The 72,089-nt window shown below is 42.3% G+C and overlaps 1 protein-coding gene across 1 annotated transcript; it reads left to right on the top strand.

Moving 5' to 3' along the window:
- Positions 1 to 25,226: 25,226 nt before the first annotated feature.
- On the top strand, positions 25,227 to 57,785 carry cysltr1 (cysteinyl leukotriene receptor 1). Its single transcript, XM_081381953.1, has 2 exons — positions 25,227 to 25,385; positions 54,936 to 57,785. Exon 2 carries the CDS (start codon positions 54,950 to 54,952, stop codon positions 56,003 to 56,005), a length of 1,056 nt encoding a protein of 351 aa, XP_081238079.1. The 5' UTR covers positions 25,227 to 25,385; positions 54,936 to 54,949; the 3' UTR covers positions 56,006 to 57,785.
- Positions 57,786 to 72,089: the final 14,304 nt, after the last annotated feature.

The following is a 72,089-nucleotide window of genomic DNA, read 5'->3' as shown; positions in this document are numbered from 1 at the left end:
AGATTAAAACCATGTTTGTGCTTATAAACTTACTTTATAAAGCAAATCGAGTATTTTAAATAATTTTCTGTGATCTAATTTGGCTTCAGATAAAAAAATCAGACAGAAAATATACTATTGTATACTGTTCTGCACAATGATAGTCTATATAGATTAGCATTACATTATAAATATAATCTATTATTATGGAAATACCTGGCATGGATTGAAAAACACAGGTAACTCAAATATCATAGCAAACATGTGTATTGTCTTCAAAACGACTGTATCTCCATGTTACAGCCATAGTTACAGCGCGATCTGTTGTTAGCTGTGTGTGTGTGTTCGAGGCTTCCTGGATTGTCACATGATTATGGCACTTCTTCATGTTCTAATACTGTGCACAGGGCGGCGAGGGCGCCCTCATGCTATTGGTATGAATTGAAAACGCATTAACAGAGTATACAAACGCTCATAATGATTACATCGACGCATTTGGGTATAAATTCAATAAATATTATTCCTGTCTATAGAAATCTGATGTAAACCTATGAGAATATATCAATATTTCTCCAAATCTGCACATTTTTTAGCTAAAAGCCCGGAAGGACGTTGTTTTGTGTATCGCTGTCATGACGACGGCACGGGAGTTTTTTTATGAATGAAAGCGGCTGACGCGCATAATTCATATCAAAGGTATCGACTCATTTTTTCATTTCATAACTCCTGACACAAATTAAGAAATAGATGTCGCTATAAGTTTCTCAGAATACAATAGTGGTCAAATTCTGAAACTTGAGTCTTATATCTTTGTAATGATGTATAGTTTGTCAAGGTATAACATTAAATCTGATAGTAACTTTGAACTATTTATAAAAAAAACCGCTTCAGTGCGCCCGCGCTCTGGCAACGGTTAACAGGTTAAGCCTATCAGTGAGTGCTCTGAACGCGGCAACCAATGAGGGCGCTTTGCGCCCTCCACACCCTTCTAACCGTCAGAATGGGTGTGGCCAGCATGTATATATTCAGCGCTCACAGGCTAAAATTCTGGTTTTCGCAGTCTGAAGCGCAAAAGCTCGTGGCGCGACACGGCAGGTTACGCAATACTCGTTCCCTCTTCTAGAGAGAACCGAGGTTACATTAGTAACCGAGTACGTTCTCTTACGAGAGGTTCTCTCGTATTGCGTAAGTTGCTTACGCATCGGGAACCCCTTGTCAACGCCGTGTGCGCCGAGCATCCAGCCCATGAATCCCAGGGGAACCGGGGAAAACACTCTGCTGGGAAATGTGGCCGGTCGGAGAGACGGGCCAGCACAGTACAAGCACTTCATGATGTAAATGAAATAGAGCGGCGCGGCCGGTCTATAAGCATATAACAGTACAAACAGTAGGGCCGGCAGAGCGAGCCCATACAGTACATAAGCACTCATAAGGGTAGGAGAAGAACGACGTAGTCGGTCTCACATGAAGAGAAAAAACCCCGCGCCACAGAGAATAATACGGGCGGCCAGCAGCACGGGCCAGCACCGATAACAGCGCGTAACGGGAAATAGGAAACAGAGCGGAGCAGCCGGTCTGAGTCAAACACTTCACCCTGAGTATAGTACCAGAATAGCGCCAGCATATGAACGTAGTCTGCACACAAGAGCTGGGCAGAGCATACACGTCACTTATACTGACAATATTTTTGCCTGTAGGGCAGGAACTTCCAGGTTATAAAACCTCACGAATGTTGACGGGGAGGCTCAGCCCGCCGCCATACAAATATCGTGGATAGAAATTCCGCTGGACCAAGCCCACGACGAGGCCATGCCTCTAGTGGAGTGGGCTCTGATGCCCAGAGGGCACTGCAGGTGTTTTGGAGGCATAAGCTGCTGCGATCGCGTCCACTATCCACCTGGACAAGCTCTGCTTCGAGGCGGCGAGACCCTTGGTGCGTCCGCCGAAGGAAACAAAGAGCTGCTCTGAATGCCTGAAAGTGGCGGAGCGCGTGATGTAAACTCTCAGCGCCCGGACAGGGCATAGGAGGTTATCACTGTCCCCATCATCGGATGCTGGCAGAGCCGAAAGGGAAATAACTTGTGCCCTAAACGGGGTTCCAATCGCTTTGGGGATGTAACCGTGTCTCGGTCTGAGAATGACTTGAGTCATTCGGCCCGAACTCAAGACATGCAGGGCTAACAGATAGCGCGTGCAAATCACCCACTCGTTTGACTGAAGACAGAGCTATCAGAAAAACAGTTTTAAGCGACAGGTACTTTAGATCCGCGGATTCAAGCGGTTCAAAGGGAAAAGCCTTCAGGGCCGCCAGGACCAAGGACAGATCCCAAGAAGGAACCGAGGGGGGCCGCGGGGGATTCATCCGTCTAGCTCCTCTGAGGAAGCGGATAATGAGCTCATTCCTTTATATTGCCCGGCCGCGCGTCGTCTCAACGAACGCTGCAATAGCGGCCACATATACTTTGAGTGTGGAAGGGGACCTGCCCTTTTCCAACAGCTCTTGTAAGAAGGAGAGCACCCGCGGGACCCCGCATGCGCACGGATCCAAGCTTTTAGTAGCGCACCATTTGGAAAACACCGACCATTTAGACGCGTAGAGCCGTCTCGTGGAGGGGGCTCTAGACTGTGTGATCGTGTTCACGACCCCTTCTGACAGGTCAACGGGTATCCGTTGATCACCCATGCATGCAGCGACCAGCGCTCTGGATGGGGATGCCAGATCGATCCACCGGCTTGGGAGAGGAGATCCTTTCTCACCGGGATCGGCCACGGGGGTGGGTGCGACAGCCTCACCAGCTCTGGGTACCAAGTTTGATTTTCCCATCGCGGGGCTATAAGAAGCACTGAGTGGTGCGTTTCTCTGATCCTCGAAATGACCTGTGGCAACAGGGAGATCGGAGGAAAAGCATACAGCGGGAGGCTGGGCCATGTCTGGGACAGCGCGTCCTCGCTCTTCGAGTAAAACTTCGGGCATTGAGCGTTGTCTTCCGACGCAAAGAGGTCGATTTCCGCTCTGCCGAATAGGCGCCAGAGAAACTGGACTGTCTGGGGGTGCAGAGACCATTCTCCCGGGGGAATGTTGTTCCTGGACAGTCTGTCTGGACCACCATTCAGGTGGCCCGGCACGTGCGCGGCTCTCAGCGAGCGCAGCGAGCGGTAAGCCGACACGAGAAGGCGTTCTGTCAGCTTGCACAGATTCCTGGATCTGACCCCGCCCTGTCGGTTCACATAGGATACCACGGACATGTTGTCCGAGCGGACTAGCACATGGTGATCCTGTATGAATGGGAGGAAGCGCTTGAGCGCGTTCTCGACCGCTATCATCTCCAAACAGTTTATGTGGAGGCATTTTTCCTGGTCTGACCATAGGCCAAAGACCGGTTTGCCCTCGAACAGAGCGCCCCAGCCTGAGGTGGAAGCGTCCGTCGAGATAACTTTGCAGTGTGAGATAGCTCCCATTGTCACTCCCCGCTGGTACCAGTCGCCACTAACCAGGGCTTCAGAGCTGAAACGCAGCTCTGAGTCACTCTGATACGGATACCGCCGGAAGCCCATGCTCTGTGAGGCACTCGGGCATTCAACCAGCGTTGTAGCGGGCGCATTCGTAAAAGGCCCAGCCGAAGCACTGCTGCAGCTGAAGCCATACAACCCAGCAACCTCTGAAATGTTTTGAGAGGTACGGTGCTGCCCGGCCGGAAGGACGCTGCCAGGCGTCCAATGCAGCGCGCGCGCTGTGTCGACAGGCGGGCCGTCATCGCTACAGTGTCCAGATCCAAACCCAGAAAAGAGGTTGATTGACTGGGCACCAGCGAGCTTCTTGGTCCAGTTGACCGTAAGCCCCAGGCTGTCCAAATGGCTTAAAAGCACTGTTCTGTGAGCGATGAGTTCGGCCTCTGACTGTGCAAGGATCAGCCAATCGTCCAAGTAGTTCAGAATTCGCATTCCCCGACCCCTCAGGGGAGCGAGAGCCGTGTCCATGCACTTCGTGAATGTGCGGGGTACCAAAGACAGGCCAAACGGCAGGACGGTGTACTGATATACCTGACTGTCGAAGGCGAATCTCAAGAATGGCCTGTGACAGGGTATTATCTGGATCTGAAAGTACGCGTCTTTTAGATCGAGAGATATAAACCAGTCCCTCGGGCGAATTTGCGCGAGGATTTGTCTGGTTGTGAGCATTTTGAACGGTCTTTTCATAAGAGCCCTGTTCAAACGTCTCAGATCCAGAATTGGTCTGAGAGCTCCGTCCTTCTTGGGAACGAGGAAATAAGGGCTGTAAAAGCCTGACTCGCTCATGGAAGGGGGAACCGGTTCTATGGCCCTTTTGCACAGAAGTGTGGCTATTTCTGCTCGAAGTAGATGTGCTACTTCCCCATTCACTCTGGTCTCGATGCGCGCTTGATAGCGTGGAGGGCGGCGAGCGAACTGCAGAGTATAGCCCTGTTTTACTGTGCTCAGCACCCATTCTGACGCGCCTGGAATAGCAGGGCAGAATGGCCTCCGGACTCTGATCACCGCTGATCGCGGGCTCGAGAGCTCGAAACGGAGGGGCGGGCGGGCGGGCGGGCGCGCTCTTGGTGCTTAGATACGGCGGGTCGCACACAGCGGTAACTGCCCGTTTTACACACAGCTTCCCGGTGGCTTTTGACGGGGAACATACAGTGTGAAGCACGACGCTCGAGAGCGGCGTCAGGGTCAAAGTAAGAGAGAGGATGTGTGAGCGCGTGGAAGCGGGCACAGCATCTGTGTTTATAACTTGACCGGTTGTGAGGGGTTGTGTAACAGACACGGGCAGTGAGTAGGTGTGGGCACAGCGGGGTGGACACGTGACCTACTTTTAGCGCTCGAGCGGCTTGCGCCTGCTTTATGCGAGCGGGCTCTGTGAGAGACACGGAGTATACAGTGCTTGTGTGCAGAGGTGAACACAGATAAGTGGGCAAAATTACTGCATTTGAAACACATACAGCGCGAGCCGCGCGACCAGGCATAATACTCTCTTTGAGATTTCTCTGGGTCGCCGTGAAAACGGCGGTTGTGTGCAGGCGAGAGGGTGAGTTCACCAGCTCGTTGACTGCGAAATGAGTGTCTGCAGTAACCGTGGCAACGGGGGACTGACAGAGCGTGAAGCTTTGACGACGGTCCGGCCGCGGCGGGACCCAATCGTCGCTTTTCTCCTCGGGCTAGGAGGATTTTGCAGGCTCAGGCTTCACCGCGATCCTCTGCCGGGGTCCACGGGGAGGAGGCGGCCTGATGCGGCCGGTCGAGCGAGAGCGAGGAAGGAGGTCGAGCTGGGCGCTGGGCAGAGCTTTGTGCAGGCTGGTCCGGAGGACGGCGTGCAGCAGGCCTGGAGCGTCGAGGCAGAAACAAATTCATTGCCTGTGTGGTCTTCTGAACCTCCGAGAAGCGGTCAACGATCCCGCTAACCGCTGGGCCGAACAGGCCGGTGGGGGAGAGGGGGGCGTTAAGAGACACCACGCGCTCAGACTCCCTCATGTCCGCGAGCGTGAGCCAGAGATGCCTCTCTGTTTATGTATATACCTAAAAAAAGTAGTAGTATGTGCATGTCTGTCTGTGTGTGTGTGTTTGTGCATGTGTGTGTCTGTGTGTGTTTGTCTGTGTGTGTGTCTGTGTGTGTGTACATGTGTGTGCGCGTGTGTCTCCTGCCCTCGGTTGAGTGTGTGGCTACTCAGCCTATGCAGCGAGCTAAACAGTAAGAGAAGGTGGTTCCAGGAATAACAGGACACAGTTTTCTTCTTAGTGTCTTTACTGAAGACCTCTCTTTTGATTGTAAAACTGTGAACATACAAGCAAATTTCAATAAAATACATTATTTAACAAACCAAGACTCATTGCTGTGAATTTAAATACTTGAAGTGATCAGAGTTCAAGATATAAGAATCACAACATTACTGCTCAAGTCCCAAATCGCATACTATCCGTCCTAAATAGTATGCAAAACTAGAATTAGTACGTCCCAAATCGTAGTATGTTGAAATGAGTGTTCCAAAGATACCCGGATGGTCTACTATTTCCAGTTAGAATTCGAAGTGCAGATCAATGCGCAGATCAATATTGCCCACAACCCATTGCGTGCGGGAGGGAGGAGCTTTGTGGTGATGATGGTGATGTAAACCTGGCAGTCGGATGCAGCAACGGAGATGCGCCCTCAGTTTTTAAGTGTAAGAATTCAGTTTAACCCTAATTAAAGTTATATTTTAATGTCTCGTAATATTAATGGGTTTATGTTGTGCCAAAAAAGTACCGTTTATCTTGTAGGGTCCGATGAAGATACTGAGCGCCTCATTGCAGGCTACAAAACAATAAATAAAAAGGCTCTAATACAGTGTCATTCAAGTGTCTTTTTTATGGATTTCTTTTGATGTTTCCGTCTGACTTATTTGTAGTAATACTGTGGCTGTACAAATGTTAACTTTATCAGTCCAACCAAAGAAACATGGTTAATACACTTTTACTATAGTAAAAGCATGGTTCATTTTCATCGGGGTATTTTTAAGTATTATACATAAGTATAAGATTAAGTATAAAATACGTTAAACAGTAGTTACACTTTAAACTTTAAATATTTTAGCTCAGAAAATAAGTAGCTTTCGTTACACAGTACACACATTTGCACATGATCGTCAGAAGAACCAGCCGCCTCACGACCTGCGTCTGGTTGATCTACGACGACGCCCTGCTTCACTCCTCAAATTGTAAATGTATTGTGGAAAAAAAGATGGGAATAGTAAATAAAATGATATTGGACAAGAATGAATGAAATGTAAAATGTTTTGTTAACAGTCGAGGTGTGTGTGCGTAATAAGGCAACCACGTTCAAGTTCACATTGCATGACGTCATCGAAGTATGTCCCAGAACGTGCATACTCTTTTGCTACACACTCAAAAGTATGTACTTTTTCCTCACAAAAAAGGTTCATTCTTTTAGGTCGTAGTATAAGTAGGTGAATTGGGAAGAAGTGGCAGAAGTGAGTCAAATCTGTATCTGTATCGTTCGAGAGAACAACCAGCACTGTATTTCAGTTGTTTTCCTCTGTGAACATGCACTAATGGATGTCTGACAATTTCGTTGCTTTTTGGAGTTTTCAGATTTAAAAACGTCAATAAAGGCTCGTTCGTTCTGCTCTCACGGAACAGATAGATTATAATATGCTATCGTCAGATGAAATCATGCAGGCGTCGGCGCTTTCTCCGTTCATGCAATAAATGCACATCCTTGAATGAGCGCGGATTTTCTAGCGCATTTACTTGAACTTAATAGGCAATACATCTATGGTTTAACCCATTTGAGAGGCGGCCAAAATCAGAATTTAAAATGGACTGAATAAGCTCTCTACGAACTTGACGAGCGATGCCGCGCTGACATGTAACTTATGCACAAATCACCACACACACTCTCTCAGAGTAATATTAAGTTACTGCATAACGTTAGTACATTTTCAACTAGCAGAATAGTACAGAATCACGATACACAGTCTCACTTGTAGCCATGTCTTTATAATATTTCGAAGGGCAAAAATAGGAACTTTTAATTGGCAGTGTTATTTATTGTGTTGACAAAATAGCACTTTGTAATGTTATATCTATGGTTGCACTTTTTTTTCATGAGTACCGGTAAGCACATTTTGTGCTTATGTTTACATTTATTTTATAACTTGAATGTATAGGAAGAAAGAAATATACTTTCTACTACTTGCAGTTACATGCACTTTAGAGGTGTTAATAAAGCACCTGTTTGTTACAGTTGTGTTTTGTATTCAACACATGTACAACATTGTACAGTTTGTTCTGCTAAATAAACCATGACAGGAAACATATTGGGGTCAATTTGTTCTTAAACATTGTTAATGCTGCACACATTATTTAAAAATATACTCAGGTACTTAATTACTTGTGTATTTACTTATTATTGAATCGATATCGAAGCTAATAAATCAATATCGAATCGAATCGAATTGAAGCCTCAAGAATCGAAATCGAATCGAATTGTGAAATTCCTAACAATACCCATCCCTACTCTTTCCTCTTTAGTTAGATTTAGTAGAGCATGAACTCAGCAAGCCTTAAATTAAAGCTCCACAGTAAAACAAAAGCTACTGTTTTACTTTTAACAACCTGTACTATGTACAACCTGACGACCTAAGTTCAGTAAAAGCTGTGTTCACATTGACTTTTGTAAGATATTGTACAACCACATACTAAACAAAAGCTAGCAACATTAGCTTGACTTCGATCACAAACAACCTTTTTGTTTGAGAGAGTTAAAATAACCTATTAAGTACCAGACAAGTATCTAAACATATAGAAATACAAAATTGGCCACTAATAACTTACAGATTATGGCATGTCCAAGCTTCCCAAAGATATAAGGGGACTGAGTGAGGAATGTCAACACCTGACCTCCGGACATTTTCTCACACCGCGTGTAACAAACTTTTTTCCTGCTGCGTCAGCACATCACAACAGAGCGCCGAGAAGAACACGCGTTATAATCCATGAAGAAGAACCCAAAAGAAACACTAAAGGAGATACTGACCCCAAGTGGGAAAATAAAGAAATGCACCAGCGAACTAATACAATACGATAGAACATAGAGGGACAGAATAGTGTGTGTTTGTGTGTGTGTGTCTGTGCATGTGGATTTGTATGTGTGTGTATGGGTGTGTGTCTGTGCGTGTGGATGTCAGTGTGTGTGCATGCTTGCGTTTGTTTGTATTCCTGCATGTGTGTGTGTGACAGTATCATCCTAAACCAGCAACCCTTCGCTCAACAGCACCATCTACAGGCCGATGAGTGTACAGTCACTAAATGTGCACATAAATGAATTTATTTTATACCCCCCCATGGATGAAATTCTACGAAACTTAGCAGAGGATACCCCCAGAGGATGTCAAGTTAATCATACACATGAAATATGGTGCAGTTCTGAACATCTCCACTGAAGATAGGGGCGATTAAAGCAGAATAATATTGCATTTTCATTTTTTATGGGAGGGGCGCAAATCACAAATGAGTGATTATGGGCTAGGTTGAGGTAGTTATGTAGGAAAAACTGCATTTTTTGGGTTTGGGGGGCCCAGTGCGGGGGGGGAGAGGCCCCCGGGGACCAAACGGAATTTTTCCGTAAAAGTCTAGTGGGGCTACATGCCCACCAAATTTCATGTTCCGCACTGCGGAGGCAGGCGAAAGTATAAACAAACCTATCTTAAGGCGGGGCTACAGATTAGGTGTCCCTAAAGAACCCGCGTATCTAACAGTAGTTCCGCATTACATTAATTAATTTGCACGCGAGTTTTATTTATTTTTGTACCGTGTATTCTCCATGTAAATTTATGCACCGAACCGTGATGCTCGTACCAATTCGGTTCAATACGAATACATGTACCGTTCCACCCCTATTCTGTAGAAAAGAAAAATTATAAAAAATTATATATGTACACACATTTTGTTATTATAATTTTTACACACTACCCCCACCATGACTGAGGCTGATAGAATGGTTACATCCTGATTTTAGCATCATATGTTGAGCACTATAGATCCAATCTAATGGGGAAAGCATCACACCAAGCTGGAGCAAGCAAGACACATGGCAACAAGCGTGTTGCTGTATCCAATTTAACAATTGTATGGGATCTATTGGGGGAAGCGTACACCCCTCGTGGCAGCAAAATCTGATACAAGCATGTTGTATAATCGCGGAAATATTGCTAAACTAGTGTAGTTTGGCAGGGGAAGCGTACACCCTACAGCAATAGCTCAGACTGGCGGCAACAAACTAATACAACAAGCATAGTGTGTAAATCACAGAACTATTGGTAAACTAGTGTAGTTTGGCAGGGGAAGCATACACCCTACAGCAATAGCTCTGACTAGTGACAATAAAACTAATACAACAAGTATGTTTGTATAACCATAGGACTAGTAGTAAAACTAGTGTAGTCCGGTCGGAGGAGCACACACCCTCTAGCTCTGAGTCAGATGCAGTGTGCAGCTAAGCAATGACATACAGTGTGCTTCCTCATTAATGAACATGATTACTGCTCCCGTCCTACGGATTCCTTCGGCTGTGGAGGTGAAGATGACGACTTCCATGATTCCACACTCCTTCACAGGACCATCAAGCTACAATGTTGTTAGTGTTGAATACCAGATCTCTGCGGTGAATGTACTGTGTATTTTGCACAAGTATGTTACCGATATCTAGATAGCTTTAGCCACAAACATGTGGCAACTTTAGCACATTATGTTGCAATAATCAGATAGAATAAAGCACAGGCATTTTTCCAATGCAACCAGATAGCATAACAACGCTTTATTACTACAGCATGTTGCTGAGGACAGTATGCACAAGCCGAAGTAACAAACACATATTCGATAACATTGCTCTAGCAACCACCATACAGTACTGATGGCAATGTTGCTGAAATGACAGCATATTACTGATGCCTGACAAATTTTAGCACAGCATGTGACAATGACACCAGGTATAAGCCCAAAACACAGCCATGTTCCAAATAACGACTGGACTAAATAACCTTAAAAATAAAATAACTGTTTCAATAGCAACATCTTTTAAAGCAAGCAGTTTTTAATAGCCACTATATAGCCTTCTGGTGCGTTCACACCGGACGCGAATAGCACGTCAGGCGCGAGTGATTTCAATGTTAAGTCAATGCAAAGACGCGTTACGCGTATAAAAAATTCCTGCTGCGCGAATGAGGCGTTTAGCGCGGCGCGGTACACTCTTAACCCGAATTAGTTGACTTTACTCGCAAATCGCGAGGAAACCCGTTGCCTTATACCACTTTAGTTTTTACACAAGCAGAAACTAAACATGTTGAGTTGTATTTACATATAACCCTAACCTTTTACACAAGCTGAAACTAAACATGTTATGTTGTATTTACATGGTTTAGGATAATAGGTTTACTATTGGGTACCCAGCATGCATTGCAAGTGTCACCATTGTTGAGATTCATATACAATTCCGTTGGATTTTCTGCTGGAAAATAACAGGAAAAGCCAAGTACTACTGACTTCAGTAACTTCTAATATCTATTGATAACAGCATCAATAGGCAGTTATAGTCAATTGATCAGTTTACTCTTGGCTTTTTGCTATAACTATTGTGCCTTTCAAAGTCACAATTAAAGCAGCCAGAGAAAATATAATGTTTAAATGTCAAAGGCAAGAGCCCAACTAAAGCCAACACCTTTCACCATCATGGTGACTACAAGTGAAACAATAAATAATCAACATCTAAACCTTTGTTGATTCTCAAGAAGATCTTTTGTAGACGTCTGACAGAAATAAAGTCAGTCTGTTTAGTAATAAGTTAAGCTGGTAATGTTCGACTCTTCGGTTCAAAATTTAAATGGCGCACTCTGCGCACTGTCACCTGTTTGAATAGGCCACGCCCCTCCCTTACAGAAGCTTAACATAGCGAGTTATCTTAGCTTAACATGATTAGTGCAATGAATCTTTCAGCTAAATAGTACAAACAACTAATGTTGTTTAGTAATGATAGCAGGTTTTTACTAAACATAAAAGAATAAGTAATGATTACTCGTAAGTTTAATTAGAAACAAAATCTGGGTTTACAGTGTAGACGCGGATTCGCCTCATTCGCACGTCAAGTTCGCGCGAATGACGCGAATGGAGCGTCTGGCGCGTTATGCGCGAATGATTTTATTAGTGCTATTTGTGCATTCACGCGTTTGACGCGAATTCGCGTCTGCCGCCCGAGTTGAAAAATCTGAACTTCTGCGTCAATTCGCGCCGCGTTAACCAATCAGGAGCCTGCTTGCTGCTGACACGCGGTGAAGTGACAGTTTATAATGTTATTTTATGTTTGGCCTCAATAAATTATTTTGTAATATGACTAAAATGCACAATAAAGCAAATAAAAACATAAAACTCGATTTCAATATATGAGAGATACTCATTTTGTATTGAATGCTATTTATTCCATATCTATTCTAGATTATATGAAACATTATTAATTTTATGTAAAGACAACAAGTGTATAAAAACAAAACAAAAAAAATCACAGGACAGGTTTCACTTTTGGAGGCTGGCTCCATTTATTATTAAAACAAAAATAAATCACAGATTAGGTGCAGGAGAGGGTGAACCTTGCGCGACCACCACTCGAGGCCGAGGCTTATACGGCCTACGCTGTCCTCGTCAGCGTCCTCCCCGTAAGGTCCACCAAACCTAGCTCCTGGAGCAAATTGTGAAACTCCTGAAACCCTCCGGAGGGTCTGGTGGACCCGAGTACAGCCACGATGTCCCGTACGCTGCTGTTTCTGCTCTCCAGAGCATATACGAGCGGTGACTCTCTCGATTAAAGGGACAGTAAGTGGGATTTTCTCCCATCTAGTGGTGAAATTGTATTTTGCAATCAAATGAATAGTGCTCTATAGCGCCTCGCATTTTCAAATGTGTGTTGCATCTACGGTAGCCATTATGTACCAAAAAGCTATGACAGGAACAGGATGTCCTCTAATAGCACTTCATCGAGTTTTCCTTCGGGTGAACTGGTTTGTTATTTCAAACAAACTACAACTTGACACAACGAACAAACGAATGTTACAGTTTTGAACAAACAAAACTTACAACCTTGTTTATAGGGTCTTCTTTACTCAATAGTAGAGATACTACTTTGATACTATACCTTGAAATGTGCTGGGTTTTTTATTTCATTTTTGATGTGCACAAATAAATGACAGGTACCATAAGATTTTCTTCTTGCTGTTCCTTTTTTTTCTTCATTCATGCATGTTACGAATGCATGAATGAATGAATGAATGAATGAATGAATGAAACATTTATGTATGACTTGAGCAATAAATAAATAAATAAATGTATCAATTTTCAATACCACAGGGAAGAACTTATAGGCCTACTGTCATATAGATATTTTTATCTATTATTATTTTTATTTTTTTGTCCATCCATTTAAAATCTAGGAAATCATTACTTTCTTCTGAAGAGATCACTTTACATAATGACATATTCAATTAAGGCTTTTTATTCATATATAAACATTGCTCAATTACCATTGCAAATCTCACCTAAATGTTTGCTCACTCAGTGTATGGGATAATTATTGGGATAATGTGATAATTATTGGGATAATTTTGTTATAATTGCACAAGATAGCTTGTTTTTACTATATTTTATGTAGCCTAATAATTTCACAGTAAATCTCCAAATTAATGTAGAAACATCATAAAGACAGTATATTTCAAATAATTGTTTAATGGCATATTTTTATGAATGAAGTGTTATTTGATTCTGATGTCACTGCTGCACTGTCACATGTGGATCCCACACGCGTCCCATTTTCTCACAACTCTTAACGTTCATTTAAGACTTTATTTAACTAATTTAAGACTGCTCTCGTGCGGATACTCAAAGCGAAAGCGCGAAAGAGAAGTCGAGTCTGGCGCGCGTCGTGTCAGCATCACAGGACAGCGCATTCTCTTTTGTATTTTCTCGCTTGCATGGTTAGAAGCATTTGCATGAAGAAGAACGTTATTATATAATGTAACGCTAGCCAAAGGATGACAGAAAAAAATGCTGCTTTAATTGCGTTAAATATTTTTAACGTGTTAAACTGAAAAACATTAATCGCACGCGTTGCATTGACAGAAGCACGGACATAACCGATGTGTTTATGTGAATACGCGGCAAGACGGACGTTGTGACAATGTTTTCGTGTGTATTTGACTGTAAGCGCATCAATGAAAAATAGGCAGCTTTATGTGGACGCACTGGGAATAAGGCACGGGAATAAATCACACGCAAACGCAACCTCCGCAATTCAACGCCGAAAACTTATGATTTGCATTTTTATTATAAATTTGTGCGCATTATTTGTTGTTATTAGAGACTTCCGACGATCCGAGATTGATGGTAAAAATTGTTTTTTTACACAGCACCCCTGCTCTCCCAGAAGCAACCCAGGGTGCCGCGTCACCCCGCTGGGAAACGCTGGTCTATATAGGCTAATAAAAAAATAAAAATAAAAAAGCCTGTAATTAGACCTTAACATTGACTTACCTGTCGAGAAGAAAGCAGGAAACTTCAGCGTCTCTTTTGAAAGCTTTCTCCTGCATTAGCTATCCCAACATTAACCCTTGTTTTTGTAATCTCCGATCACGTTTCCTTTTACGGTCTTATTGTGGACTTTTTCGACAAAGAGGACTCGTTATCCTGTGACTTAACCGTGCAGTGCAGCCTTTTAAACTTGCCGGGGCAGTGACAAGCACCTCTCACTGCTCTGCTCCGTTTCTGCTGACTTCAGTCACGTGACGCGGGCTCTGAACGAAAACGCGTTGTGGAAACGCGTTGGCCTAGTACTTTTTGTCCCTCTCTGCTGTTATAGTTTTTCAAGATGGCGGAACTACATGGAAGCCTCCGTGGACCTAACCCGTCCTATGTATATAAAGATAATAAATTCTTCGTTTACGAGGATAAGTCAGATCATTGGCAGAGGTATTTGGACACCATTGAGGACATATTTATGAATAAAAATATTGATTTTAGATAATAAAATACCTAAAAAGTTACTTATTGTCCCTTTAATGCTAATGCTCGATAAACATCTAAAAAAAAAGATGGCCGCCAACGGGTTTCGAAACTTTCGCCTCTGACGCGCGTTAATTTCGCTTCAAACTTTTGATTTTACGCGCGTCGATTTCGCTCTTGACGCGCGAATACACACAAATTGGTCAAGCATATAAATAGACGCAATCTTAATATACCACCATGTTGAATTTCAGCCTATAAAGATGCACGCCCTTAAAAAAAAACAATGCATTAAAATGAAAGCACTGTAAAATGCAATTCACTGTAGCTTTAAGAAGACGTGTTTCCAAGAACTAGATAGACCAAGCGTGTCCGAAGTGACTCAACTGAATTGTGACTGTTTATTGTCTTTTTTAAAGCTGTGCCACAGCAGAATATTTCCGTTTGCACCATGAATTGTTAATTCATATCAAACAGCTGCTTGAATCTGTGCTGCATAGCGCTAAAAGCACAGCTCGTGCAACGCGATCAGTTGCCAATGACAACACATAGTAACGCACATAGCCATATGATCGCATAAGCCTAGCAAGAGCATTTTAATGAAAACAACTAAGTTAGAATAGCCCAAGCCACACGTATAGCATTAGCAACAAGCATGTTGCCAAAACCCTGATAGATTTTAGCAATGAGCATTAAAAAGGAACTTAGCTTAGCTTTGTGATTGTGAAGACTTTCAGAGATGACTGGAGAATGAATCACGTCGAGTCCTGTGTAATGCAGCGATGCGATGCAGATTGAGGTCACTTCCAAATCAGGCACCTATGATCAATGCGGCAAATCTCGTGTTCAAGTTTAAGATGAATCTGAGGTGAAATCCTTGTGGGGAACGAATTCCTCTGGCTAAATTCCCGATTGCACGATTCCTTGTGAGATGATGTTGTTTGCCAGCCGAATTTCGCCATTTAATTCGCTCCTGAGAAACGCGATAGCTGCTGATAATACTGAAGGAGCTTATATATGTAGGCTATACGGTGATAGGCGTCGTATTCCTATAGGTAGATGTGGATCAGCTGATGCGAGCTTGACTAACGTGACCTGCCAGAACTAACGCTACGCTTGATATTCCTAATGGCTCGGGGACACAGAGTTTATTACTGTGTATGTGTAAAGTAACTGTGTGTGTAAGACTATGCATTTCGGGTAGTAAATAACGCTAATGTACAGAGTAAAAGCAGTTTACAGATGTAGCTTTGGGTGAAACGCACGTGGTAATATTAGACTGTTACACAGTTTCGGTTCATAGGAATTAAGTGTAAAAGTTATAAGGCAAATAGGTTTACTATTGAAGTTACTCTGTTGTATAAAGTGAACACTTACAAAATGTATAATGATGAATACAGAAATACTCGTTAATGAGAGAGAACAGAGAATATGGTTTAGAGAGAAAATGTGTGTTTATGGTTTAAGATAAAGCTGTGATAAGTTAATGTTGAGGAAATATGTGAAGATACATTTATGTGGAAATGTACTTTTGAAGAATATGTGACTTCATGTTATCCAGTTGTGGATATAACCTGTGCCTCAATACAGAGCAACCAAAGATAGCAGTAATAATTCATGATTGCAGATATAAAGTTGAAATGAAGTTGGTAATAAAAATAATCCGGTTGAATGGAAAAAGAGCAACTGTTGTCCCGCGTCATCAATTTAACTGTGTAATATTTCCAATATTTCCAGAGCACTTCGACCAGGATTATCAACATAGATCTGCTAGCGGACCCCTGGCCGGGACCCGTTACATCCACACTGAGCATCCAAGCGGAAATTTCTATTCAAACCCTTTAATACAATTTTGCTTCTCTGTTTGCAATCAGATCATCTTAAGCCGCTAAACTCTGGGAAAGTTTTCAGTCCAGTGATCCAGTAAGCGAATTCATTTATACAATCAGTCCAAAACAGCGCTAATGTAAAGCCTGGGGCAGTCAGACGTCGGGAATGTTGGGCCGTTTTGAGCGCCGGTCGGCTTAGTTTTTCTGTGTCCTGCACTGTTGGCTCTAGTCGGACACAGTCTGTGCTTTCCGGCCGATTCTGCCGAATTGGTGGTGGAGCTCATCAGTGAGAGAGATCAGTTTGATTGGCTGTTCAGCTTAGCGAATCAGCATACAAGGAAAAAAACGTAAAAGCAAACAAACGACGGAATAAAGAGGGAACATATTACAGACATTATTTATTTATTACAGATAATAATATTATTATTACAATATTATTGCATTTTGTCATTCTTGTCATTTCATCTTATTTCCTAACGCTGTATGACCAGATGATATGCAAACTATGTTTCTCTACTGGATAAAGCAAACCAGCGTCTCGCTAGAAAGGTTCTGATGGATGCGGATAGCAATCAAGGTCAAGACGATTGACATACAGGAGTCGTACAGTAAGCATGTGTGAGTCCGCTATATTGATGTGCAAACAAACCATGTATGTGCGCTCTCGACACACTGGTCGCACATTGTATTTATTCACAGACAAGATTCAGTACATTCACAATGTTTCTGCACACATTCAGGATAATGTTTTGATTTTTCATGTGTATGTTGCTGTGTTTAGTGATCCTGAATGGCTCTGAGTGCTGTAGGTATATGCAGCCAGGTCAAAGAAGGTTTTTAGTTTTTAGACTTTTTTGGCATTGGTCCTGTTGGGAATTGCAATGGAGTAATGGTTGTAAAAAAAACTGTAATGGTTTTATTTCATGGGTGTTTTGGTATTCATACATTTACAAATTATATAGATTCATTTGGTGTTTTGATCTCTTTTTGGAGTCTCCAGATCAAGTCAAGCCACCTCTATTTATATAGAATACAGATTGCTTCAAAGAAGCTTTACAGTGATCAACAGGAAATTATGCATTCAAGTGCTCTTTGGAAAGACACTAAATATGCCTTGAAAATAAGCTTGCAGTAAGTACCGTTTTGAGAGCATCACCCTTCAATCTGATGGTATACTTTGCTCTATATAGCAAATGATGAAAAATAATAATAATAGTGTATACTTAATTTACTTTTTTAATTTTATTTACAAATGTGTACGTATACAAGTCAAATGCAGTGTGCTTCGGTTTATGATATTAGAACATGATATTATGAGTCTTAAAAGGTGTGTGTTTTAAGTGCGTGACTCACATCAGATCCCTCTCCTACAGGGAAGCAAACATAATGCAGAACAGGTCATTCAGGTTTGAAAGATTTACTACAAAACTCTACAGAAGTGCATTCAGAAAATACTCAGACCCCTTCATTTGCATGACACTTGAGTTCTAGTTCATTTCTCTGGTTCATCTTTCAGAAATTCTATACTTGAAGTCCTCCTGTGACAAATTACACTGAAAAACAGCTGAAAAGTGCTTATCAGAGTAAACACTAAGGCGTGAGGGCAAAGGAACAGTCAAACTTTTCATTTTACATGTACAGTAAAACATTGGCAGCTGGGTTTTACAGGACTACTACAGTAAACATAGTACTGTTATTACCAAAATACAGTATCTTCCATAACATGTATTTTACAGTATTGCACTCATATACAGCAACTCATTGCATTTATACAGGAAATACAGTAATTACTGCTTTCCAAACTGTACTTATACTGAATTTGTTATTTTATAAATATGTTATTTGTTATGGCAAAGGAAATGGAAAACAACATACACTGAGTTTTAAAATATTTCTTTGTTATTAAATCATTTTTACTTGTTTAAGGAAAAAAGCAGAAAAATGCCTTTTATGAACACTTAAGCTGAAATGTCAATATTTAAAAACATTTAAAGTGCAGTAAACAGTTATCAATGAACAATACAGTACATGTATTTTCTCCATTCTCCCAAATGCGGACTGCGTCTAAAAATATATTTCTCAGTTCTGCTTGTTTCGCACAATGTTGCCAGTCTTGGAAGTCACTTTCCCTTTCTTGGTTCTTGAGCCCAGTTCAGGGTTGATGCCAAATTGCAGAAAAGCAAAGAAAAAGAGAAAAGGTGTGGGTTGTTGTGGGTTTGCATGTGTGGTTTTGGTAATTCACAGAGTCACAGGAATGAGCTTGTGTGTCATCTGAAGGTTTTAGAGACAGTTGCTGTCTTCCACCAGCTCTCCACACTGCTGTTGGTTCATTTAGATCTAGATGATAAACTCGCACTCAACAGGACTTTTGTTGTTTGCAAATGTAATGAGACTTTTCAATTTTATTTACATAGCCAAATTTGATATTGCTTCAGTCACTGTCACTATGCTGGCAGGTGCTTTTCCACTAAGGAAGACATATAAGAACATGTTGGATGACGTGGGGGTGAGTAAGGCCATGTCCACACTAATACGGTTTCGTTTTAAAACGTATATTTTTCTCTGCGTGTTGTCCTTCCGTCCACACTGAGACGGCGGTTTTATTAATGAAAACGAAGCTTTTTGAAAACGCTCTCCAAAGTGGATCCGTTTGAAAACACCATTTTCTCCAACAAACAACCGGTGGTGTTTAAAAACGATGACGTAAGTTTAGTCATGTGACACATATTGTACCAATAGATATTCATGTTTATACCAGTATTGTGCCTGTTATGTGCTGTTCACTTTCACACTGTTGCTAAAGATTCTCCATTGCACACTCTTCATATCACAGTCCTGCAGAGATGACAGAATTCACTCACATTTTGTACAGCATGTAACAAGATCAAGATCGTAAAAGGGACTTTGTATGCAAACAGAGAATCAGAAACCAAATGCATAATTGTACACAAGTTTTATTAACTAAATCACAAACATGACTAAACTAAACAAACAAACATACATACATTCATCCATACATGCACAGGTAGAGGGGTGAGTGATGTGGAACCGGAAGCAGGAAATAGAAATATGGAAAAGATCTATTTAACATTGAAGAGAACCACAAGCTTATCTTCAGAGCACTTCATTAAAGTATACCTTCAAGGCAGTTGCAATCGTGGACAGTTCTTGAAGTGGATGAAGACTGAATTCGTTGATGGGTCTGTGGCATTGAAGAAGAGCCTGGTTGCTTCGAGCACATGGCTGTTGCTGTCCTGGCGTCCCCAAGTGCCGAGACGACCAGGAGTGGATCGTTGCGTCAGTGATGGTAAAGTTGCAGTTGTTTTCTGGATTGAAGCAGAGGCAGTCTGTCTCCCAGGGCTCCGGCCTGCTGGATCCAGGGATGGGGAGGGGTTTTCCCCAGTATCAGCAGAAGCAGTTTGGTGGCTGGATGAGACAAGCTAAGAGAGAGGCAGGGCTAACGGAACGGCCTTTTAAAGCTTAACAAAAGGCACGCCTTGCAGGCAGTCTTAAACCAATCAGAAAGAGGGAATTTCTGGCGGGAGTTTCCTTTTTGTGGGAGAATTACGACGCTGTCTCAAGTACTATTTTCTGTTCATTAATACTCAGATAGATATAACGAATCCACACTGCATTCTAAGAGAAGGTGATGTACATCAAAGCGTGAGTCATCAAATGAGGAGTAATTAGATAGGAGACATGATACAGGTAAAGTTACACTGACCGTTGGTTGTATAATAAAATACATACCATGGTGTATACATAATAGGACACAAAACATCACACTCATTCACACAGTATCTGGAATGCACGTTCATTTCTAGATCAGTTCGTCTCTGTCTAATGCAGGGAAGTCTGCATGGAAGATTGTTCCTGTCTTTTCATGGTCTCTCTCTTGCATTTGGCCACATTCTTTTACACCCATAAAACCTTATCTGATCATTGTCCGGGTAACGGAGACCGTCTTGTCCTGTTTGGAGGATGGGACGCAGATCCCAGAGAAGTTTGAAAGTTTTTTTGGTACATGTACCAAATAAGTGTGTCTGATTTGGTCTGATTCATTACACTCCACACCCCGACCCAGAGCCGAGCCCGATCCACGGATCTTACGCCAGCCTGGAAGCGTCCGCCTGCCGCAGGTGTGAGCCAGAGCCTGACGAAGAGAGGACAGCGCCCACCATCGCCCCGGAGCCCACGCATCTCGGAGAGTCTGACCAGGGGTGTGGGCCGGCAACACCGTCCAGTGCCGTGGGAGTGCTCGAGGGAGTGGAAGCGAGATCCGCCTCTGAGAGCGAGTACCATCTAGACTCTACAGACTCTTTTCAAGAGAGTGGAGAGTTGGAACCCTTGTGCCCCATGAACCGTATGTCAATCGTCTTCTTCAGTCGTGTTCTCCCCGCCCAGCCTCCCTCTCCTGACCACTGTTGGTGTTGCTCCTCTCAGTGGTCATGACCTTCCCTGTATGTCAGTCGTCTTCTTCAGTCGTGTTGACCCCGCCCAGCCTCCCTCTCCTGACCACTGTTGGTGTTGCTCCTCTCAGTGGTCATGACCTTCCCTGTATGTCAGTCGTCTTCTTCAGTCGTGTTCACCCCGCCCAGCCTCCCTCTCCTGACCGCTGTTGGTGTTGCTCCTCTCAGTGGTCATGACCTTCCCTGTATGTCAATCGTCTTCTTCAGTCGTGTTCACCCCGCCCAGCCTCCCTCTCCTGACCGCTGTTGGTGTTGCTCCTCTCAGTGGTCATGACCTTCCCTGTATGTCAGTCGTCTTCTTCAGTCGTGTTCACCCCGCCCAGCCTCCCTCTCCTGACCGCTGTTGGTGTTGCTCCTCTCAGTGGTCATGACCTTCCCTGTATGTCAATCGTCTTCTTCAGTCGTGTTCACCCCGCCCAGCCTCCCTCTCCTGACCGCTGTTGGTGTTGCTCCTCTCAGTGGTCATGACCTTCCCTGTATGTCAATCGTCTTCTTCAGTCGTGTTCACCCCGCCCAGCCTCCCTCTCCTGACCGCTGTTGGTGTTGCTCCTCTCAGTGGTCATGACCTTCCCTGTATGTCAATCGTCTTCTTCAGTCGTGTTCTCCCCGCCCAGCCTCCCTCTCCTGACCGCTGTTGGTGTTGCTCCTCTCAGTGGTCATGACCTTCCCTGTATGTCAATCGTCTTCTTCAGTCGTGTTGACCCCGCCCAGCCTCCCTCTCCTGACCACTGTTGGTGTTGCTCCTCTCAGTGGTCATGACCTTACCTGTATGTCAGTCGTCTTCTTCAGTCGTGTTCACCCCGCCCAGCCTCCCTCTCCTGACCACTGTTGGTGTTGCTCCTCTCAGTGGTCATGACCTTCCCTGTATGTCAATCGTCTTCTTCAGTCGTGTTCACCCCGCCCAGCCTCCCTCTCCTGACCGCTGTTGGTGTTGCTCCTCTCAGTGGTCATGACCTTCCCTGTATGTCAATCGTCTTCTTCAGTCGTGTTCACCCCGCCCAGCCTCCCTCTCCTGACCGCTGTTGGTGTTGCTCCTCTCAGTGGTCATGACCTTCCCTGTATGTCAATCGTCTTCTTCAGTCGTGTTCTCCCCGCCCAGCCTCCCTCTCCTGACCGCTGTTGGTGTTGCTCCTCTCAGTGGTCATGACCTTCCCTGTATGTCAATCGTCTTCTTCAGTCGTGTTCACCCCGCCCAGCCTCCCTCTCCTGACCGCTGTTGGTGTTGCTCCTCTCAGTGGTCATGACCTTCCCTGTATGTCAATCGTCTTCTTCAGTCGTGTTCACCCCGAACAGCCTCCCTCTCCTGACCGCTGTTGGTGTTGCTCCTCTCAGTGGTCATGACCTTACCTGTATGTCAGTCGTCTTCTTCAGTCGTGTTCCCCCTGCCCAGCCTCCCTCTCCTGACCACTGTTGGTGTTGCTCCTCTCAGTGGTCAAGACCTTCCCTGTATGTCAGTCGTCTTCTTCAGTCGTGTTCCCCCTGCCCAGCCTCCCTCTCCTGACCACTGTTGGTGTTGCTCCTCTCAGTGGTCATGACCTTCCCTGTATGTCAGTCGTCTTCTTCAGTCGTGTTCACCCCGCCCAGCCTCCCTCTCCTGACCGCTGTTGGTGTTGCTCCTCTCAGTGGTCATGACCTTCCCTGTATGTCAGTCGTCTTCTTCAGTCGTGTTCACCCCGCCCAGCCTCCCTCTCCTGACCACTGTTGGTGTTGCTCCTCTCAGTGGTCATGACCTTCCCTGTATGTCAGTCGTCTTCTTCAGTCGTGTTCACCCCGCCCAGCCTCCCTCTCCTGACTGCTGTTGGTGTTGCTCCTCTCAGTGGTCATGACCTTACCTGTATGTCAGTCGTCTTCTTCAGTCGTGTTCCCCCTGCCCAGCCTCCCTCTCCTGACCACTGTTGGTGTTGCTCCTCTCAGTGGTCATGACCTTACCTGTATGTCAGTCGTCTTCTTCAGTCGTGTTCACCCCACCCAGCCTCCCTCTCCTGACTGCTGTTGGTGTTGCTCCTCTCAGTGGTCATGACCTTACCTGTATGTCAGTCGTCTTCTTCAGTCGTGTTCACCCCACCCAGCCTCCCTCTCCTGACCGCTGTTGGTGTTGCTCCTCTCAGTGGTCATGACCTTCCCTGTATGTCAGTCGTCTTCTTCAGTCGTGTTCACCCCACCCAGCCTCCCTCTCCTGACCGCTGTTGGTGTTGCTCCTCTCAGTGGTCATGACCTTACCTGTATGTCAGTCGTCTTCTTCAGTCGTGTTCACCCCACCCAGCCTCCCTCTCCTGACCGCTGTTGGTGTTGCTCCTCTCAGTGGTCATGACCTTACCTGTATGTCAGTCGTCTTCTTCAGTCGTGTTCCCCCTGCCCAGCCTCCCTCTCCTGACTGCTGTTGGTGTTGCTCCTCTCAGTGGTCATGACCTTACCTGTATGTCAGTCGTCTTCTTCAGTCGTGTTCACCCCACCCAGCCTCCCTCTCCTGACCGCTGTTGGTGTTGCTCCTCTCAGTGGTCATGACCTTCCCTGTATGTCAGTCGTCTTCTTCAGTCGTGTTCCCCCCGCCCAGCCTCCCTCTCCTGACCACTGTTGGTGTTGCTCCTCTCAGTGGTCATGACCTTCCCTGTATGTCAGTCGTCTTCTTCAGTCGTGTTCACCCCGCCCAGCCTCCCTCTCCTGACCGCTGTTGGTGTTGCTCCTCTCAGTGGTCATGACCTTACCTGTATGTCAGTCGTCTTCTTCAGTCGTGTTCCCCCTGCCCAGCCTCCCTCTCCTGACCGCTGTTGGTGTTGCTCCTCTCAGTGGGGTGGTTCCACCTTGGACCTGCGAGGAGCCAATCCCTCCTGGGCGGTACGAGTCCGTGGCTCCGCCTAGGTTGGCAACATCCGACCGCTTCCATCCACGCCTCCACAGTCCCGTCTGCCTGTTTCCGCCATCCCTGCCCCTCTCCTCGCCCCCCCCACGTCTTCTTTCACGCCGAGAGGTCGTGCCTACTGGGGGGAGGGGGCGTTCTGTCACGGATATTGGGTTATGTTTGTTCTTAATTTCACTTTCATGGAGTTTAGCCAACTTTAGTTAAAAATCTATTATGATTTGTCAATAATTTCAGCTGTGCTCACCCCATTTCCTTCAGTATAGTATGTCACTCTGATTCAGTTGGCATTTGTCCGGACTACGTGTACGTCAGCGCTCGTATTTCTTTGGTTACCTGTAATTGGCTGTATCTTTATAGCTAATTAAAGCATCTTTCCCTAAATCTTCATCTTCGTGTTCCTGTCCTCAACCCTGGCTGACAATATCATGATGTACAATGAGCAATATGTATATATATAATAATCATATTAATGAGAAATAAAAACAATATTTTGTTGATAGCTCATACTCCATAAATAATGAAACTAATGAGAACAAACACTTTTAACGTTTTCATTTTGAAAATATTATTATTGAGTAACCATATTGTAAAATGTAACTCATTAGACTGTATTAGGCTTATATTTCTTTATGTCTATTCGTTGTTGTATAGAATAATATAGAATATCTCAGATTGGGTGTTGTAAATTGGCATTGCAATTGAGTTACTGTATGCTCAGTATTTATTATCAATTAATCACAATTCATTATAAAGTAACTATTAAATTCATGAATTAAAGTAATGAGCGGCCATTTTTTCACTTTGCATCTGTCAAAGTAAAGATATTAATATTAATCGTATTTATTTTGTTTTCAGAAATGACTGAGGTCTTCAGAAATGCCATAATGTGGGCTTAAAAGTCAATTTTTTAAGTTTAATATGTTTTGTATATAGTTTGCATTTTTTAAAAGTATGAGCTGTTTATACGTATTTTTTTATTATTAGCTATGTTTCTTTAAGATATCTTATTCGTTTTTTTCATATAGAGAAATGCAAGTTTAACTTGTTCAAGGCTTTGTGTCAAATGTTTATTTTGACTTTCATATGATTAAGTAGCCTACAGTAATATTTGACATTAAATGCATCATACTTTGTTACTTTAGGTATTATTTGTAACGACATGAACATGGAGGTAACACTTTACAACACGGTAAGACTTTTATTAATATTTTAAAATAAAACCAAAAGTTGTATAGGCTAGTTATATCATTGAACTAACAATGAACTATATTGTTTTCGTCTCCATTAGCTTGGACAATAGGACAGGTTTTAAAATATTGCTCATTGTACTACAAAGTGACATTAAATGTTTAAATATTGTAGATGTCCGTGTGTAAATAGCTCATAATGAAGGAGAATGGCAGTGTGAAGCAGCTGGATAGACCATCTCTGACTGTAGTGGTTAGAGAAGCTGAACACTGAGGGTTAGTTCGGCTCTCGGTGTGTTCAGTTGTTCAGTTAAACATTACCCGGAAACTAACGTGCCCTGAGGCTCTGAGAGCGACAGAAGGAAGGCAGTGCTTACTCGACCTCGTCAAACTGCGCTCCTCATCGCTCCAGATCCAGATCCAGATCCAGTCAGGGTTTATGTGGAGGGAAGGACACTCTCATCTGACCGTGACGGACAGCGAGCGGAGACGGACACACATAACGGTCAGACATCGACTCTCTTATTCTCTTCAGCATGCAGAATTATTTACACATGAATGCGCGAATTTAAAGTTTGTATGAAAGCTGGTTTTAGAATAATCACAGAGCCTAATGTACTTTTAATGTCGTCTGAATGAAATAGTGTGTTATCAGATGTAAGAAGGCATTTATGTCGATGTTTGTGGAACACATCCTGTTGAAGAGGCGCTGTGCTTTCCGAGTATCGCTGATCTCCTCAAGATATATCGACATATATTACAACTTTATATCATTGTCACATTTTAGATTTCAATTCTTACTGCACAGATCAGATTCTGAACTAATTATTTTAATGTTATAAAATTGCAAATGTAATGAAATGACAGCTGACATCCATGAAGGAAAAGCATAAAACACTATCAATATTGAATTTCAGTGTTCGTTTGTAACTCTGGCCTTTATTTGTATAGTTTAATCTCCACTCATGACAATTCTGTTGTCATTTATGTTGTTTTAAAACTGTGTGACTTCATCCTGTTGAACATATCGTATATAAGCCTAAATATGTGTGTGTACAGTGGAAGTCAATGGGCTCCAGTGTAGTTTGATTCCCAGTCTTTTTCAGAATATCTGAAATATACGTTTTGTGTTCTGCAACAGAAAGAAATGCATGACAGAATTTACATTTTAAACCCTTTAAACGTTACACTAAAATCTTTAAAGGTAATAATGAAATATGTAAAATGGTAAATTAATTTAATTTGAACTGCATTTTAAATAAATTGCTATAAAAGAGGCCATGAACGGTCACAGCCCTTTATTAAACTTCTTTAGCTGATGTAAAACTGATCAACATGAGGAGACTCTTCTCTGCGGAAACACATTCTGTAATATAAAGCCAATCGTTAATCTAACGACTGTGCATTCGCAACTTTATTATGTTCTTAATTCATAATTGTCCATGGTGGCAACATTGTGGATCAATAATTGTGTGTTGGCTATTGTATTTGTTTATTAATGGTTATTTTATGGCCAGGCATTTAGTAGTTTAACCTAATTTATGTCCTCATCTGGCCAAGCTAATTACAGGCAACATCTTAAAAAGCACTGCAATGTACTGTTATATTAAAGATTTATGTATTTTATTTAAATACAATATTGCCATCCATCTGAACTCAGTTGTAATAAAACAAACATAATTAATGTGACGCATATATATCAGTTAGTCAAACAATGTAACACATTAAACTAATTGGTTTAAATACACAATAACCAGGTTTATATATTTATCATCACTAGATAAAAATGATTATATATACATTATATATATATTGTTAGAAATATAGCAGTTAGCAATATTTTAACAATATTCACACTTTTTAGCTGCTTATTTTTTTCATAATTAACAGATTTATGCTGATTCTAAGGAATCTGAATGAATGCATTTTGAAAATATTAAAACCATTATTTAAAATTAAATATTTGCAATGGATGCAAATACTTAATAATAATAACCTATGGTGTGTATGTGTATATATATATATATATACATATATATATATTTTTTTTTTTTTTTTTTTTTTGGTGTGTGTGTGTGTGTGTGTGTGTGTGTGTGTGTGAATGATAAATGCAGACTCTAAATAGCAATGACAATCACAGTGAAATAGAACAATGTATAATGAAATAGAATAATATATTTCATGCATCTCTTAATTTAAGTTCAATATTCTTTATTTTTTGGTCACAGTCAAAACATTGTTCAATGTGCAAATTAACCAATAATGAAGCACAATTACTTTTGCCCTATGTTCAATTACGTTGAGAAGTTGCATATAGAAAATTACATTACAATTCTATGGATTCCATATTCAGCTGCACTATCAAATTATTTTATTCAACTGTCATTTTTAAAGTACACATTAATGAAATGTGCAAATATAACTGAAAAAGCAGTATTTTCCTTTAGTTACAGTAGCATAAATCCGTCAGGCTTTTAGACATTGGTGTAACCGTAACGGTTGGTCTGTGTTAGAGTTGGACTTTGAGTTTCCAGTCCAGTTTTCTGTACTTCATCTGTTGCCATGGTTTTGTTTTCATTGAAGAACTGCTTGCGAATAGATCTAGCCTTTTATTCCCGTCTTTAATTCAACCCCTCGCTCACAGTAAACGAGTTTCTCGTCCCTCAGATGTGGAAGCTTGTAAAAAGAATAAAAAAGTTAAGTGTGACTTATCTCACATTTTAAAGCTACACTGTGTAATATTTTAACATTTGATTTTTAGCAAAAAACACTGTTCTTTCAAAATTAAACGTTGTCATTAATGCGTAATCACTTCAACCAACTAATTAAGTATTCTCCTAAGTGTATAATCTGCCATTTAGAATACACACGAGCGAGTCGCTCGAATGGCGGAAGCCATGTTGCGCCTCCATCTTGAAAATACATTAGCCTAGGAGGGACAAACCTGGAAATTCAAGCTTCGCCTTTCGCGCTTCTACACTCAGTGGCGCCGTGACGAATGCGAGGGGAGATTACTCGCGACTGCCGGCAGATTTGAAATACGCCTTCGGAACGGGAGGGGCTAGAAAGTAATATACAGTTGGTAGTCATAAACAATTTCACCGCTAGATGGGAGTAAATCCTACACAGTGTAGCTTTAAAACTCCCTATTGAAAAAAACCCCACACTCACTCACTCACAGACTCACTCACTTGGTTTTGCCTTAGCCCTGGACATTATCTTAGTTTGGACTGCTCATCTGTGTTTCGACCCTTTCCTTTGTGTATGTCTGTGGATTAACCCATTAAACTGTGCTTAGATCCTCAGCCTTTGAGTTTCAGAGCAGTTTCATTACACTTGTGCAATTCTTCCTGTTATTTACTGTGAGCAGCAAATGAAGCATCCGCACTCACGGAAGCCAGCTCGCTTCTGTGTGAAGATAAGGTGTAAAACAAATAAGAGGTTTTGACAAGGACAATTATCAAATAACACTAAAAAATGTAACAAATGACTATTATAAATGATTATTATTAATGCCATGTGCTCATGTGGCTGTGGGGCGTTTCGTTTCTCATCTCTATCGGCTGCCGGAGCGCTCCTGCATCTCAAAATGGTTTTATGAAATGAATGTAAACGGTCAGTTATGTCTTAAGGAATTAAACAGCAGGACAAACCATATTTTATATTTCAAAGGAGATCTGTGCATTAGTGTGAACGCAGCTCATCGGATCTCCCACTATTATGTCATCAATAATAATCAAACAACAGTAAGGATGAGAAAGAGGAAAATCACTCACAGCTCTTGAATGGGAAACGTTTAGATAGCCTACTCTAAAATACTGAAAGCACTCTGTTTATTGCTTGTAATGTTTTTATCCTATTTATTATTTAGGCCTACTACCTTTTACGTTTTGAAGCTATATAAGTTTAAATATTTCAGCTTAACATGCAGTTTTTTAATGTGTAATTATTTTATAAAGTACTTATAATTACATGTGAAATTAAATAAAAAATGATTTTAATAATCACATACTAAATTGCAATTGCAATATTGGTAAAAAAACCCTCAGCCCTGTTGTTCAGTATTCATTGTCAGCTGCTCTGTTGGGGGGGGGGGGGGGGGCACTTCATGAGTGCACTGAGCAGCGGCAGCAACATCAGCAGAGTAGCAGATCTGTTCCGCATACAGATTAACATTATTATATCCATTATTATATTATATATTATATATATAGGGTCGGCTGGGTGAACTCTCAAAACTCTTTATTTACACAAAATAAAATATTTGCCGTAGTCTCTCTCACCTTAGCATGTAGTCAGCGTGCTCTGCCCTCAGAAACAGGTGTTAGTCATGTTGCACTTGTCCACTCACTCACTGCTCATCTCCTGTCTTGTTCTCCTGAGCCCAGTTACCCCCCTCCACACACCCACCCGCACACTTCCACCGGTCCGCCGTCAGCCCGGCCACTCTCAGTCATCTCAGGAGAGCTAGCAGAAGTTTCACATGCCGCAGCCAATAATTCCTGTAAATGATTATATCATCCACATAGGCAGTGGCGCATGCGATCCTGTCCCTGAGACGCTGAAAGATAGCGTGTGCCCTGAACAACCCAAAAGTAAGCGTAACTAATTGGTGTAACTCAGTGTTATAAAAATGGCGTACCGCGGCCCGGATCCAGACAATGGCTTGGTTCCATCCAGACCGCAAGACATAATTGTGCCATTTTACCATTTCTACAGATTAAAGTGAGCAGTGCGTCAAAACAGCAGAGTGGTTCACACCACAAGCACTCAGGGTTGTTTGTGGTAATGATTTTTCAGAGCTATATCTATAATATTTTTATATCGAGCCAAAAGTGCTTCATTCAAGCCCTTTCTGCTCTGTGCGCTTTTCTTCTCTCTCCCTTGCTGAAAACATAAAGCGCCACATAAAAGCTGCTCTAAGCGATGTCACACATGATGTTTTATTAACAAAGTTCGGGAGGAGCACGTTCAAATAATCAAGCAATCAATCAATCAACTCATCAAACAATTACCATGTCTACCCTATCAGCATGAGAGGAAGCATATATATTCACTCTGTCAACTCACCTAACTTCCTTGACAGTTTTCAGCATTTGGCCTCGCCCTACCTTCCTATCATTTCCGAAATGAGCTCTCCCGTCCAATGAAGAATCTTTCGTCCTTCAGGAATGTTTGCCGCAAATCTCTGGTGTTATCACGCGGGCGTCAGGCCAAACAAACGCCGGGTCCTCACTACCACGGGCGAAACATCCGCGATCTCCTTCCGCGCATTGCTCTAAACCGGACCATTCAATAATTCCTGCAATAGAGAAATGGACTATAAGGCCCGCCGAGCACCACGCTCGCGTCTCGGGCAATGCCGCCCTCTTCACACGAACAAATGGGTCTTTCTCCAAGACCAGGCCGCCGCAGCAGGCCCTCAGTAAGCCGCGATTCAGATTCAGTCCCGGCCGGCCAGCTCACACTCTAGACCCGCTGGCTCTACTCCGTGAGTGCTCAGCTCAAAACCTTCTCATTTTTTGTCCCTGGTTAAATTTCGCATCGCTTCAGTCGAGTCTCAAGCACAGTTATGCCATCTGGATATTAATTTTGATCGGGGGAATACACGTTTTAAACTGTTTCTGTTCAAATTATTTGACGTCATTAACGCGCTGCTTCCTTGTGGCTTAAACTCTCACGTAACAGTAGCTCGCACATTAGATTGCACGCACACAGAATCATTAAGAACCTCAGTAACGTTGTCTTGCAATTTAGCTACAAAATCGCTTCGAAACTTCGTTATAGCACAGCTGTATTTTTATTTTAAAGTAATTTAAAACCACAGCTTTACCATTGAAAAATCTGATTCAGAACGAACAAAATCGGCAGGTAATGTGACCCATAGAAATGAAGAGAAATTTTTTAGATAAAATACACACAAGCAGTGTGTTTCCACATCAAAGTTTGAAGTCCTTAGTGATTTTTTAACACATTTGGATAAATTCAAGGCGCAAAATTCTATGAAGCTCTTTGTCTTTTACCATAAGTGAGTCTATTTTGAACTTGACTAAATAAATGAACCAGCAACAGATAAAGGAACAAACGATCATCTAAATCAGATTGTACTTTGCTGTTTGATGATCAAACAACAACTACAGTATCAAATCGATGCGTTATCAAATCAGGTTATAAACCATTTAGACTTCTAATGTATTCATTCAAAAAAAAAAAAAAAAAAAAAATTTTTTTTTTAGCAATCGATCTCTCAGCCCCACACGGTTCTGGTGAGCTTTGGATTCCAGTCACCCAGGATAAACCATGGGTCAAGCCACATCCATTGAATTCTGGGCATTAACTTGGATACAGTTAATTTCCATGCTGCACTGCACTGCAAAGGATATTTCTGGTTTCATCCACCTTCTCAGACATTTTAAGCTGTCCTAAACGCGAACTACTATCTTCACTCGGCCACTTAAACTTCAGATGTGCATAATCCTGCAAGGCTGCCCTCTAAACTCTAAACCTACAAGCTCACCATATCCACCTTTCCCCACTGTTCCCGTAGGATCCCATTTGCTTCTCACATTGCCACAGCAGTGTCATCTCCTCCGCTCCCACAGCAGCTCCGTCTCTGCCGTTCCTCAGGTTAAACTTCTTCACTGTCACAGCAGTCCATTCTGCTCCCACTGGAGTCCAGTTTCTCTGGCTAACATTGATTTCACTGCCGCAGCAGTGATGTCTCCTCACGCTCCTGCAGGAGCTCAGTTTCTCTAGCTAATGTTCTCCACTGCCGCAGCAGTGATGTGACCACTGGCTCCCGCAGGAGCTTAGTTTCTGTCTAACCTTCCTTAAATAATTGAATGGCCTGTCCTTTTTCTATAAAAATCTGATTTCTCTCCCTGTGGATATCCAACTGTTCACCGACGCAGCTCCCTCTATCGGTTTCGGGGGATTCTACCAAGGCCGTTGGTTCAAGTTTACATGGCCCGCCCAGCTGTTAGACTCACCGCAGTCATTAACATCCTCAGCGCTGTTCGAGTTGCATCCTTTAGTGGAAGCAGCTTTCCTGTGGGGTAAAGAATGGTCCTCTAACAGCATCATAGTACACTGCAACAACGAAGCATCCGTGCATTGCATCAACAAGGCCGCTCAAATTTCCCCTGCAGTAATGCTTCTCCTAAGATGCCTCATTTGGATTGCAGCCTGCGATCAGTTCATCATAACTGCAAAACATGTTCCCGGGTCATGTTTTGCTTTCCAGAAATTCAGGTTGCTGGCACCAGACACGGACCCATTCCCAACCTCAGTACCTCACTTCAGAGCTGATATCCACATTAACCACCCATTGAAACCACTTCTTGACGCCTCTCTTAATTCCATTCTTCAAGCTGTTTCACCCAGCACCCTACAATCCTACTTAACCGCATGGAAGCTTTATGTCTTTCCACTTCCCATACAACCTGCCTTTTCCCAATTTCCCTGCTCGCCATCACTTCATTCATATCCTATCTCAACAGCATCAAGAACTGCAATTCTCTTCTAGCTGGACCTCCATCATGTGCAACTAAACATCTACAAAGGATTTAGAACGCTGCAGCTCGTCTTGTCTTCAACGAGCCCAAAGGGCCCACTTCACTCCTCTGTTCATCTCTCTGCACTGGCTACCTCTGGCATCAAGTTCAAGGCATTGACGCTTGCTCACAGATCTATCACAGGCTCAGCTCCCTCCTACTTTTACTCACTCCTACAAGCCTACATCCCTACCAGAAGCCTGCGGTCGATCAACGAGAGACGTCTCGTGGTTCCATCACAGAGAGAGATAAAATGACTTTCCAGAACATTATCATTCACAGTTCCATGCTGGTGGAATGCTCTCCCCACCCTCATCCGGAATGCAGAATCCCTGGCAACATTCAAAGACAAATGAAAACCCATCTCTTCCATGAGCAATTAACCTCATAACCCAACCTACTCGCCCAGATGCCAGACAACCAATAACGTTAGACATACTTACTATTTGCATCTCCACCCTCCGCCAAGGCTACCATTCCACCAACACTGCCCGCACGCTGGACGCAATGTTCATAGTGGCATTTTTCAGTTTCCTCAGATGCTCAGAACTCACCATCACTTCCAGCTTTAACCCAAAAGTCCACCCCACAATCACAGATCTATCAGTGCTAGACAATGAAACCATCTCCTACTTCATAAAGCAAAGTAAGACAGATCAAATTTTGCTCCATTCAGGCATCCCAGCAGACCACTTTTCCAGCCATTCATTTTGCATAGGCGCAGCAACAGCTGCCCAAAAAAGGCCTCTCTCAGCAGCAGATCCAAGCACTTAGCCGCTGGTCAGCGGAGGCTTTCGAGTTACATCCGCTCAAATCGCTTCCATATCAAAGAAGCCCAACGAACCCTCATCAATTCTTTTGACAACTTCTCATACACCCAACCCTACAGACCACCACTCCTGCAGGAGCCACGTTCCCCATCCTAACTCGCTTTACTGCCACAGCAGTGCTATTTTCCGCTCCAGCCGGAGCTCAGATCTCTGTCCCACTCACCTTTCGGATCACAGTTTGAAAGCAAGTTGTTTCCAACACCACAACAGCAGCATCATCTCTTCTTCCAACAGGAGCCCATTCTCCACCCAACTGGCTCATCGGACAGTTAAAAGCAAGTCAACCAAGTCTACTACAGCTAACCTACTCCACTCCCACAGAAGTTCCGTCACTCCATCCAAACTTGCTCTACTGCCGCAGCAGTGTCATCTACTCCGCTCCCGCAGCCAGCTCCGTTACTCCGTCCAAAATAGATTGGATATTTAAGAAAGCAAGTTTGGTCCACTGCCGCAGCAGTGTCATCTAGTCCGCTCCCACAGCCAGCTCCGTTACTCCGTCCAAAATAGATTGGATATTTAAGAAAGCAAGTTTGGTCCACTGCCGCAGCAGTGTCATCTAGTCTGCTCCCACAGCCAGCCGTCCAAAATAGTTTGGATATTTAAGAAAGCAAGTTTGGTCCACTGCCACAGCAGTGTCAGCTACTCCGCTCCCTCTGGAACTTCGTTACTCCGTCCAAACTTGCTCCACTGCCGCAGCAGTGTCATCTACTCCGCTCCCGCAGGAGCTCAGTTCTATATCCAAAATTGTTTGGGATATTTAAAAGCAAGTTGAAAAGCAAGCTTTGGTCCACTGCCACAGCAGTGTCAGCTACTCCGCTCCCGCAGGAGCTCTGTTACTCCATCCAAACTTGCTCCACTGCGGCAGCAGTGTCATCTACTCCGCTCCCACAGGAGCTCAGTTCTATGTCCAAAATTGTTTTGGATATTTAAAAGCAAGTTGAAAAGCAAGTTTGATCCACTGCCGCAGCAGTGTCATCTACTCCGCTCCCGCAGGAGCTCCGTTACTCCATCCAAACTTGCTCTACTGCCACAGCAGTGTCATCTACACCACTCCCGCAGGAGCTCAGTTCTACGTCAAATTGTTTTGGATATTTAAAAGCAAGTTGAAAGCAAGTTTGGTCCACTGCCGCAGCAGTGTCATCTACTCCGCTCCCTCAGGAGCTCTGTTACTCCGTCCAAACTTGCTCCACTGCGGCAGCAGTGTCATCTACTCCACCAGGAGCTCAGTTCTATGTCCAAATTGTTTTGGATATTTAAAAGCAAGTTGAAAGCAAGTTTGGTCCACTGCCGCAGCAGTGTCATCTACTCCGCTCCCGAAGGAGCTCCGTTTCTCCATCCAACTCGCTTTCACTGCCGCAGCAGTGTTTCCTCTTCCGTTCCCACAAGTACTCAATTCTCCATCCTTCTGCATCAGATAGTTGGAAAGCAAGTTGAAAGCAAGTTTGGTCCACTGCCGCAGCAGTGTCATCTACTCCGCTCCCACAGGAGCTCCATTACTCCATCTAAACTTGCTCCACTGCCGCAGCAGTGTCATCTACTCCGCTCCCACAGGAGCTACATTACTCCAGCTAAACTTGCTCCACTACCGCAGCAGTGTCATCTACTCCACTCCCACAGGAGCTCCATTACTCCATCTAAACTTGCTCCACTGCCGCAGCAGTGTCATTTACTCCGCTCCTACAGGAGCTACATTACTCCATCTAAACTTGCTCCACTGCCGCAGCAGTGTCATCTACTCCGCTCCCACAAGAGCTCAGTTTCTATGTCCAAAATCGGTTCCGATTTTTAAAAGCAAGTCAAAGCAAGTTCGGTCCACTGCCGCAGCAGTGTCATCTTCTCTGCTCCCGCAGGAGCTCCATTACTCCATCCAAACTTGCTTCACTGCCGCAGCAGTGTCATCTTCTCCGCTCCCGCAGAAGCTCAGTTCTATGTCCAAATTGGTTCAGATATTTAAAAGCAAGTCGTAGCAAGTTTGGTCCACTGCCGCAGCAGTGCCATCTACTCTGCTCCCGCAGGAGCTTAGTTCCGTGTCCAGATAATTCGGAGATAAAGTTCCGTTCCCCGTAGCAGTGTTTACTCTTCCGTCCCTTTGCTATCAGCTAGTTGGTCAGCAAGCCAAAATTATTTGATCCACTGCCGCAGCAGTGTCATTTCTAGAGCTAGTTCTCCATCAACTTGCTTTCACTGCAGCGGTTATTCCTTTCTACTCCACTTCCGCAGAAGTATATCACTTATGACCATCTCCAGCCTACCACCTTAGAGGCACACCCTTCCGACGCCATGCTAGCTTTGCACTCTGCAAGTTTTGGGGGGTCACCAACATCATGGCGGCTGTCCGGCATTTATTTGCAGCTTTTGGGGGGAGTACTCTGGGTTCGGGCCAAATACCGAGCCCGGAGCCCTCTCCTCGGACAGCACGCCAAATACGCATTTATTCTATCTGACTTATTTGTAAGTGTGAACTCGTGAAATTATGTTTTATTAACAAAGTTCGGGAGGAGCACGTTCAAATAATCAAGCAATCAATCAATCAACTCATCAAACAATTACCATGTCTACCCTATCAGCATGAGAGGAAGCATATATATTCACTCTGTCAACTCATCTAACTTCCTTGACAGTTTTCAGCATCCCTCCACCACCCCGACTCCTCACTCTTGGCTTGTTCTTTCACAGCCAGGAATACGGGGGGAGTACTCTGGGTTCGGGCCAAATACCGAGCCCGGAGCCCTCTCCTCGGACAGCACGCCAAATACGCATTTATTCTATCTGACTTATTTGTAAGTGTGAACTCGTGAAGTTTTTTAGGCTAAGAAAAATGAAACAAAAGCACGCACATCAGTCTCAAAAGGGTTAGCTCACAGCAGCCAATCACAGCAGTGGGCGTTTACACTGAAGTCTCACAGCAGCCAATCACAGCAGTGGGCGTTTACACTGAAGTCTCACAGCAGCCAATCACAGCAGTGGGCGTTTACACTGAAGTCTCACAGCAGCCAATCACAGTAGTGGGCGTTTACACTGAAGTCTCACAGCCAATCACAGCAGTGGGCGTTTACACTGAAGTCTCACAGCAGCCAATCACAGCAGTGGGCGTTTACACTGAAGTCTCACAGCAGCCAATCACAGCAGTGGGCGTTTACACTGAAGTCTCACAGCAGCCAATCACAGCAGTGGGCGTTTACACTGAAGTCTCACAGCAGCCAATCACAGCAGTGGGCGTTTACACTGAAGTCTCACAGCAGACACGCCCCTTAAAACAGAGCGTTCAAAATGTTGATGTTAAAATCATACTAACATTATAAGGGCACCCCAGGAAACATTCTAAAATAATAAAATAATCCAGTCCATGACCCCTTTAACAACAGTAGCCCACGGTGCCAGGAACACCAGCCTGTTGACCATTTCTGGCTTCAGCGCCGCCCTGCCACATGTGACGGCATTGCCCCCAGTGCTGAATGCCCTCTCAGAGGGACAACTCACACGTGGGAAATTAGATCCATGAAATTGCCACCACCCCAAAGGATCATTCTCACTGTCTGGTGCCATTGCCAGAATGTGTCTGTTTAGCTCTTGCTCAATGATCTGCTTCTGTGAACATGAGGCAGAGGCACTCCTAAAGACGCTTCCAAGGCTCTTCTTGGCTGATGGTAGTGGAGCAGTGGCTGGTGAGGGCAGTGTTCTCCACCAGGAGGGCTTCAGTCCCACAGGCAGCTCTCACCTAACCAATGTCCTCCAGCTTCTCAGTGGACATGTACATGGTCTTCAATCTTGGGTCCAAAAAGGTAGCCATGTTGAGCAGCTTATCTGTTGCAGGATCAGTATACTTGTTCAAATAATTGAGAACCTTAGTCTCTGATCTTCTGGGTCAGTTCCCTCGTTTGGATTCAGAACCTCTGTATTTAACAGATTACAGGTAGATTCAAATAGGACACGCTCACGTATGCTTTTCCTGACAGGGCATCTGTAAAATCCTGACACCAAGGCCATGTCTTGCCACGTAGGTACAAGGTGCCGTGTCTTTTTGTCTGCTGAATGGACTTGTGTGATTGCTTTCTCCTGCTCCAGGACTCTTTCAATCATCTGCAAACGAGATCCCCACCTTGTTGTGGATTCTGTGACGAGCTTGTGTGAAAGAGGCACAGGCCTCTGTCAATCTGTCCTCTCATCAGGGCCTTCTGTTTTCTCCAGCTGAAAGAAAATGTGCTAACTATCTTCTTGCACACTTCTGTGGCCCGAAAAATCCGGGTTTCTATAATTACAAAAATAATTACAATAGAATGACAATACAATAAAAATTACAGTAATTACAACCATGTAATTTACAACATGGTCACTGAACATTTAGAATGTAATGCATACATAGATTCACATTCAACTATTAGTTGTGATACAAGAGAGACTGGATCATCGTTTTAACACGTATGACAAGTGTTTCATATGTGTTACTTTAACACACAACTCAGACTGCTTCACTTTCTAACTGTGAGCATTGGCTCTGGCACTTTTGCACTAATGTACACTAATGTTTAAACAACTTCCACTGTGGAGTGTGTTGTCAAAAGTACCGAATGTACACTAATGTTTAAACAACTTCCACTGTGGAGTGTGTTGTCAAAATTACCGATTTCGATACCAAGTCGGTACTGAAATTTTACAAATATGACGATACCAGCATTTCCCTCTAGCATTTTGAGTGCTGTTGAACAGATTCTTAAACGCCTCTGAATGGACATTGTGTTCACGCGTTCAACATGTATGTCTGTGATTGGCTACAATGATCAACGTTTCAAAAACATGTCACCGATCACTTACACAGATACACACGGGAGCGTTTGAACACAGGCGTCTACAGCAGATCCCTAATACATCCATTGATAGACGGATCCGCTGATAGACGCCTGCTTTCAGACGCTCCCGTGTGTATCTGTGTAAGCCAGACTTACTGTAGATCAAGAGACAAGACTTGATCAAGATGCTGCATATCATTTTAAGGTCAGTTTGAAAGGCAATGTCTTTCAGTGTAATTATGTGAAAAGAGAAAGACAATACCCACACTGAAATCGCTTTAAAGTGTATGCAGGTCAAGATGTTGGACATTCAGTTTCAATGTTTTCAATTTCAGTTATCAAATCAATGTCATGGTTTAGATGTCAAATCGATATCATATGGACATCACATTGACTGTGATAGATTGATATTTGTTGTATATGAATTCTTTGTCAGCCTGATAAGTTTAAATATATTTTTTTCTTAACTGAGGCCTCAAAACAACAGTAACATTGCTGTGGGTGGACTTCAACGTCATTAAAAAAACTATTTCAAATGAATGAAGAATTTCATACTGGTTTCTAAAAGTTACTTGATACTTCGCTATTAAAAAAATCGCTATTTTCACTGCCATATACAAAAAGCCATATACAAATTGGTTCAAAGTGAGAATCGTGGAAGAAAGGAAAAGTGGTAATCCGTCCTCTAATCTTAGGCTTGTAACTGCATCTTCCACATTCAGCTATACTCCAGATCAACCAAGGCCTAGTATGAGTGGAAAAGCAAGCTGATCATTAGACATAGTATGAGTGTCCACTAGCACAAAGACCCTGCTGAACTTTTCCTACGACAACTTGGAGTGGTGTTGGGGAGTCAGAGTGAACTAAAGAGACATGATGAGTTTAGTGCGTTTGGCTTTGAGAGGCTGGAATGGGAAGAGACATTTTCCTTCCACCTTTCCTTAGGTTTGAATTGGTTTACTCTAGTCCACTAATCTCTTTTTGAATTAAAGTACCGTTCAACCATGGATTCTACCTTTACCAGCTGTACGAAGGTATACCCTGCCCCTTGAAGAGGTTAACCCTGCCAGAGAGGGTTTGCTATTGTTTAAAATTCTCATTACTTCCTTACCACCTTACTCCAGCGTTCTCTCCATTCCCTGCAAGGAAACGACAATTCATTTAATTCCTCAAGTCCATTGTTCCATTGACTACCTGCTACATAAAGTGAGTGACATGTGAAGCTCAAAAGAGGGTTTACCTCTATATATTTTATCTGATATATTCTGTTATACCTAACAGAAGACTAGACCAAGACAGATTGAGACAACAAGACTGCTTCAGACTGGGGTCCATTCCAGGATAGTGTGGATTCCCTTAGTCGCGATCTCACGCCACCTGTCACCTCCGCTCCTGTTGCCGCACCAGTTCCTCCTGCTTTGTCAACATTCACTTCCAGTCCCATGGTCAACCCGGTGCCCTACTCTGGTGTGCCGGAGGATTGCAACGGTTTCCGGATACAATGTTTACTGGCCCTGTTGATGCAGCCGCATTATTTTCCCACCGAGCGAGTGAATGTGGCCTTCATTATTTCACTGCTGACGGGATGAGGGCTTCAGTCGGCTGAGACGTTCTGGCAACAAGCGGACCCATAAAGCAATCCCTGAACAGTTTTGTTGATCACTTCTGTGAGGTATTTGGAAATCCTTTAGGCGATTCCTCTGTCAGTAATCAACTATACCATACCATCAGGGAATCTCCATCACTGATTATGCTTTAAAGTTCTGCAAGTTGGCTGCTGCAAGTGGATGGAACGAGCGGATAGTTTATAGCTTATAGTTTATGTATCAGTTCAACTTCACTTCCATTGTATTTTACTGTCACCAATGTGTTTGTTTTAGTCGTCACCCTCATTGACTCTGGGTCAGCCCGGAACTTCATCTCCAGGGAGCTCTGCGCCAGCTCAACCTCCAAAAGACTGCCAATGAAATAAGTTACCAAGTACGCGCAGTAACTGGAAAACCGCTCAGCTGTGAGAATGTCCGCTTCCGCACTGGTTCTGACATGCCTTGACATTTCTGCCTTTTTCATGCTTTAAAACATATTAATGCCTAATGTCTGATTACACTGTATTCAACACAAACAGGGCTACAGTAATATGTGAGCAGTATGTATGTACATGTTTGTATTTATGAGAATATAACTTTTATGCGTGTTTTTGTTTTAAAAACTGAAATGTTAGGTCACTGAAATATAACACATAGTAAACATTTGTTCACAAGACTTTTCAGAACTGCATCTTGTTTTTTTCTTCAAAATTATGTGAAAATTATCCTGAGCGATCACTCATACAAAACAATATAGTTATTTAACATTTGTAAGACACTTATCGGGGCGTGAATCATCACGAATAATGCTGTGAATCCCACCTGAAGAGACAAAGACCCTCCCCTGGGAATATCATGAGGAATATGACAGAGGGAACTATAGAGAATGACTTTGAGGAGACTTAATGATTGAATGTATTGTTTGTAGTTTATTCACAAAATCAAGTTTAAGTTAAAAGTAGTAATACATTTTCTTTACATAAAAACTTTACTTACAGACCTACACTACCGTTCAAAAGTTTTAGGTCTGTACATTTAAAAAGAAAAAAGAAGTCTCTTCTGCTCACCAAGGCTGCATTTATTTAGAAAAGACAGTTCAAAAGAAACATTCGGGTCAGAAGTGCAAACAGAGACAGTGCAAGATGAAATAAAAATAATTAAAGTGTTCAGTGCTCACAGAGAGAGACGAGAGTCTTACTGAAGATGGATGGTTTGTATGAGCCCACTCATCCACCTATGCGTATAGCCTACTCGCTCACATAGCATTGCACATAAGCTTTGTAAACTTTGACGAGAACAGTTCACCGCACACGGTTTTGAGAATACAGTTACATGTCTTTGTGCCATTTCTGAAAACAGTTCCTGTTCAACTGAAGACAAAAGTGAACATCACATGCCTGGCATTTCCAAGGTGTGTCCTGCCTTTTACCAAGCTGTACTTTGCAAAGCACAACTTTTGTTTTACGATTGAATACTTTGGTATTACGACTGAATCTTTCTTTATCTTTCCTGATAAAGCAGCGTTGCTGCTTTGTGTACAGCCGTTACCGGGGAAACCACTGTTTCTGCCGCTCCTAAAGCGCGTCCTGCTGGCACCTCTTTGTAAACAGCCTTGCAAACCTGTATTATTAATATTAGTGTGGATTTTTTCTATAATATTCACTCATGACAATAAAATAGGGCATTATAAGTAAATCTACTGCAGTATTTCCTCTCTCACTCAGTAGAAAATGTGGTTAACACCCATCATGCTTAAAAAAAAAAAAAAAAAAAAAAAACGGTAAAAACCGTGAAACCGGTATAATTTAGAAAAAAACCGTGATGTTGATTTTTGGTCAAACCGCCCAGCACTATGTCCATGTACACATGGTACCCAGAACCCAAAAATGTGAGGTCTAAAAGAGATGTTACAGCATCATATGACAGTCCATGGCCAGTGGGAAAGCTGTTCTCTCCTGTGTACACAGAAAAGTCCACAGTGTATCTATTCGATGAGTCCTCAAGAACAAACAACTTGAAACCCCATCTGGTTGGCTTGGCTTTCATGAACTGTGTCATACCTGTGCGTGCTTTACATGCCACCATTCTTTCATCCACAGCTAAGTTTCTTTTAGGATGATAGATGGCTTTACAAGCATGACGGATGGTGTCCATGAGAGGTTTGACCCTGAAAAGCCGGTCATGTTCAGGTGTGCCCCTCTTTCTGTCATTCTCCTTATCTGCATCTGGGAGACTCATGTGCACATTCCATGAAATGGTGCGGTATCTGTCTCTTGACATGATTGTGGCAGGAAAAGGCAAAGAGAAAAGACTGACTTGCCGCCAGTAGATGGAGCTGATGGAGCTCACCTTCACCATGGCTCACATCTCACTGCTGCCGACATCTGTCCATTTATATTTGCGGCCCCTTAGCAATTGCACCAGCAGCCTGAGCATTGGTGTTGTGGTACAGAGTTGACTGCATTCTCAGAAAAAAGAGACTCAGGGGAGTGTGTGTGTCAGCAGGACTCAGCTGTGGGCCAGGTTCCTGTGCAGGCAGGAAGCTCAGAGTCTGGGGAGCCATATCAATGTCAGTCTCTGTTGCTCGTCTGAATGTTTGTCTTGGCCCTCTTTGCAACAGGTGTCGGACGATCACCATCAACTTTATAGCTGTAAAACAAACAAACAACTGTGAGCTTTTTTATTACACAAAATATACACGACACGCGTGCCCTCCCAGTGCGAGGTGAAGGTGAGAGTGGTGCTACCACATTCCTATAAAAATAATAATATTAATAAAGGTTGAACAAAGTACTATGCCAGCACATGCATAACTGAAGGGCAATCAGAATGTTGATAAAACAACAAAAATAAGCTCTTTTATATTAACATTACCAATCACTAATTGTAATATTGGGCATGCATAACAACAACACTACAATTTTTGCAAAGCCACACAGGCACATATACATAATGTATCATCACGAAGTATAAAAACATTTGAACTAACATCTGTAAAATAGTGGGTAAATATGTACTTACTCTTTCTGATTTCCCTCCGTGTTGCAGGTGAAGGTGATGCAGCTACATTCCTTTAAATAAAAGTTGAAAACTATTATTACATAAATAGTTCAAAGTATAGTACCATTAGCCTATATGAATAACTGATGTGAATATGGGTAGACGCGTGCTGTATATGTGTGTCAGTGGGCCATTACCGGATCTAGCACACCGCAAACATCAAGACATTTGCACACTTCATCAACCATATTTACACAGTTCAGCACATTTACAACAGATATCTGCGAGCACATGCTTCGTTGATGATAATGAGGCAGCATTAAACACTATAGTCAAAATATAATCTATACATACATAATTTTTTATTTATTTATAATTTTACATATCATATAGCATATAGTCTATAGACTAGACCATATAAATGTAACTAAAATCTGCCTATTAAGATCTATTTTTAAATTTCAATACTGTGAATACTGAATGGCAAGTCTGGAAATAGTCCAACCAGTAAAATATGTACAGGTTCATATAAAATAGGTTGTCAACTTGTGAAACTTGCTGCTTTTAAGGCATTTGGCTGGGGGCGTTTATCTATTTTGCATAGATGTTCTCGAAGCATTATCTTATGAATAGCGTGCTCTGCGAGTGGGTGTGAACACATTAACGAGACAGGAGAAACTGTACTTCTCTTTAGTTTCATACAGATTACATTGCAGGAGAATATTTGTTTTAAATGTGAATTGTTTTATTTAAAAGTAGACATTTAAAGCTTTCTTTAGACTTATGTTTCATGTTTGTGTTAGGGGTGGGAATCTCTAGACACCTCACGACTCGATTCGATTACGATTCAGAGGGTAACGATTATCGATTATTAACGTTTTTTTTTTTTTTTGACTTGGTAAACTTTTAAAGCAAAGTATTGTAGTACTGTAGTTTACATTTGCCAGCATATGTCCCAACATTGCAAAGAGCCAACAGGAAAATAAATGTGTGCCTGTACTAGCAGCATACTTGTAGTAAATTCATACAAACTTCAGCATATTCTGAATCTCTAGCATTTAATAATAGACTTCTAACCAACATACTCCTGTTATTTTCAATGAGCAATATAATCCTTCAGACAAAAAACATTTTGCTGTAGCAAATTAACAGTTTTCGTACAAAAATATAGAATGATGTACCAGCAGCTCCCATATAATGCTTGTGGTCTTACGCGTATTCTGAATAATTAGTAACATACAAAGCCGCTCTTATACACAACTAAATAATAAAGAGTTATGACTTCAAATGTTTGCTGTATACCACAATCAAAAACAGCTTATACAAAAAAGTGAATGAACATCTGCAGAGAGCACAGTCAAAATGTAACTATTTGTGACTGGCATTGCACTGATACTGTGACTGTGTAGGGCAGTATAACGTACGTATAACAGATCGGTTTACAGCGTATTGATGTGAAAACTAAACAATACTGAAAGCAGCTCTCATACAGAAAATACTAAATAGGTAACAATGAAATTGCCAATTTTCCATACGTTAGCTTTTAACGAAGAGGGTGCCGTTCGAGTTTGGCGCTCAGCCATCACGCATCTGTTATGTCTGCACGTCCGCTTTAGAGTTCCACCTTTTGTGTTCCATCGATATTACGTTATTAGGAAAAAATAATAACAGACCACGTCCGCATCGCGATGCATCTAAGAATCGATTTTTCCCCCACCCCTAGTTTGTGTGATAAGTATTAGCTGATTTTCAGTTGATTTTCCAGACTTGTTTCAGAAAGATGTTTGCGGAGACTGAGTGAGCTGAAAGCGTACCCTGTTTATTTTTATTTGTATAAAAATAAACACAAATAAAAGAAGACCCTCTATAGTTTATAATCATGTAATGATTTTATTTATATGACCATACATGATTTTAAGTCTATGTTGCTGCTATGTGAAAGAAAACCAGCAAAATGCGCCGGCGTTTTTGCCGACCCCAGAGGGGGAACCCATCTGCCACGCAAGCTTTCGATCCGGACCTCAACGAGCCCTTCATCGTGATGGCAGACGCCTCTACCACAGGCATAGGAGCCGGCTTTCTCAGCAGCAGGAGACACCTCCTAAACTCCATCCATGTGCCTTCTCCCGAAAGATTACCCCGGTGGGGAGGAACTACGACATTGGCAATAGAGAGTTACTTGCCATAAAATTGGCTCTTGAAGAATGGAGGCATTGGTTTGAAGGCGCCCATAATCCATTTATGTTTTGACTGATCACAAGCATCTCGAATATCTGCGTGAGGCCAGGACACTCAACTCCTGTCAAGCCAAATGGGCTTTGATTTTCACCCACTTCGATATCCAGGTTTCCTATCTCCTATCCATGCTCATGATGATACAAATTAATATCCTGACCAAGACATTTTTTTCATCGGAAGCCCAATTAAATGGTCCATAGAGGAACAACTGAGACAAGCAAATGCCTCTGGGAATCCTGCGCCGGGGTGTCCATCAGGTCGGCAGTATATTCCACACACTCAGTGTTCCCCTCTAATGACCTCAAGGTTTGTCAGACAGTTTGTGCAGCGAGTGCCTCCAATTGTGCCATCACAAAAACTCCACGCCACCTACAGATGGTGGACAACCAGAATGCCTATTACCGCGGCAGAAATCACCGCGGCGAAAATAAGCCAGCCGCATTTCAAAGTCGTTCCCGAAATGACCGCCAGGTGGCGCAAAGGGGCATTGTGCAAAACAGCAGCAATTGCCGTATTTTAAAATGTAAGTGGGTTAAATATAAAACCCTAAGCCTAATAGGCATTTTTTTCATATATATATAAATAGGCCTATAAGGTAACAGAATAGAACCAAAGATAGAATCAATTTTAGAACTGAAAAAATAGAATCAAAAGTTAAAAATAGAGACGATATTAGGAGCAATGACGCTGAATATTTTTACTATTCTATTGAGGAATTAGATAAATGAAGAGCTCTCGTGAGGGATACAATTGCACAGTAATTTATAGTGATTTCAAAAGCAGTCCTTAAAAAAAAAAATACATGGAGTAGTGTGCCATAAATTTTGAGAGATTACGCGGAACGCGTTTTAGTTAAGATCCTGGTTTCAATGCCCTTAATGTATATAGGCTAGGCTACTGCTTAAAAAAAATGACACAAAGCGTTTTGAGATTGTTTTGAATGAAATATTGAAGTTTATAATGAAGTGTTTTGGCACACCACGACGAGTGGCAAACTCTTTGTTTTGTTTTGCAAACTCAGCTAGCCTGTGGGGGGTTTGGAGAAGGCAATAGTTGCTTTATCGTGGGGGTGCAGGACAGAGGTGTTAATGTTCCGTCTTTCATATGGAGAGTGTCGGAGCCAGCCTGAGGCAAAGGCAACATTCTTTTAAGGATTAATCTCAAAATCTCCAAAAGTCCATAGCCTATGTGCAGTAGGCCCTATATCTTATTAAATTATATATTGTAGTTTTATTGATTGTATTTAAAGGTTTTCCACACACAATTTCAATTTAGCAGATACAGAGCTCTTAATTCGCGACCCACCTCGTTTTATTGTAAGGTGAATTCAGCAAGGCATGTTGTATCTTTGAAGGAACAAAAGCTATTTGTTACAGTTTTTTCTTTCGTGATTTGTGTGGATGACACACAGCGACATATACAGTATTATCAGCTGTATGGTGTTTTTTTTTACGCTGAAATGCTTAATTTCGATAAAGACCCGCCGCGCGCAGTGAGGGAGACCAAACTTACTAAAAAAATATCCAGCGCGAGAGAGGCGAAGAAAAACGCCTGTTCTTAATTTATGTTGCTTTGAACTTTTTTCGTTTTGTACCGTTTTAATTTTGTAATTTAGCTGCAATTTCTTTGACAATAGAAATTTAAAATGTTGCAAGAATAAGATTCTGTGTTTCTTATTTTGCAAAGGGGGAATAAACTCTATCGAATCGATGCAACCCTGTTTAAATAAATAAACTGTCCCGACACTTTATTCATATCTTAAAATGTGCGATGGGTTTTCAAACTTAATTAATTTTCTTTTTCTTTTACATTTTCATTGTTTATTTTTTAATTGAAAGCAATACTGTACTGAAAGTATTTTTCTGATTTGTTCGATCTGTTTTGGAAAATGTCTTCCGTTGCTATGGCCGGGTATCACTGTCAGTCATCTCAATCTCGTGAATGATTCACACACACAAAAATAATTTAGCAGATTAAAGACGAGCTTCATCATCTTCATTTTCTGGTGCGATCGGCTGACAGTCTTCCTTCATCAGATGTGTCGTCTTTGCAGCGGCTCAACTGGAATGTAGCAAATTTATGTTAATGTACAATTGATAATTAAACAAGATGATTGACTTTAATAAACAGATGCATATTTAAGCATCAAGAACGGAAAAACATAAACACTGTCGGCTACACTGAGATTCGATCTCAGATCGTTTGAAGCTCCGAGAGGCTCTTGTTATTGCATTGACCACAGAGCTATCGTCTGAATAGCCTAGGTCTACTATTTTCTCTGTTTTAAAAGTTTGTTATATTCTTTTTTATTTTTTTTATTTTTTTAACATTGGCAATTTACTGTCTCGAAATTGTGTCGAAAAAAAAAGTGTTTTTACAAGACCTTGTGCTGTTTATTATTATTATTATTATTATTATTATTATGCAGATGTTAATTCAGCCATTCTGTTGGATAAAAATTGTCCCTAATGTAAAATGGAAATGAATGGTAATTTTATTTTATAAATATAAAATATTTAATCGTATCGCAATCGCGATGTCAAGCCTACGCGATTATATGACGCAAAATGTTGCGATTTTATATTAAATAAACAAATTAGCGCTGTTAACGCACTTATTAATGCAAATGCTTTTAAACCATTCATGCGCGATAAGACATAAAAGAACGAGCTGCCTGTGAATGTCCTCCTGGCACACACACACACACAGATAGACACACGCCAGTATCAAGTTCTCTTTCGTGGTAGAACGAACAACACACATACATGCCAAAATGAACGCGCTGCCTGTGAATGTCTGACTGTGACACACAGAAAGACTCGCGCTAATATCGTGCGTGCGCACAAAACAGCATGACAGAATACAGTTCTCTTTCGAGCTTGAACGAACAATAACACACACAATTATGCCAAAATGTCTTTTTGTCGAGTGTCTTCATAACCAGTGCTCGAAGTGGGGCGGTACTCACCGGTACGCAGTACCGGCACTTCTGCATTTTACTCCAAAGCGTACCTGCACGTTTTCTTGCGTACCGCTACTTCTCGCATGTAGCCGGTACTCTACCACTGACAGAAAAAGCGTCAGTGTCACGCCCATTTCACATATACTCCGTTTGCAATGCGTATGCGGAGCTTATTTTTTTTCCGCACCCATATTAACAGGTTAGACTAGAACTTTCGCACTGCACGCGGATGCGGTCCGGCAATGCGTTCCAGGAGCGGTGCATATACAGCAGTCCAACGATCGTTTCCACACGAGTCTATTTTCGCTGTGCTGCACGCGCTGAATTAAAGTGACAGCGCGTGGTTCGTGTTCAAAATTAACACAGAATATGACATTATATATAATTTGTATTATTTAAAATTACGTTTAACATTTAAAAACAGACGTTTTCAAATTCCAAAGCTTGCAGAATGTTCCTAATGGCAATACTGACTTAGGCTACAGCTTTCCTGGTAGCCTTGAGTGAATTAACTTGTCTAAGAAAATGATTCATAAAACGTATATATATATCTGTTGAGCTTATGTTTACTTTCGTCATTGACAGACGAAAATGAAAAGACTAAGTTCAGCTTTAGGAGGGGAAGAAATAGTCCAGGATAAGAAGACTGAGAGAAAAATAAATATAAAGATGAGGAGAGAGCAGGTATTGACAAATAATCTAATGACAAGGTTTTAAAGATAGCCTATTTCTTATCATTTTTTGGCCTTCAAAAGTCCTAAATTGCACATATGTAGATCAGAGAAATCCAAATTTTCTCGGGGGACCATGCCCCCGAACCCCCCTAACTACGGGGGGCCTTGCCCTTGAGTCTGGTTGTCCAGGGCACAGGAAATTGTTAATCCGGCCCTGGGTGAAGGCGGTGAGAGTAAGGCAAGAGAGTACCAGCACCTTTTTCCCCCCACTTCAAGCACTGTTCATAACATAAGAGTAGTCTTATGATGAATACGAAGAGTTGTGATGACTCATGAAAGAATGAGGCGCGTGTGAGATCCGCGTCTCTGACAGCGGCTGGTCTTACCCCTGACATGTATGGTTATATGTACTCTTGTATGTAAATTATGTTTTGTTCTTGTTAAAATACAATAAAAAAAATAATAATCTGTCGCTAAAGTTAACCAAAGAACAAAGGGAACAGAGAAAAACACTCACTGCTCTTGACTAAAGAACTTTTTTCTTTAGGCTGATTATCACTAATCTGTGTGTGCATTTATTTTCCTTGAGAACCAAGCAAGTTGACTCATGAAACCATTTGTTTATTATATCGCATATCGCAATCGTAATTGTAATATTGACCTCAATTATCGCAATATGACATTTTCCCCAAATCGTGCAGCCCTAGGCTACAGGAGAAAAAAACAATATGGTGTGTAGCAATATTTTAGAACTATCAAATCTCTCTGCATTAATAATAAAAAAGTAGCCCATGTTTGTTCGGGATTTGAACCCGTGTCATCTGAATTATTGAAACGTAAGTTATAGCCTACCACTCGGCCACAAATTTGTTTTGTTTTATTTTGTTTGAAATGTATTTTTACATATTTTGCTTTCGTTAATGTTAACCAATTCTGTTGTAGCATAATAGGCCTATATTTTTTCCCTAAAAGTTTGTTTTATTCTCTGCTTTGTTTGTTTATATTTTTACATATTTAATCAGTCTCATTTTTGTTCAAATAATGAAAAAAGTTTTGTTTTTTTTTACAAGATCTTGCACCATGTTTTTTTTTTTTTTTTTTTTTTTATAAACAGATAGGAAACTTACCTTTTAAAATGCCGCAGTTGCTGCTGTTTTGCCCTGTCACTTGCCCGGTATAGCCTATAGTCATTTCGCGAACGACTTTGAAATTCGACTGGTTTATTTTTGCTGCGGCAGTAATAGGCATTGTGGTTGATTATTTATTAAAGAATTCAATTGATAATCATAACAACATGTAAGCCTATTTAATTCTGAATATAACAAAGAATTCTTAAACCGACTAACATCGGTTAGTAACTGCAAGTCCTGAAAATGTTTTAATTTTACGGTAAATTATTTTAGTAGTCCTTTATTGTCATTGTAACCTGTACAACGAAATTTAAAAAGTGCCAGACAGTTAAGTGCATCAATAAAACAATATCAATAAAAACATTAATAATCAACACATACTCCCCATCCTATTGGAGATACACACACATACCACCATTCATTCTGTCATAGTTATTGCACAATCTGACTATATAGTATTGTTTTAAGAATGTTTTTTTTATGGCATTGAGGGTGGTTATTGCTGTTGGATAACAACTGTTTTTAAATCTGTTTGTTCTTGATTTGATTGTCCTGTATCGTCTGCCTGATGGCAACAATTCAAACAAGGAGTGACCGGGATGGAAAGTGTCTCTAATAATGCTCTGAGCTTTTTTAGCACAGCGAGCACTGTGAAGGTCATCCATTGTAGGGAGGGGGCAACCGACTATCTTCTGGGCCGTGTTAATGACCCGTTGGAAGGCCTTTTTCTGGGCTACTGTGCAGCTGCTGAACCACACACATAGGCAGTATGTTAAGATAGATTCTATGGAGCACCTGTAGAAGGATAACAGCAGTCTCTGAGTGATGTCGTTTCTCCTGAGGACCCTCAGGAAGTATAGTCGTTGTTGGGCCTTTTTTAGCACCTTCACACAGCATCCGTAAGTAGTTCCCCTGCTGCTGTAGGTGGGACAATGCAGCATGAAGGGCTGTAGCTACGGCGTCCTCTGTGGATCTATTAGCTCTGTATGCGAACTGGTGTGGATCCAGGCTTTTTGGCAGGCATGATGTAATGTGACCCCGGACCAGCTTTTCAAAGCATTTCATCACCACTGGGGTGAGTGCAACTGGCCGGTAGTCGTTGAGGCTGGAAATATGAGTTTTTTTAGGCAGGGGGACGATGGTGGAGGACTTCAGGCATGGTGGGACTGTGGACTCAGCCAGGGACTGGTTGAAAATCCTCATAAAGATTCCAGCCAGCTGATCCGCACAAGCTTTTAGAACACGCCCAGGGATGCCATCTGGCCCAGCAGCTTTCTTCGGGTCCACGGCCTGCAGTGTGCGCCTCACCTCATGCTCAGTGAAGGTGAAGTTGCTGTGGACCGTGAGGTGTGGTGTCACTGCCATACTTGGTTCCACCTCAAAGCGGGCAAAGAAAGTGTTCAGTTCCTCTGCCAGCGAGGCCTCACCCTCAGCTGCTCCTAAGGTGGACTTGTAATTGGTGAGCTGTTGGACTCCCTGCCACACCCGCCTGCTGTCATTACTTTCCAGGTATACCTCAATCCTCCGCCGATAATCCAACTTGGCCCTTTTGATGCCTCTTTTCAGGTCAGCCCGGGCCACAGTGTAGAGGGTCCGGTCACCAGACCTGAAGGCGGTGTTCCTCTCCCTCAGCAGCTGATGGACCTCCCGAGTCATCCAGGGCTTCTGATTGGGATAGACCCGGATCTGTTTTTCCACGGTAACAGTGCCTATGCAGTGACGTATATAACACAGTACACTGTCCGTAAACATCTCCAGGTCTTGATGTAAAAACACATCCCAGTTGGTCCTATCAAAACAGTCCTGCAGCCGGTGGATGGCTCCATCAGGCCAGATTGTTATAGTTTGTGTGATGTTGAGTGTACTTTTCCTGAGGGGGGCATATGCAGGAATTAACAGCAAAGACAAATGGTCAGACTGGCCCAGGTGAGGTAGTGGTTTAGCCCTATAACCAAGTTTGATATTAGAGTAAACCTTATCCAGAGTTTTATTTCCTCTAGTTGTGCATTTAACATGTTGATAGAAATGAGAGAGTACTGATTTCAAGTCTGCGTGATTGAAATCCCCTGCTATAATGTGTACAGCGTCAGGATATTTACTCTGTTGGCTAATAATGCTGCTATGCAAATGACTGCTAGCCATTTTAGCATTAGTGTCCGGTGGTATGTAAACAGCTGTTATCATGACAACAGAAAACTCTCTCGGGAGGTAAATGGGTCTGCATTTCACAGACACATACTCCAAGTTCGGGGAGCAGTGACTGTCCACAGTTACTGTGTTAGTACACCAGTTGTTATTCACGTACACACACAGCCCCCCTCCTCTGCTCTTATCGGAGCTCTGCGTCCTGTCCTGTCGCTGCCCGGTGTAGCCTGTTAGCTCCATCGCCGAGTCCGGGATAAGTGGGTGAAGCCAGGTCTCTGTGAAAAGCAGAATACAGCAATCTTTTACGGTGTTGTTGGTTGCAATCTGTAGCCTCAGCTCATCCATTTTGCTGACAAGTGATCGAGCATTAGCGAGAAACAGGCTGGGAAGCGGAGGTTTAAGTGGCTGCCTCCGTAGCCTGGCGAGTGGGCCAGCCCTGCAGCCCCGCTTCTGCCTCCTCTCTCGACGCCGCCTTCGCCTCTTTCCGGCGGGGATGGTAATCCACGAGGAGCCGGGGTGCCGTGCTATCTCCTCCGGTATATTGTGTGTGTAGAGAAACTTGGCTGTAATATTCTGTTCATAACAGACTCCTATCTTAAGGAGATCGTGCCGACCGTAGATGTTATTGGCCTGACAGAAAACACTCAGGACATATATAAACACGAAAAAACAACGCAAACTGTAGCACCAACTGAGACAGCACCGAGCCGCAGCATCTATGTGCGCCGCCATGTGCGCGGCCAATAAATGCGTTTAATTTATTTCACTGTTATGATTCAGTTAATAAATCTACAAACACATTAAAATAACACGAAGTAAATGACAAGTAACCTATTGACATAGCCTTTCTAAATTATAGAAAAACTGGGCACACAATGTTAACGTGTGTCTACTTTGTTTAAATGTAATGAATTTGAATTCGTTTAACCACAATATTTATCTTGAATTTATCTGTGACCTCAGCTCAGATTACTGCCGCGGCAGATTACGGCATTAAAGAGAATAAACTGACACTTTTCAAAGTCTGTGATTACAGCGCCACTCAGCGGTAAAAGGCAGCAAATACACATCCCAATTTTGCCGCCGCGGGAACGGCGGCGGTAAAAGTCTCATTCTGGTTGTCCACCATCTGTACCATCTGGAAAACTTCTTCCTCTGCCTATTCCAAGATGTCCCTGGTCACACCAATCACAGACTTAACCCCTTCAGATGGTTTTACCTGTGTCCTTGTCCTAGTCGCTTGTAAACAGAAAAGCCATTCGTTGACCATTAACTTCAGCAAGAGCTTGCACTCGCCACCAAGTGGACAGGAGTGAAAACTACAGTTACAGGTTACAATACATTACTCTCAGAGTAATCTGGCAAAATGAGGGACGGCTTTCAGATTTTTACGTCACTGCTAAAAAAATTCTGTCAATGATGGAAGATTTTTGGTTAACGCGACCTCTACTGTTAGCATTAGTTAATGTACAGTGAAGTAACATGAGTGAAATGAACACCTGTATCGGAATTGACAAAGATTAATAAATGCTGAAAAACTATATTTTTCATTGTTTGTTCATGTTAGCTTATGCAGTAACCTATCCTAACAAATACAACTTTATTGTAAAGTGTTACCATCATATACACGAACACACACATCATGCTATGCATAATTTTACTTTATTATAGAATGTATTTGTTTAAAATGCCCCTTTATGATATTTTAAAGGCCTCTAATTTGTTTTGGAGTCTCCTACTACAGGTTTACATGCATCAAAGTCTTGTCAAAGTCATGCATCTTTCATTTTCACCATTTTCTCATTCTCAAACAACTTGCTCTGCTCTGATTGGTCAGATGGCCCAGTCTGTTGTGATTGGTCTACTCTGCTCTGATTGGTCAGATGGCCCATTCGGTTGTGATTGGTCTACTCTGCTCTGATTGGTCAGATGGCCCAGTCTGTTGTGGTTGGTCTACTCTGCTCTGATTGGTCAGATGGCCCAGTCTGCTGTGATTGGTCTACTCTGCTCTGATTGGTCAGATGGCCCAGTCTGTTGTGGTTGGTCTACTCTGCTCTGATTGGTCAGATGGCCCAGTCTGTTGTGATTGGTCTACACTGCTCTGATTGGTCAGATGGCCCAGTCTGTTGTGATTGGTCTACTCTGCTCTGATTGGTCAGATGGCCCAGTCTGTTGTGATTGGTCTACTCTGCTCTGATTGGTCAGATGGCCCAGTCTGTTGTGATTGGTCTACTCTGCTCTGATTGGTCAGATGACCCAGTCTGTTGTGATTGGTCTACACTGCTCTGATTGGTCAGATGACCCAGTCTGTTGTGATTGGTCTACTCTGCTCTGATTGGTCAGATGGCCCATTCGGTTGTGATTGGTCTACTCTGCTCTGATTGGTCAGATGGCCCAGTCTGTTGTGATTGGTCTACTCTGCTCTGATTGGTCAGATGGCCCAGTCTGTTGTGATTGGTCTACTCTGCTCTGATTGGTCAGATGGCCCAGTCTGCTGTGATTGGTCTACTCTGCTCTGATTGGTCAGATGGGCCAGTCTGTTGTGATTGGTCTACTCTGCTCTGATTGGTCAGATGGCCCAGTCTGTTGTGGTTGGTCTACTCTGCTCTGATTGGTCAGATGGCCCAGTCTGCTGTGATTGGTCTACTCTGCTCTGATTGGTCAGATGGCCCAGTCTGTTGTGATTGGTCTACTCTGCTCTGATTGGTCAGATGGCCCAGTCTGTTGTGGTTGGTCTACTCTGCTCTGATTGGTCAGATGGGCCAGTCTGTTGTGATTGGTCTACTCTGCTCTGATTGGTCAGATGGCCCAGTCTGTTGTGATTGGTCTACTCTGCTCTGATTGGTCAGATGGCCCAGTCTGTTGTGATTCGTCTACACTGCTCTGATTGGTCAGATGGCCCAGTCTGTTGTGATTGGTCTACTCTGCTCTGATTGGTCAGATGGCCCAGTCTATTGTGATTGGTCTACTCTGCTCTGATTGGTCAGATGGCCCAGTCTGTTGTGATTGATCTACTCTGCTCTGATTGGCCAGTGTAAATTTGAACCACTGGCCCTGGCTGGCGTTGAGAAAAAAGCGTTGAGCACTTATCAATGTTATATGAATTGATTATTTATATTTTGAAAAATCTTTCTTTCTTTCTTATTTCAGACACCAGTGCAAGAATGGCTACGCAGAACATAACATCTCCTACGTTTAATAATTCAGAGTGTCCATCAATTGATGACTTCCGTAACCAAATCTATTCTACAGTATACTCTATCATCACTGTCTTTGGGCTGATGGGCAATGGCTTTGCCCTTTACGTGCTCCTGCGCACCTACCGCCAGACCTCCGCCTTCCACATCTACATGCTGAACCTGGCCGCGTCGGACCTGCTGTGTGTCAGCACTCTGCCCCTGCGGGTGCTCTACTACATCAACAAAGGCCAGTGGAACCTGGGCGACTTTCTCTGCCGGGTGAGCTCCTACGCGCTGTACGTGAACCTCTACTGCAGCGTCTTCTTCATGATGGCTATGAGTTTCACCCGCTTCCTAGCAATCGTGTTCCCGGTGCAGAACCTGAGGCTAGCCACTGAGAAGAAGGCATGGGTAGTTTGCGTGGGCATCTGGATCTTTATTTGCACCACCAGTTCACCCTTCCTCCTCTCTGGTCAGCATACCGATCCAAGGACAAACAAAACCAAGTGTTTCGAACCACCAGAAACATCAGGCAGCCTAGATAAACTAGTCATGCTGAATTACTTTTCCCTGGTGGTGGGTTTTATTATACCTTTCCTGGTGATCTTGATGTGTTATGCAGGCATCTTGCGCACTCTACTTAGAAACAGCAACGGTGTGAACAAGCAGCGTTACACACGGAACAAGGCCATTCGGATGATCGTTGTGGTGATGATGGCTTTCCTGGTCAGTTTTATGCCCTATCATATACAACGCACGCTGCATCTCCACTTTAAATCCCGCAAAGACGCTACCTGCGAGGAGGTTAACTATATGCAGAAGTCTGTGGTCATCACCCTCTGCCTGGCTGCTGCCAACTCATGCTTTGACCCAATGCTCTACTTCTTCTCTGGAGAGAACTTTCGTAACCGCCTCTCCACCTTCCGCAGGGCTTCTACAAACATGTCTATAACTCAGCGAGACCGGCATGTTCTCCGAAGCTCCCCGCCTGTGGAGGAGAGCGAACTGCAGTGCTGTAATGGGTCAGACAAACTTGGGTAGAGCAAAAGCAGAAGCAGATTTCAAAAAGAAAAGAAAAGAGAAGAAAGCTTTCCTTCAAAATAGTATTAATAATAATTAGAGATTCCTATGTACTACATTCCAGTATTAAGACAAATATTCTGCTCTGTAGATCTTGTGCATGACTTAGATTAATATACATTTCAAGAATTATGGGAATATATTTGCAGGTAGAAACATATACTTGGGATATTACATTTTTTCAAAATGCATTTCATAATTATGATATCTGAACCCCCAGTAAGTGGTTATTGGATGTGGTCTGGTATTCATTATTTAACAATTTAAAAGAACACTTAATATATAAACAAAGCGCTTTCTACGTACAATGTTTATTCATTGTCTAATATGCACTTATGACAGCTCTTTTAGATGTATCAATGTAAATGCTTATTTTATTGAAAATAATGTATTTTGAAAACAAATGTATGATATTAGAGCAAAACAGGCAGAGATTATGTCAAAACTGTACAGAACAGAGAAAGAAGCAGAACTCAAGTGGAATCAGCACTCCAGGACCATCAAAACCAGAGACCCTGTCCATGTGGCACCAGTAAGACTGAGCTAACTAGTCATCTTCCATCGATGATCGTATCAGTTAGGCCTCCTCCAACGCAGTCAACCCAAGACAAATGGGCCTGAGGATGGTACATGTAAGACAGAGGGGCGTGATCCCCCTCCCAAGAGGACTCAGATATTTCATTTTTCAGTCACTCCGTGTTCATGTCATTATGTGTAGCTACTGAATAGCTTAAGTATGTGATGTTTGGTACATGTGTGATTGTTAATTAATTTCCCAAATGTTAATAGTAATCAATTATGGGTAAAACATATCATATTCTGAAGGACAACTGAAGTAAAATTAAGAACTGTAGAATATAAGGAAATATAAACACAGTACAAATACAGTACATTGCAGTTCATCCGCAGTAAATCTATAGTACAAATGCAGTACATTACAGTTCATCCGCAGTAAATCTATAGTCCAAAGATGAACACGTTGAGTAATGTCACGTCTTTTTTAGGTTTTGTTTATGTGTTTTAATGTCTTTTATTTTGGTGTTTGGTTCATGTCATGTGATTCCCTGTCACCCTCATGTGATCTTTGTCTCATGTTCTCATTAGGTGTGTTCGACTTTTTTTCGGTGAGATTTACTAATAGCAGTCGGAGAGTTGAAACCCATTGTGATGCTCATGCTGCGTTTGCGTACTTTATTACTGATGAAGTTGATTAAATGCAATAAGAGGCAAATTCACAGAAGTTTTCATGAAGCAACAGAAACACTTTGATTCGATACTTTATGCACTGCTAAATACAGCGCCTGTGTGTACAAGAATACTGTTGAACATAAGCACAGCATAAGTGATCGCTGTCATGCGGTGGATTCGGCCAATCGTGGAACAGCTGTGTCGTCATCAGAGAGAAGCTGCTCAGAATGAGCCCGCCGTCATCTCTCGGATCACTCTCGCGTACTCTGATGGCATACGCAGATCCATCTAGACAGCACTGCATCAAGTCGAACACAGCCTAAAGATTCGTGGTCCTGTTATTGTGTTGTCATCGGTTGATTTGTCCCATTGTCCTGTATTTAAGCCCTTGTGTTTGGCCATGTATTGAAGTATGTTTAGCTGTTCCATGTGCAAAGTCATTTAAAGTCAAGTCTATAGTACAACTTCATGTTTATATTTTGGGCTTAGTTCATGGTTTATGTTTCACATTTTTGGATCATATTAAATGTAAATAAACTACACTTGGGCTTCTACGCCATCGTCCTCATCTGCTCCTTTTCCAGGCAGCGGTACAGAATATACGACCAGCCATGAACCCAGAAGTCCCAGAAATCTCCTTCGCCTCTGTCAAGGACTAAGGTACTAGTGACCTTGAAATGATGAGGCCTTAAAAGGCATTTTTCATAATGGACTAAATGATTTACTAATTAATCTGATGCCTGAGAGCTATTTTTCTAGAGACTGTAGCGGAATATGTTGACTATGCCCTTTTGATCAGTAGTTCCTTGTTTACTGTGGGAATTGCAGAGGAGAAGACCCCACAGTTCAACGCACACTCAGTTCAAATCTGTGCATATGCATGTTTTATTAATGAGGCCCCAGAGCCCTCTTACATCATGTCCTCCTGATTACTGCAATGCTTTATATGCTGGAAAAACCAGTCTTCACTATCACGTTTACAACTGGTAGAGGATGCTGCAGCTGGTTTTTTAACTGGGATAAAAAGAGGAAGCATATCTCGCCTATCTTAGCTCCTCTTCATTGGCTACTGGTGCAGTGCAGAGTTGATTTTAAGATGTTAGTTTTTGTATTTAAAGCTTTCCCTGTGCTCCGAATCTCGCTCTTGAGGGAGGGCTCAGTTTCCGTCAGCAGATTGACAGCAACATCCAGCTGCATGGACCCTGACTGCATTCATTTGCTGACATGATGTATTTGGATGAGGATGTCACAGCATCCTACAGTGCAGATGGCAAAGCGATATGCCCCTACTTCCTCAGCTAAAGTGTGTGCCTCAGTTTTAACCCCTGGGTCAGTGGCTTTCTCCTTCACTTGTAGACGGGCATCCCTAACTTCGGCAGCCTGGTACCTCACAGTTTCCACACTCTTCACTCGACTCTCCTATCGGGTCTCCGTCCTGGATTTCAGAGTGAGGTTGACAAAGCTTTTTAGAATAGAGCCCTATTCGGACGGGACTAGTTTTCCAAACGACGTTTGAGTTACAATTCTTATCAACCTACGTCTGTGATTTCATGTACGGATTCGGACGGGACTAACATCTCCGTGTTTATTACCGAGGTAGGAGTGTCTGTTTTACATGTGGGCATTGCAGAAGATCACGTGTTCAGAATGCGTGGATTGCGTATGGTCATTTGAAATTAAGTACTTTTAAAATTAAGCACTTTGAAATATAGGCTAAAGTAAAACGTCCTAACGTATTTAGTGTTTTGTAAACCTTTTATAAAAATTGTAGTATAAAAAAAACTAAACATAGACTTATCATCATGATTTCATAGAACTGGGTTCTTATAATAAACCCACCGGAATAAAAAGTTTTAACTTGTATAATTTACACGTTATGTAATTAAGTGCAGAAATGAAAGTAATCTTACAACTGATATTACAGTAGCCAGTCTTAACAGTTTACGTGATTTGGCTCTTCTTGTTGATTTCATTTTTTATTTTATTTTTTCTTCGCAGTGTAGGCTACCAAACACATACATCCATTATCGGTGCGCAAAAAGCAGAAACTTGAATACCGGCGCGATAGCGAGAGATTGTATGGCAGTTCACGTTGACCAAAACACATAAGAAAAAGCGTTTTGGAAAAAAAATGTCCGGTAATCACAGACATTCGCATTCGGACGGGATTAGATTTCTCTGAGGACCGCCGAGTTTGACGAAAAACAGTAGGTAATTTGTTCTGGAATTTTTACAGAGGTCGTGTGAGAAAAAGACAGACATGGTAGATTCGGACAGGATTAAAATCTCGAAGTACGTCTGTGAAACAGATATTTCTCTAACGTCCCCCTGTGAAACTAGTCCCGTCCGAATAGGGCTTAGGCCAACATTGTGTGGAGGATGAGAAAAGAGTGAAACCAAAATAGGCAGCAGCTTCTGGGGAGCTTTTTCCAGCATCCGCTACCACCAGGTTTAAAGAGTGTGTTGCACATGGCACAACAAGGCCTTTGGGTTGATTTCAAGCAGTCTGGCTTGGACACCTTTCTTTTTTTTCCTTTCATATTTGCCCCATTATCATACGACTGCCCCATGCAATCTTCAAAAGAGATGTTGAGCTCCTACAGTGTCTTTAGGATGAGGGATGATTGGGTTTCTCCAGTAGATCCTTCAGACTCAAGGAACCCCATAAAATATTCTTTAACTTCCACATTGTGTACTGCCACAGTTGCAATGGTAAGTGAGACATCAGCGGTGCTGTCCACAATTAGAGAAAAAAATTTGATCTCATTAGCCATCGTCTCCATAATTATCTTACCATATTACCTAGGTATGTGGTGTGGCTGGCTCCACTTTGAATAAGACCTATATGATGTTTTAAGTCAAGTCAAGTCAAGTTTATTTATATAGTGCTTTTCACAATACAGATTGTATCAAAGTAGCTTCACAGTATTAAATTAAAATAATACATTAATGTTTGTTTCTAGTGGAAAACGTCCACGTTTTGTAATGCTGATCAATAGTATTGTTGATTGATTAATTAAATTAAATATCCCCAAATATCCCCAACTGAGCAAGCCAAAGGCAACAGTGGCAAGGAACCGAAAAACTCCATCAGGTGACCTAATGGAGGAAAAAAAAACCTTGGGAGAACCCGGGCTCAGTGGGGGGTCAAATTTTAGTACAGGTCAAAGTCACATTTTGCCATGAGTTTAACTACTTTAAAGAGTAACTAAACCCTAAAACAACTTTTTTTAGTTAATGATCTGTAAGACTGGGGCTTTATTAATGCTGTTCATTGATTCAAGTAAATTTTTTGACATTTGGGTTTAAAGTGTTTTTTATTCAACAATACAGGTGCTGGTCATAAAATTAGAATATCATCAAAAAGTTTATTTATTTCAAGAATTCAACTTAACAGGTGAAACTAATATATTATATAGACTCATTACATGCAAAGTGAGATATTTCAAGCCTTTATTTGTTATAATTTTGATGATTATGGCTTACAGCTTATGAAACCCACGAAATCAAAATCCCAGAAAATTAGAATATTACATGAAATCACACAGTAATTACACAGTAATCCCATGGTCATTGAACCAGGTTTTGGTTCTTTTGGCAGTGTGGGCAGGTGCAAATCCTGCTGGAAAATGAAGTTATTTTGGCAGTGTGGGCCGGTGCAAATCCTGCTGGAAAATGGAGTCAGCATCTCCATAAAGCTTGCTTGCTGAAGGAAGGATGAAGTGCTCTGGAAATGTCCTGGTAGACGGCTGCGTTGAGTGGACGGCACAGTGGACCAACACCAGCCGATGACACGGCTCCCCAAACCAACACAGACTGTGGGAACTTCACACTGGACTTCCAGCATCTTGGATTGTGTGCCTCTCCATTCTTCCTCCAGGTTTCCAAATGAGATGCAAAGTTTGCTCTCATCAGAAAAGAGGCCTTTGGTCCACTGTGCTTTATTAAATCCAGAGTCAACGCAGCCGTCTACCAGGACATGTTCAGAGCACTTCATGCTTCCTTCATTCTCCAGCAGGATTTGCACCAGCCCACACTGCCAAAAGAACCAAAACCTGGTTCAATGACCATGGTATCACTGTGTAATTACTGTGATTTCATGTAATATTCGAATTTTCTGGGATTTTGATTTTGTGGGTTTCGTAAGCTGTAAGCCATAATCATCAAAATTATAACAAATAAAGGCCTGAAATATCTCACTTTGCATGTAATGTCTCATTATAATATATTAGTTTCACCTGTTAAGTTGAATTCTTGAAATAAATCAACTTTTTGATGATATTCTAATTTTATGACCAGCACCTGTATATGGTGTAAAAACGTCTGAGTGCTGCCCTCTTCAGGTTGAACAGTGGCTACTGCAGTTGAATTTTCCTATTGGAAGTTGTGGTACCCTGTGACGTCAGAGGGAACCAGCTAACCACGCCTTGCCTACAGAGAGATGCGCCTCAGATGCACCACCCCCCCCCCCCCCCCCCCCGCTGGGCTCTGCCCACTTTTACAGCATTTTCAAATATTGCCAGTGGGTGGAGTCAGGCTCTGACCAGGGGTTTAGTTACCCTTTAATAATGGAAGTTTCCATTATTTGGATCATACAGGGCATCCGATGTTCCTCTTAGACCCATATTTCTCCCTGCCAAAGACTGAATGATAGCTACCAATCTTTTGAGAATGCCACCTTTTTCTCTCATCCTCTAAGCACATCTTTCCACCTGATCTATTGCCTTTTTTCCCAAACGAATCCTGAAGTCCTTCCAAAGCGGCTTTCCGCTTCCGGCGCTGCACTGTGGCGACGGGTGCCTTCAGCACGTCTGAAATGTTTGTTTGTTTGATGGTGTGTATGCAAGCGCTTTTTATCACACAGGCCCCGAACTACGCGTTGGGAAAGTGGGTGCTAAGTTATAAGTGAGCCAACAAAGTCAAGATGAGTTCTGCTACGCAGTTTTTGTCTATCGTCTTAGCGATCCACCTGTTGCTGCTGACCGTGCCCTCATTGAGCCGGGGAGGTTATGTGTCTGCTGCTGCCACAACATATGGGATTTTACGTTATACCCGGGATCAACTCTGGCAACTAAGGGATCTGCACAGCGGAAACCTCCCAGTCGACCTGCCTGCGGAGTGTACACGGACATCCACAGCCTCGAGGAAAAGAGGCCGGCGTGGGGGCGTACGGCGTAGAGTCCGCGCACGGGGGAGCAAGCCACCTCTTCCTACGGTCATCTTGGCTAACACCCGCTCCTTGGTGAAGCAACTTACGGAGCTACGGAACGCTGTGAGGTACTTCTCAGAGTATCGGGAAAGTTGTCTGTTGTGCTTCACGGAAACATGGCTTAAAGACACGGTGGAGAATTCGACACTCAGGATCACAGGGTTTAGTGACCCTATTAGACTGGACCGTGATGAACAGGTAACCGGCAAAAGAAGAGGGGGGAGGAGTGTGTGTTTATATAAATGAGGGGTGGTGTGAAAACTACACAGTAAGAGACTCTCATTGCTCGGAGGACATTGAGCTATTGTCGCTGTCGGTAAGACCTTATTATTTACCGAGGGAATTTGGTCAGGTGTTTGTCACTGTGGTATATATCCATCCCCGCGCTAATACTAAGGTCGCGGCAAATAAGATTTACGACACAATGACTAAATTAGAAAACATGGCACCGGATGCGCCGAAATTTGTTCTCGGAGATTTTAATGGATGTTCAATCAAAAGCGCCCTGCCCAACTACTATCAATACATTAATTGCCCGACAAGGAGGGAAAAAACACTAGATTTATGCTTCGGAAACATTAAAGATGCTTATAAGAGCTACGCAAAACCACCCCTCGGAGATTCGGATCACAACGCAATCCAGCTCATCCCGCAGTATAAACAAAAGCTCAAGACCAGCAAACCCGAGATAAAGACAGTTAAACAGTGGACTGATGAGTCTGTTGAACGCCTTCGAGGCTGTTTTGACTGTACTGTGTGGGACATTTTTGTGAATACCAGTGAGAACTTGGAAGAGTTGAATTCAGTCGTGACTGATTATATTCGTTTTTGTGTGGACTGTATAATCCCAGAAAAAACTTTTAGGACATTTCCAAATGATAAACCTTGGGTAAATAAAGAACTAAAAGTTGCACTGTATAGGAAAAAGATGGCCTTTGAACAGCGAGATATGCTTAAAATGAAAGAAATCCAGAAGGAAATTAGACAAAAAATAAATGACTGTAAACAGAAATATAAAAGTCAGATTGAAACGAAAATGAGGGGGAATAACCTGAAACATGCATGGCAAGGGATGTATACAATGATAGGGAAGGAAGAGAAGAAAAGGCACATAGATACAAATGGAGATGATCAAGCATTTGCAAATGAATTGAATGTTTTTTATGCGCGATTTGAAACATAAGACTTTCTTAGACAGCAGTTAAAATATGGTACCCCTCCAACTATTACAGCAGATGAGGTGCGTAGAGTATTTTACAAAATTGATTGAAGAAAAGCATCAGGCGCTGATAAAATAAGTGGAAGGGTTTTGCAGAAGTGTAGTGAACAACTGGGCCTCATTTTCTGCCAGCTTTTTCAAAAATCAGTAGACACACATTACATTCCCAAAGCCTGGAAGTCCTCACTCATAGTACCAGTACCTAAGGTAGTAAGACCAGCTGACTTAAATGATTATCGCCCAGTTGCCCTAACATCAATCGTGATGAAGAGCCTAGAAAGAATTGTTTTGAAACATATTATAAATGGTGTGCAAAGCAAAATGGACCCATTACAGTTTGCGTATAGAAATAAGCGGAGCACAGACGATGCCCTGTTATACATGCTCCATAATATCTATTGCCATCTGGACAAGCCCAAACGATATGCCCGGGTTCTCTTTTTAGATTTTTCATCCGCCTTTAATACCATCAGGCCCCATATTATGATGGAGAGGCTGGAGCAGTTGGGGGTAAATCCTAACATAATTAGGTGGGTTGAATCCTTTATGACGGAGAGAACACAGTGTGTTAGGGTAAATGAAGCGGTGTCTTCCCCGATCATGACCAATACAGGATCACCACAGGGCAGTGTCATCTCACCAGTATTATTTACTCTTTACACTAATGAGTGTAAAAGTGACACATCTGAGCATTTTACAATAAAATTTGCAGATGACACAGCAATAGTGGGGTTAATACAAAATAGGGATGAGTCTAACTACAGGGCCTGGGTGGATCAATTTGCAGACTGGTGTAGGTCTAGCTATCTTCATCTAAATATAAATAAAACAAAGGAGGTTATAATAGATTACAGAACTGGGAATCAGTCCCATGAGTGTATGGTGATAAATGGAGAGGATATAACGATTGTAACCGAATATAAGTACTTAGGCACAACAATAGATGACAAGTTGCAATGGAACAGCAATACCAATGCCATTTATAAAAAGGGGCTGCAGAGGCTGCATTTTCTGCGGAAATTAAGACAATTTAGAGTGGATGGAGACATGATGTTACTTTTTTATCACTCATTTGTGGAAAGCATGCTACTTTTTTGTTGTGTTGCTTGGTATTTTTCTTTGTCAGTGACGAACAAAAATAGTTTGAGCAAAATAGTCAACTTGGCCAGCAAGGTTGCAGGGCAGAAATTAGATAGTATGGTTGTTATCTGTGAAAGAAGGGTGTTGAAGAAAGGTCAAGTAATTAGTAACGATCTGTCACATCCCCTATACAAGGCATACGAGGTGTTGCCATCGGGGAGAAGGTTTAGGTTACCTTCTTTTAAAACAAATCGGGCCAGTATGTCATTCGTTCCAACCAGCATTAAACTGATGAACAAGAGGTTACCTGCAAGACAGCACTTTAAATAGCACCATGCACTTTCTGTCCGGCTGGATTGTCACAGTATGCACAATTATACTTTACTGTGCCAGCTATGTGGGGGTTAGGGAGGGGGCTTGGTTTTTTTTTTTTTTTGTTGTTGTTGTGTGTGTGTATCTTGCTTTGTCAAACTGTCTATATATAAGTGTATCAGATGTGCTGTATGGTACAGAACAAATTTCCGAAAGGATAATAAATAAATCATCATCATCATCATCATCATCATCATCATCACAATACCATGTGTCTGTTATGTTCCGGAGTACTCTCATGGTTTTCCCAATCATTCTCTCCTCTGGTAATTAGATTATAATCTCTATTTGAGAAGATCTTACAACAGAAGCAGTAAAGACTGCTGGCTTTTTTAGATTAGACCAGCCAGCTTCTTTTCATTTTTTCACCATTCTGTAATTTTCTAAAAAGGTAATGGTGATGGCACTCTCTCCCATCTTCTCTTTTCGGAAATATGAAGTCTGGTGTCAACTGACATGGTCCTCTGTGCACTAGTTGTGTTGTAACTTTAGCCAGTCCGCAGGGTCTCGAAGCCACAACACACAATCAAGAACTGAGTCCCTCATCTGTAAACAGCACACAGAGACCTAGAATTCACTCAGTGTTGTGATCGTGTTATGTTTACAAAAATATTACTGATGCATGAAAAAAAAACAAAAAAAAAACAAAACAAGGTGAATCATATATTTCAGGGCAAAATTAAACTCTCATTAAACTAGTTAAAAGTTTCTTCTACTCACAAAAAAATGATAGTTGTGGGATACAAAATTAACTAGAAGAAACTGTTATTGGTTTAACTCTAAATGCAATCAAATGAAGATGGTCTTCATGTATAGAAATAAAATATTTGTAAGAATGTTTTTTCTCCAACTTTAAAAAATTATGTTCAAAATAGAAATACCACCCATTTGTGTTCTATCAGTTTTTAGTACCCTATATCCAGTGTATGAGAGAATGTCTTGTACCACAGCAGTATTTCATGAGAAACATGCACACCTGCTGATGGTCTACAGGGCTCCAGAATAACTTTTTGCCTTGGTTGCACTGGTGCGCCTAACTTTTTTATTTAGGTGCACCCAAATTTTCTCTCGGCTTGCGACGCCTTTAAAGCCACAATTTCAAGGTCACTTTTTTTATCACGCTCCATATACATTAATATATTATTTAAATGATTTTAAACAAGAATAAGGTGTATGTAAATACTTTTTTTTTTTATTTGAAGCACAATAATTATAATTAAATAATTACAATAATAAAAAAAATAAAAAAATTTAAAGTGTTTCACTGAGCTGCCAAACTACAACATTTTAAGCAAAATAAAACATTTCAAAATAGAAAGTGCTACTGTTTAAAAGTGCTTCCCTGAACTGAGAGACCTAACATTTCATGGCTCAAATTCATAGCAGGTCCCCCCTTGCTGTCGCATGCCCCTCAGATGGCCAACACTTGTAATTTGGCCTTCTTGGCCTTTGGCCTTGGCTGAACCAGCTTGCCACTCTCTCCCTACCATCAAAATCTTCCAAACTGGGCCCCTCCACACTGATTCTTATCAGATCTTCCACTGTGTCTGTGTGAAGGGATGCTCTGGTATCTGATTTGATTCTCTTCTGTGAAGAGAAGCCTCTCTCACAAACAGCAGATGACACAGGAAGGACCAGCAGAATGTGGACAAGGTGCAGTATGGTCTGAAAAACATACAAAACACATCAAAACTTGGGGTGTACAAGCTGTCAAAGTTGTCTTAGATATCAAAGTTGACATAAAAAAGAAAACAGTAAAACCTTGTACTCTGAACAGTATGGCTCTCTGGTTAACATCAGCTCCCAAAGGCTGAGGTAGGTCTTGTCCTTAAACATCCTGGTGATTAACAGCTTCAGGCCCACAAACTCTTCTTTTGGTCATCAGCACCATGGTCCACTAACTCCTCTTGGTCTTCAGGCCAGCTGTCATAATTGAAGATGTTGAAGCATTTGACAGCCTTGGCGGTTGCAGATTTGGCATAATCCTCTCCTATTGGAAGAATAAAGACATCTTAATAAATGAGTAACAGAATTTCTGATCTGTCAATGTGTTCATAAGACAAAGTACACTTGCCTAGGAGGCTACAGAATCTTGCTTTCAAATGTTTGACAGTGGATTTGATTGTTGCCTCCATTGCGCTTTGAAGTTTAGTGTTAGCAGTACCATCTTCTGCCAGCTTAGACACTTCCCCTTTGAGTGTAACTGTCTGTGTGTGTGACAAAGCATAAACGCATTGTAATTCGATATAATAAATATTTAGTTTTTTAGAGTATTTCCTGTATCAGAAACAAAACCATAAATGTACCTGGAATTTGTAGATTGGCATTTCACCGTGACCCTGCTCGTCCTGCTGCCTCTTCTGCAGCCTAAGGTCAGCCAGGAACTGGGACAGTCTGCCACCAGGCTTAGGTCTTGCAGCCATCACCTCTGTAGTCACCAGCAGATTCCCAAGAGCACAAACTGCCTGTTTAGAAATATCAAGCACTTTTACAAATATACAGCTGAAGCCAATAACAAATATAAGTTAAAATCATATACCATTCATCTCCCTTACTTGAGGTAGGATGGTCTCATTTTTCTGAAGTAGGAGACTAAACTTGGTTATTCCAGCAAAAACATCAGTCAGAAAGTGACAAAAAGCCACAAAAGTGCCATCTTCAATTGATTTCTTGACCTGTATCATACAACCACATCATATTCAGATACAACATGGATGGATAAACTAAATTCTTACTGAAGTTAAAGTGGCACTAATTTAATGAATTCCCTGTGGAAATGCATTGACCTTTGTTGGTCTGCCTGCAACATCTGCATTGGCAGAGGACCCTGCCAAATGGTCCATATGACAGTGGACTGCAGTGAACTGGCCTTGATGGCCATTCTGTCTGGGTTTGAGGAAGGTCTCTAGGGCCCTGGAGACATGTGGAAGCCATCGTGTTCCTTTAACCCCACCAGGCACTAACACATCCACTCCCAGGTCCTCTCCAATCGCCTTCAGCTCCCTCATAGATTTGGGACTAAAATGATAGGTCTTCCACACCAAATGTAGCATATCATACACTTGACGGATCATTGCATTGTCCTTCTGGACCGACAACATGGCCAATTCCAATCTGTAAAGATACATTTAGATACCTCTTTAAAAGAAAATACACAAAAGCATACAATGTGCATTAGGCTGTCAGGTACAAGTCTTAAGCCTACCTGTGTGGCATACAGTGAAAGGGTATGATAAAATCCCCTGCATCTTTCTGTAAAAGGGCTATAACTCCCCCTTTGCTACCAAGATTAACTGCAGCTCCATCAGCCCCCAGAGCAACAGTTTTTTCAAGCCAGTCTCCACACTGATCCCCAAGAGTAGCAAATGCTTTCTTTGTGGCGGCATAAATTCCTAATAAACAAAGAAAAATGATAATGCAGGTCACTAGTTTAATGTGATCAAGGCTTACTTACATTTTTATTTATTAATTTTGATATCACTTTACAATAAGGTTCATTTATTAAACATTAGTAAATGTATTAACTATCATTGTTGAACTAACAATGAGTACTACATTTGTTACAGTATTTATTAATCTTTGTTAATGTTACTTAATAGAAATAAATCTGTTCATTGTTTGTTCATGTTAGTTCACAGTGCATTAATGTTTTATGTAATTAAAATACATAATGTTGTATGTAATTAATGTAAGATTTTAATAAAGTTTATTAGTAAATGTTGAAATTAACATTAACAAAGATGAACAAATGCTGTATACGTGCAGTTCATTATAGTTAATGTTAACTAATGTAGTTAACTTATGAACCTTATTGTAAAGTGTTACCTGAATTTTCTTAGGTCTATACACTTTTCTCAAGATATTCTATATTATTATATTCTATATAATATAATCTATTTCATATGTCATGCTATATTGTGGGTAGGCCTTAACATAGGGTACACCTACCTTGTGCATGACCATGCTCCACTTCAATGTGTCCAATTAGTATATTGACCGGTCTCCCTCTCCTCAAGATCCGGCCGTAGACAATCACACACTCCTTCGTGGAAATGTCTGTGTCACCGTCGATCATAAATGACATGTATGTGGAATCCGTGATGGCAACAGTCGTCTTTTTTTTTAATGTGTCGGCTATTACCCCAATAAATTGGGCACAAGCAACGTCATTGCTGTACGTCGGGTTCACATCTAATCCATTTTTCTTCATCAGAATAATTTCCGATCTAAATTTAGTGAATGGCAGCTCTTCTTTTGCGATGTTATATGCGACGTTGAATTTTATTATCATCTCTGATTGTTCTGAGGACCTGATAGCTGCTGCCTGCCGTTGAAATGCAGTCGGGAGAGGGGCAACTTTAGTCAAACACTTATCACGACATGAAATGTGTTTTTTTGCAATATTGTGCTTTTTCAGCGTTTCGATCCGAAACGTCGTTGATCCGCTTACAAATGCACTGTTCCCTGCCATGCTCTGGCCACATTCATTACAATAAATGCAGTGCATTACGTTTTCGTTCTTATTAAACCTTAACCAGGGAAACTGGTCTAACCAGTCTTTACGAAATGTATATGCTTTTCCCTTTTTATTTTGAGTCTCTAGCTCAGGCTCGTTAGGCTCTACCTCCGTCTCTGAGTCGGGTGCCATCTCCGACGATGGACCAGGGCTTATGTCACAGCTGTTGTTGGAGCATTGACTGGGGCGAGTGTTGGGGGGAACAGGCTTACTTTTCTTCAAGAAAAAACTCTCTATGGGTCTATTTCTCTTCATTGTTCGTCGTCTGTTTTCTTGTGTTTATTTCGCTGACGCTGATTGCCGTAACTGATTCTCTGGTGCTCAGGTTTCAATTTCAATCACACAGTGACAGCACGGAGCAGTGTAGGCTATCTGGACCACAGCTAATCAGTGGCAAAGACCCGCCCCATCTCTGCCTCTGATTGGTTTAGACCATTAGACATGGTTTATGATCCAACCATGAGTGTGAATTCCGTCAAAGGAGAACAAACGCTTCGTTCGTGAAGAGGTGGCAGATGCGAGGACGTTAGGTGCACCGGTGCGACCTAGGAAAATTTTTAGTCGTACTCTTACAAATTTTGGTCGCATATGCGACCAAAATGGTCGTACTCTAGAGCCCTGGTCTAGTCTGGCCAGAATCCTGTGGCTGTCTGAGTTTGATTTGTCTTCTTCACCTACAATCAGACATGGCATTGACAAATAGCATTTTTTTTTTTGTAATACTGTTTTTATTGCATTTTCTTAAACACTTACACAACAATGTACATCACGGGCCTATACCATGAAGCCGGGGGACTCATAAATTTTGGGGCATCTCGCCCGGGGGGCGGGGTTAAGTCCTGCGTCACATCTCTCATGCGGGTTCTCGTCGACCAGGGTCAGCGCGCACCATACCGCACACAGGCAGGCACAGAACTAGCTAGCGAACCTAGGTCTTAAATATAATAAGTTTTGTTTTTTACAACACGTTTTTTGATGGTGATGTTTAATTTCCGTAGTCTTTGTTTAGTGAACGAAAGCGAAATCAGGAATTGCGGTCTTTCAGTTTGTTTATCGTTACCTAGTGTGGTGATGCGATCCACCATGATAAGGATTAGGGGCGGGTTCAGTATGCTTGGCGGATATAAAAGGGATGAGAATGGCGTCTAAGGGAGCGCGCCATTCTGGGTTCTGGACGTGACGTCATTTGGGCGCGCAGTGTTTAGGATTGGGAGGTAAGAATTACTGGTAGCAGCTTAATTTTTAATGTGCGTTGGGAAGGATAAGTTAAGACCCATTTAATTTACAGTGCGACTGCGGAGTATCGGAGACGCGTTGCTTAACGCCCGTCATGGCGAGCCGGTAATTTGCACTCTACGGAGTACACTGGGTGGTGCGAGTCACCAACAAGCGGTAAGTCATACCTATTTGAATGTCCGGTTAATGAGATCATAAACTCAAATTTACAAACGTTGTGCGTTGTATTTTTGATAGTGATACGAGGAAGGTGTTACAGCAGGCTTTGTGGGGGTAGCTGGGCTTTGTGACGACCTATTGGATTGTGTCTCCCCTTGCCGGAAACTCCTCGACCATTTCTCAGTGACTATTACTGGAACAGCGCATTTGTTGTGATCATCTGACTAACATTTTCTCTTATCTCTCATCTGTCTTGAGACGGCCGGAACAATAGCGCATTTTCGGCCGTAGTGACGCTTTCCAAACCTAGTAAATTCAGTGCTGATCTCTGGGCTGGCGTACAGCGGCGAATAACTGGGTTGTCATTTCTACTTGCTCTTTTAGCAGAAACATTGTCATTTAAAGTATTTACGTTTGTCAAATTGTTATTGTCTGTTTTTGAATGTCTTGCATATATTTCTAAATCCTGAGAATGGTATACTTTTAAAATGCTGTAATCATCAGGCGACGCAGTGTTGGAAAGCTATTAATGAGCGTTGGCCAGTGAGTGGTTGCTTTTATTTTCTTTGTAAACAACTGATTCCATCCGTCCACATGTGATAAGGGTTCAACCAAAAGACTATTACGTGGAAAGTGCGTTGTGTGTGTGTGTGTGTGTGTGTGTGTGTGTGTATGGTTGCTTATGTCTCAATTTGTACTCTCTTTTCTTTTACCCAGAGTTGGGGTGCCAGTTCAACGCCCACGTCTTCTGGTGTGGTGGTGTGCCTCTCGCTTGCTGTGTTCACAGGGGGTGATTGGGTGCTGTGTGGTGAGAGCACTAGTTGCAGTGTCTGAAACGGATAAGTGTTATAGTTGGCGTATTTATTCTAATGTGTGTTTGTATTGTGTCTTTTGGTACTTTTCTTATCTGTATTTAATAAACAATTTGAAACGTTTCCTTGTTGTCTGTTATCTGACCCAGTCACCGCGTATCTGTGTGCTTTGCACTTGATGTACAAACGGGTCCCCGGCCCATTTTCCGGGGTGGCGTAGTCTATTTTGTGCCATAATTGGTATTGTGTTGCGC

This window comes from Scardinius erythrophthalmus (assembly GCF_964197995.2).
Source record: "Scardinius erythrophthalmus genome assembly, chromosome: 13".
In the NCBI taxonomy this organism is placed as follows: Eukaryota; Metazoa; Chordata; class Actinopteri; order Cypriniformes; family Leuciscidae; genus Scardinius; species Scardinius erythrophthalmus.
This window is presented reverse-complemented; position numbering and strand designations above follow the sequence as displayed.

Excerpts from the sequence above, each read along its gene's own strand:
- cysltr1 (XM_081381953.1), top strand. The coding sequence starts at position 54,950 with ATGGCTACGCAGAACATAACATCTCCTACGTTTAATAATTCAGAGTGT.